Source organism: Lycorma delicatula, chromosome 2 (assembly GCF_047948215.1).
Source record: "Lycorma delicatula isolate Av1 chromosome 2, ASM4794821v1, whole genome shotgun sequence".
NCBI classification, from domain to species: domain Eukaryota; kingdom Metazoa; phylum Arthropoda; class Insecta; order Hemiptera; family Fulgoridae; genus Lycorma; species Lycorma delicatula.
The window spans coordinates 160,125,457-160,197,545 of record NC_134456.1 but is presented as its reverse complement, the minus strand read 5'-3'; the positions used below and the strand labels follow the sequence as shown (position 1 = coordinate 160,197,545).

Sequence of the window (72,089 nt, the reverse complement as noted above, 5' to 3'; positions counted from 1 at the left end):
TTATGTAAAAAAAAGCTCAAAAGTTTTATAGAATAAAGAAATTACTAGTAGAAAGGTAGAAAAAGGTTTCTAAAATTTTCAAATTTGTATAAATTTATCTTTCATCAGAGTGAGGAAAAGTAGTTAGCGGTGGAGAAAGACGATATACTCACAAAGTCTTTAGTACTAATCAATCTATTACAAATCGTCTACTACAGTACAAAACAAAAAGCTCTTCCCTCATGTTTATTGGCAACCATCCCACTCGATATCCTCAAGAAATAGAGACTTTTTACCCAGATAAGAGAATCACATCACTGACAAGAGTTTTTGATGGATTTTAATCATGTACTATGATAAATGTTGTATTCCTTCATAAATTAAAGAATTATTTGAAAACAGATCCGGAGTTCCTAAATAAAAAATTTCACTTATCCTCGAAATTGGTCGGCATCTGGAAGTAACTGACAGCATTATAAACCATTTAGATAGATTTTTCCTGGAGATATAAGTTATACGAAATTCTGTTTTTACACATTTTAATCACTACATATCTGTTTTTGAGCACTACATATTTTCCTTATATTTTTTGTCGCTTCAGTGAATTTTTCAAAATTACCATTATTTTCATTACAAATTCCTTTATGTAAACCAAATTTATAATAAGAGTATAACTATAAAAATTAAACTAGCTATAGAAGAAATATTATACAAATGCTTACATGCAATTCTTCTAATAGAATTTCTATTAACAAAATTTCTATCATAACAAAAATTATGGGATTTTTATTACGTAAAAATTAAAAATTGTAAATGTCTATTCGAATAAATGATAGTTGTGTAAACCCATCAGAAATTTTAATTAGAACTTGGCTTTTTGCTAGCGAACAAGACTTTGTTGAACTTTCAAAATACTGCAAGGCAGAATAAACGAAAAAGAGAACTGCTATAAAATTTATACTTGATTTAGTATTTTCTCGGAATGTGCCAAGTTACCTCCTCCTAGCCTTAATCACAATTGCATTTGCAGGTTTTAAGTAAATTTTTTTTATTTATACTGCAGTTTTCTTCGATTTAGAGAATCAAAAAACAGAGAGAAAAAACAGTTTTTTATACTAGGACACAACTGATAATTTACTCAACGAATAAATGTTTACTAACATAGATTATTACCGCGAAAAACGTTAGTCAACAGTGTCAAGGATTGGAAAAGAAGAAACTTTGATGGAAAAACGACGAAATAACGTCTGGACGCTATCTGATACTGTCTTAACGTTGAGAACGGAGCAACAACCGTCACTATGAACGAATGCAACTGATTTACGACTTGTACTCCTACAATTTATTATTGTCCTTTAACAAACAATGTCGACCGTACAGAGTCGTTTTTCTTTTATATTTCTTTATTACAATCCTAATACTGTTCACAAGTACCTTTATCAAGAACTACGTAATAATAGCACTTGTAAATATCTCACATTTTCATTCTTTATTCTTTTTAATTATTATTCTTAAAATGTTTTACATCATAAAAAAAAATTTCAGCTTAAAATATTTTATCTAATTACAATCAACAGTTTCAGCCTGTGCAGTGATCTAAAAATACGAAGTTTTATTTTAAAATATTACTTAACACACAATGAAATTGCGTATACGTTATAAAAAAAAAAAAAGATGTAGAAGATAATTGGCACGATTACATTGTAAACATTACATTGTACGATTGTATGCACGATTGCATTTAATAAATATTACCATTATGTTAAGCAGATTTTTTTTTACTTATGAAAAGAAAGTGAAATTATAACCTAAATATTAATTGAAGGTATTGGGTTTGATTTTCATTCAATAAAAAATAATTACCATATAAATGTTTAACCATTTCTATAATAATAAAACTAAAAAATCAGAAAACAAAAATTTTTGTTTTTTTTTTGAGCTGTTACAAAAATTTCCTGATATTTTACATTTCTGCTATTATATGCATTTAATAAAAACTTCTTAGCGAATTACTCATACGTAACCATTATTGTAATCTTTGTAATCATATTTATTGCAGAAGAATTTAATACAATAATGCATGATTTTACAAACTATTTACTTCTTTATTAATTTTTTAAAACATCACTACAGTTTTATCACTAAACTCACTCAGCATCACTAACAGGAAATATTCAATAGAAAATATGAAAGGGCTAATAAACGCATGTTTAAAAAATTGGGTATAGTATACATTTAACAAACGTAACGTTGATTTATTGGAGGTGCATTGTGACAGTTAATTTAATATTAGGTTTATACCATCTGTTGCTGCCGATGGCTTATTTTATTACATCTTTTCATCAATTTAAATTTGTATTTCACGATAAAATAAAGCCGGAAATTTGACGATTCGAGATGAACAGTGTGCATTATTGCTTCTGAAATCAAGACTTCATTCATAAGAACACATTTCCTCTCTCTTTCAACATTTTTTCCGGGGACAAAATGAACATTCCAGGAAACACCAACAACTCTCTTTTTCTCCAGTCACCGAATCAAATATCGATTATAAGAGCCCTTTCAAGTTATTTTTTTTTTCTATCTAAATATCCCCCTTATTCCAGTATTTATTTCTTTCACAATCCTTTTTCATTATTTCATTAAAACAGTTGTTCACCGTTATTTTTTCATCCTAAATTTAATGAGATGTTTTTTAAAGTATTTTTCTTTGCTCGACCAGCTTTTTCAATTTATTTTATCAGATATAATATTTATTTGAATGCAAAGAAATAATTATTTTTAATGATAAAAATTTAATCTGAAATAAATATAATTTTGGCTAAATGATACTGATGATTAAAAACTACATTGTCAATGTGTGTTTAATTAACCCATCGTTATATAAATTTTCAAATTTAAAATTCATTCTGTGTGATCACATCCCTGGAAGTGATCACATCCTCGGAAGTGATTACCCCCTCAGGCAATTTATAATCTGAATGTTATTCCATACATAAAATATTATATGAAGACCAGATACAATAATAAATTATGCTATAAATGATATATAATCTTTAATGTTTTTTAGATGCCTAATTTTCTTTTAAAAAAAATTATCAAACACAATTGTTTATTTATATTTTTTCATGACAGGAACAACTATTATCTTATAATAAAAACTTAAGTTATTTTTTTCAAAATACCAAGATATGGAAAAACTTTTTTCTTAAAAAAAATGCTAAATTTTAAAATGGATTTTATGAAAAATTCTCATATAATTCTGACAAAATTTTAATACGCTTATTGGTAAATGGAATTAATATTACTTACTTATTCATAACTTTAAAAAAACTAACTGTAGCAAAACGACCGAAAAACACATCACATTATCGGTAATCACTTCAGTTAGATAGATATTAATTAGTAAGAGAATCTTCGTACTGATGCAATATTCAAACTTTTATTATAACAATCTTTTTAAAAAATACTATTTAATATAAGTACATATATACCGCAAATATATACATCAAAAAGGTTCAAAAGAACATGAACAAGTTGGTTTTAATTTTATAAAACATTTATTGAATCTTTATCTACCAACCAAGAGGGATTTCTATCACATAAAACTATCTTTTTTTCCAATGTGTACGTTGCAATCTGTTCAACTCAACTAGTGAACAATAAGTAACCACCCTATGGCCCATTGAGATGAGGATGATATATATGACACGTAAATAAACTGTAGTTTGTACAGAATCAGGTCCACCATTACTGAGATGTGTGATTAGTACACCGGTATCCACTGTATCTAGTATTCAAATCCGTACAAAAGTAACTAAATTTTACCAGGATTTGAACCTCAGAACCTTCGATTTCAAAAATCAGCTGTTAAACCTTTTATCTGCTTAACTGTTATCTGTAAACTGTTAACAGCTGTTATCTGGACGATTAGTTAACCACTAGACTAGCCCGATTGGCTAAAACTATATTTGGAGAGGTTAACCTGTGACTTGACCTGTCAGAGCATACCATATCTTGTGTTTTGAAATTTTATAAACCGCTTTCATATTCGGAAAAAATATTAAAATGGTTATAAATCAATTAAAAGGAAGAAAGTGTTTTTTTGACTGATGAAATTACAGTAAGATTCAAAAACGTATTTAATGAGATGAATTAAATCATCTGTAAATAAAGTAATAAGACTAGTTTTTTTGGCAGCCAGAATGGCAAAACTGTAAAGTTACTGTAAACATATGGTTATATGAACAGCTGATTTAGTCCGTATTAATATTTTTAGTCTATTGTTGCCACGTGAGACGTAAACAAACTTTTCGTGAAACGAGTTTTTGTTGTGCGTTACAAAAATGAGTGATACTAATTATGAAAAACGTTATGCAATCAAATTTGTGTTAAATTCGGTGAGAATGATACTGATTTTTTTCGAAATTGAAAAGGGCGTATGGAGATGAATCTCTGTCACAAGCCCGAGGTTTTAGGTGATTTAAAGCATTTTTAGATGGCCGGGTATCAGTTGCGGACGATCCGCGCTCTGGAAGATCGTTAACGTCAAAAAGTGACGACAATGTTGAGCGAATCAGAGACTCGATTCGGTACGACCGGCGATTAACTGTCAGAATGATTGCAGAATAATTGAATTTTAACCATACCATAGTCCATCAAATTTTGACAAATGAATTGGACATGAAAAAAGTTTGTGCAAAATTGATCCCAAAAAACCTCACTGTTGACCAGAAAAACAACAGGGTGGAAGTATGCCACGATCTTCTAGAGCGAATTGAAACTGATCCTGACTTTCTAAAAAATGTTATTACTGGTGATGAATCTTGGATATTTGAGTACAACCCAGAAACAAAACACCAGAGCAAGTAGTGGCACACTTCAAACTCAACAAGTCCCAAAAAAGCAAAAATGAGCAAATAAAAAATAAAAAACATTCTAATTTGGTTTTTTCAATAGTAATGGCATTGACCATAAGGAGTTTTTCCCTACAGGATAGACTGTAAATCAACATATTTACCGAGAAATTCTTGAAAAACTGCGGAAAAGAGTTGCTCGCGTGAGACCAGCCATCAAAGACAACTGGATGCTGCATCATGACAATGGACCTTATCACACTGCACTCTCAATTAATGAGTTTTTGATAAATAAAAACATCCCTGTAGTTCCTCAACCACCTTATTCACCTGATTTGAGTCCCTGCGACTTTTTCCTGTTCTTGACTTTAAAAAACACCTCAAAGGACACCATTTTGGAACAGTAGAAAACATGAAAAATAATAAAACCAACCATCTGAATGGTTGGTTTTATTCCGGTTTCTGGGTTCCAACACCACTATGATGAGTGGGGAAACCGTTTGAAGCATTGTGTGGCTTCCCAAGAGAATTATTTTGAATGTGGTAGAGTCCATGTATAATTGGATTATAAATAGAATGTTTTTTTTCTGAACCAGTCTCATTACTTTATTTACAGACTTCGTATCTCATAAAAATTGTATAGTTTTAAATATATACAATCTGTTATTTTATAGAAACAATCCAAAATATCTCATAAATAATCAGATGGCTGTATAGTAATTTTTGTATTTTATTTTTTTATTTAATAATATTGTATGATTCAACAAGTCCTTCCCATAAACAGGATAATTTTCTAATTATCAGTCTTGTGAAGATTAAATGTCTACCTTTTCAATTCGAAAAATAATTATAATTCACTGATTATAATGACTGCGTGATTATAATTCTCATAAAAAAGTAAATACTTACCAGGTATTTTTATTTTTTCATCAGTTTTTTATTAATATATGTAATCAATTTAAATTGTTGCTTTAAATACATATAATAATTACTCATCAAATAATACATTAATGTAAAACGATTTTTTTAAACACTATTTACAAACAGATAAATAGTGAGTTCCACAGTCTCAATCAAAAGAAATAGTTGAACAATAGATATCATAAAACAGGATATTATTCCTTTCTGATGTGAAATGTTGTATTTAACACTAATGTAGTTCAACGACTAAAGAGTTGAACTAATAAAATTATCAACAAAGGATTCAGTGAACTTAAATTATGATTATCTGATGGACTAACATCAACAAATAAGTGATGAAAATTAAATAAAAAGGCAACTTATAAACTACAACATAATGGACAGTAGTGTCAGATCTTATCCATATAAGATAGATTACAAATCCTGTATTTCTCTATTAGAATAAAAAATCTGATGTGGACACCACATGACTTCTTTGTATGCCTATTAAATTACACATACACACTTTTTTAAATAAAAAGTACATAAAATCTTATTTCATTAATAACTTCTGATATTTCTTCATATTATTATTATTATTATTTTTATTCTTCTTATTGAATTATTATTTATCATAAAAAATTTTTACAATTGGAGATTAATTATTAATAAATCAATATATTTAAATTAAAAAAATAGTTTAAAAAAATGAGATGAAGTCACATTTGAACTGATGTGTTCTTGTAAGACCCAAATATTTCATTAATTAAAATTTCATTTGGCTATAACTCTGGAACCAATGAAAATAAATACTACTTCTGAGATATCATTAAAAATCTCTCAATAATATATCGTTAAAAAGCTCTTACTACAGGTAAGAAAAAGTCCAATATCCAAAAAAATTTGGATTTTGGGCTTTTTTGTACTTTTGGTTTAGGCAATTGCAATCAAAAGGGGAAATGCACAACTAGATGTTACAACAGTCCTAAATCCAAAATTCAATATCCTACGGCTAATCATTTTTGAGTTATGCAATACACATATATATTCATACATACATACATGCATATATATATATATATATATATATATATATATATATATACATAGTATAGTGTATAATTGAAGCAAGCATTTAAGTTATATAGTGTTACAAGAGAATGTTTAAAAAATTAGATGGGTAGATAAAATATAAAACGTCATCATAGGCAAATAGGGGAAAAGAGATGTTTTATATATTTACTTGTATTTTGAAAATTTTATGTTTTCTTTTGACAAGCAATCAAACAGGATTATACCTAAAGTTGTGAATATGCAAGCTATTCATTATGATGGTCAACTGCAAATTAAGTAGTAGAGTATGAGATAGCTAAGCCATACTGTAGGTAATAGGTATATGTGGAAAGACAAAAAAAAAATTGATTACTAATAGAGGGCAGCAGCCTTTTCAACAGCTGACTGATTGTTTATTCAGATTCATAGACAAATTTGAAGGTTAAATATTTTTAGTTTTTTAAAGCATTGAAACAATGGAAGATTGCTCTTGTGATTCATGGAAATATATTTTTTTATTCTTTCTCTTTATTTTTTAAATCAATGTGATGTCTACTAAAATAACACTGGTTTTTATCAATCAAGTGGAGGTCAACAGAAAATAGAAGAACCATAATATCCTTTTGAGTTTGAGGATGAAATATTAAAATTTCAAATAAAGTGGTCTTTTATCATGAACCATTTGACTGGGTTGATGCTATTCCCCACTTCTTTCTTTTCTGGTAAACCTTTTAGCCACAACATTTTTACTATATCCTAATCATTAGACGTCTACTTTGCATATTCTATTGTCTTCATCTAGAGTTATTAGAAGTTACATGACCCTCCATCTAATTAACTAAACTTGAACGCTTAATTCCAGCAACTGTATGAATAGTACCACAGTTTGGAAGAGATATTAGAGCAGTTTTTGAACTGTGAACTTTGCAAAATGATTTATAAAAGTATATTTAACTCTTATCAATAACAGGAAACCATCTCACTTTCCCAGATAATGGGAATGGATGGCTTTTATTGAGAATATAAGAGCTGGCACAGCTTTAACCTGACTGGTGACTTCGTCAGTTTACTTACTATTAGATTATGGCTTTAACATAAAGGAGACTAAATTTACATTTATGAAAATCACAAAAGCAGAATTTTGTACTGGAATAGGTGTTTCTTATCTGAGATCACCGTACCTCTGAGATATTGAGACAAAAGGGTCTGAAGTTTTTATAAGTAACAAGCTGTTAAGGATGAGATGTTCATAAATTATCATTTCTTGTTTTTATACTTAAAGATAATACATAATTTTCAATTAATACATTAATCTATAATACATTAATTTTAATTAATTATTAGTTCTTTAATTTTTTTATTTTTTTAAATTATAAATGTTATGAAATGTAAATGCTTGTAATTCAGCCTGCAGAGCTAGTCTCAATCATAGCAAAATGAAAATATGAGAGCAGAAACTTCACTTTTCCTGAAAGTCATCTGAAGCAAAAGTAAAATAATCAACTTTATCTGATTTATTAGTAGATGATTTTCCTGCTGACCGTTGTTTTCTTGTTTTTGATCATCGATGGTGAGGGGAAATTCAACACAACAGCAAGTGAGAGGATCTTGACTATTATAGGTTGTTCGTCTAGTAGTTGTTCTTCCTTTTGAACATACCTGGAAAAAATTGTTTTAACTGATAAATTGATTTGAGAATTTAAAATTTTATTTATACAGTTGATAATTTTTATTTTTAGCAATATTCATTGCAGAACTCTTGACATCCAACATCAATCTAAAGTCCCATTTTATATTTAATTTATAAAAATGAACTGGATTTAATGCAAAATTGTTTTGTTATGAATGCGGTCCTGAATCTTTGGCCCCGAACGTTTGGACACAAATTTTTTAAAAATATTTTTATTGATGTTATATTCTATTGAGTTGAATTCCTTTCTCAGAAAGTTTCTTTGTTATGTTTGTTATGTTTGTTATTTTTTATAATATTTAATAAAATATGACAAAAAATGTCTGAATTGATTAACTATATTTGATAGTAAATGCCTCAAAGCATAAATATATTACTATATAATTAGCTCCAGAACAATCTTTCCAGAGCCAATAATTACGATACTTCATTAAAAGGGGAATTATGATACTATCATTGCACCCATTATGTAGTATTATGAACTTACAGTATTATATGGAAAAAAAAGTTGATTTGTATAATACAGTATATAAAATATGTTACAAATCAAATGCAATCAAACTTCACACTTAATGGATTTGCTAACCACTTGAAAATAAATAATAACAACACCACTGGCAACTTCATTGTCAAAGGACTGTAGTTTCAAAAAAACTTCTTGTAGAAAGAACAATTGCCGTGTTATTTCAAAGTGAAACTATATACTGTAATACAGTAATTGATTTATACAATATTTCTTAATCTTCACTAGTTCACTCTTGATTACAAATTTTGTTGTCTCTTGTATTATCTGGTTATTTTTGTAGTTGAAAAATGTATTGTATAAATAAAGACATGATTTTATTGGTTTCCCTGAGGTTATTCAATTATTCTTGAAATGATATGAAAAATTCCTTTACTGTTAAGCTAATTCCTCACAAAGTATTAAACTATGTAGTAGTAACATCATTTGCTTTATTTTCCCGTAATTTCATAATCATAATCAAAGCATGAACTTTGTCGTTAATGAAATTATGTCCTTGTAAATTTATGTTCAAGTCATTTAAATGCAAAAATAAATCAGCTAAGTTAGCCAACACTAACATGTAGGGTCTATGCATCATTCTGTAAAAACATTTAGAATCACGTTTTTGTTTATTCACATATTACTGTTAGATTATGGCCTTAACATAAAGGAGATTAAATTTACATTTATGAAAATCACAAAACAGAATTTTGTACTAGAATAGTTGTTTCTTATCTGAGATCACCATACCTCTGAAATCCACTTAGCTGCTAGTTTATTTACATCATTTTTTGGGGTTGGGGTGCGATTTTTCAAATATTTTTTAATTGCTAACAAATGCGCCTAAGAAAATAAGACATTAAATTAGGTGAAATCTCGAGATACTGAGGGTGACTGTGCTGTATAGCCTTACTGCCTTGACCATAAGTTGAAAATTTAATGGCATCAATGCCCCAATAAATATAAGTAATCTGACCAAGTTTAGTCAAAATCGGTCCAGAAGTTCTGGAGATAAGAAGTGAAAGACCCAACACATGTACAATAATTTCCAGCTGTTTTTTTTGGTTCCTTAGGGGGTCAAAATGTCAAGATCCAATGAAAACCATATATGCCCAATTGGACAGATTACAATACTTTCCCTTCTAAAGCTATATCACTAGATGGTAAAAATTAAAATTAAATATTACAACACTCATTTTTTTTTTAAATCATTTTTTAAAATACCGCTCTTTCAATTAGCAATAATCTAAATATAGTAATATTTAATTTATTCTTTGTCAATTAGTTTTTTCTTCAAAACAAAAATTGAAATAATTTTACAAGAGGTTCATGCCCTTTGTCTCCAAAAACATCTATCCCGTTTAATTAAACAGAATATCAACAGTGTACTTTCTGTGTATTCTTTATTAAAGCCAGTAAAACTATTTCATGAGTTAGGTCTATAGCCTGCCCAGGAATCCTAAGACCCTTAGATTCATCGCTAAGAGAAAATAAAAATTTTATGATATTTAAAGGTCATTTTCTACCTGGATACAATTTTTTAGACAAAAACCTAAATGATGTCAGAGAGGTTGGGATTATTTGTCACCTAGGCCTTTAACGTAAAATTAGTATTTGATAAAATAAATAATTACTGAAAGGTATACATATACAATTAATAAAACACATGTGTAATAATTCTTCAAGACTTTTCATGAAGACATGAAAAGATCATCAGATTGTTATTGGTCATCAGATAACAGTTTCATGGAAAATTAAAATTCCTTCTTTAAATAATTAATGTTTATGATGTTCATTCCTCATCAAGAAATTTTCAAGTGATTGTTCCTGTGCAAAATAAAAACTTGTAAAAATGATATTTTATTAAAAAAGTTTTAGTGGAAATAGTATTTATTAATCACTACCACTTAGTATTCATTCTGTTATTACTTACAATTTTAACCTCAAGATTAATTCAGTAATAAACCTTACACAGTAATGATACAGCTGTTAATATTATTCGCACAAAAGTGCCTCTAATAATTGCAAAGTCTTGTGTTTCATTAAGTTCAAAAGCCTCAACTAGTTTTTTAAGAAAAAAGAAAAATAATCATTTTTTTGCATTTATGATAAATTTCAGAGTTTAGTCTGTTATATGATTCACACACATACGCATGCGCACACACACCTTTTATTGTTTGTAACAGTATACCAGTAGATTCTCTAAGCAAGTAATTAGGATTATGAATTTTACTGTTAATAGTTTCATGGATTCAAGAGCGATATGTGTCACTAGGTTTGGGTGATGAAGCATGAAGCAGTATGTGTAAACTTCAGCAGTACGAGAATGAATAATTTAATAATAGTACAATATGCATGTGTTTTCAGCTGTGTTCCACATCGGCTGTTTTCTTCGATATGGGATAAGGCATAAACCGTTAATATGGATATGTGAATGGTAAAAGATGGGTGTTATTAACTTTAAACACCCATATGTATTTGTGTTTCTTTACTAGTCCAACTTCAGCAGTTCATCAGCAACAGTAATGCTCCTACTTAAACAGACACCTGAGAAAAATTAGTTTTTATTATTTCAAAATAACTTTTCTTTAAATTTGATTTATTTCCTGATTTTAATCCTAGAACTATTGAAAAATATAACATAAGATGAATTTCTCCCATCTTCAATGCTAGAGTCATAATTCACTAGTGATTAACAACTGTTCTTTTATCAATATATCATGCAAATATTAAAGCTCTAGTTAACTGTACCAATACCAAACATTAGAATAGATTTTGATCTAAATGTTGATATGAGATTTACATTAATTTCATCAAATACACTTATCAGTTTTCAGTGTAACATAACCACTATATAAACTCTGCAGAAGCTTCTTTGTTATACGTTGTTTACATTTTTTAGTCTTTAAATTTTAATAATGTCTAATTTAAGTTTTTATAATGGAAGAATGTACAGTTCGACTGAACTCATGAAATTTTACAATAAATATTAATGATGAAGATTAAGAAATTAAGATTAAGATTCACCTCAGGTTGGGGTGAAAGGGAACATGGAATTTGTTACTGAAAGTGATATTTCAGTCATTGATTTTTCCGATGACATTTTATTACATGAAATTTCAGTATAAAATGTTAGCGATTTTAAAAGTGATAATTCAAATATAGAAAATAATCCACCTTCCAACCTCAGTGGATTCCCATGTATCCACCAGAGCCAACTCTTGAAATATCTCAAGAATTTACTGTGTGGAACCCAGGGATACAGAATTGTCCACCCAGAAACAGTCAGTCAATTACTTTTATTTACCTTTTACTAATGTAGAATTTATTGGTAAAAGAAACTAATTTTTATGCCCACAAAATATTTGAAAATAAAATTTTTTTTTTTTTTTTTTGTCTTCAGTCATTTGACTGGTTTGATGCAGCTCTCCAAGATTCCCTATCTAGTGCTAGTCGTTTCATTTCAGTATACCCTCTACATCCTACATCCCTAACAATTTGTTTTACATATTCAAAACGTGGCCTGCCTACACAATTTTTTCCTTCTACCTGTCCTTCCAATATTAAAGCGACTATTCCAGGATGCCTTAGTATGTGGCCTATAAGTCTGTCTCTTCTTTTAACTATATTTTTCCAAATGCTTCTTTCTTCATCTATTTGCCGCAATACCTCTTCATTTGTCACTTTATCCAACCATCTGATTTTTAACATTCTCCTATAGCACCACATTTCAAAAGCTTCTAATCTTTTCTTCTCAGGTACTCCGATTGTCCAAGTTTCACTTCCATATAAAGCGACACTCCAAACATATACTTTCAAAAATCTTTTCCTGACATTTAAATTAATTTTTGATGTAAACAAATTATATTTCTTACTGAAGGCTTGTTTCGCTTGTGCTATTCGGCATTTTATATCACTCCTGCTTCGTCCATCTTTAGTAATTCTACTTCCCAAATAACAAAATTCTTCTACCTCCATAATCTTTTCTCCTCCTATTTTCACATTCAGTGGTCCATCTTTGTTATTTCTTCTACATTTCATTACTTTTGTTTTGTTCTTGTTTATTTTCATGCGATAGTTCTTGCGTAGGACTTCATCTATGCCGTTCATTGTTTCTTCAAAATCCTTTTTACTCTCGGCTAGAATTACTATCATCAGCAAATCGTAGCATCTTTATCTTTTCACCTTGTACTGTTACTCCGAATCTAAATTATTCTTTAAAATCATTAACTGCTAGTTCCATGTAAAGATTAAAAAGTAACGGAGATAGGGAACATCCTTGTCAGACTTCCTTTCTTATTACGTCTTCTTTCTTATGTTCTTCAATTATTACTGTTGCTGTTTGGTTCCTGTACATGTTAGCAATTGTTCTTCTATCTCTGTATTTGATCCCTAATTTTTTTTTAAATGCTGAACATTTTATTCCAGTCTATGTTATCGAATGCCTTTTCTAGGTCTATAAACGCCAAGTATGCTGGTTTGTTTTTCTTTAATCTTCCTTCTACTATTAATCTGAGGCCTAATATTGCTTCCCTTGTCCCTATACTTTTCCTGAAACCAAATTTGTCTTCTCCTAACACTTCTTCCACTCTCCTCTCAATTCTTCTGTTTAGAATTCTAGTTAAGATTTTTGATGTATGTATTCATCACATTTATCTGCCTCTGCTTTCTTTGGTATCATGACTATAACACTTTTTTTGAAGTCTAACGGAAATTCCCCTGTTTCATAAATATTATACACCAGGTTGTATAATCTATCAATCGCTTCCTCACACTGCACTGCGCAGTAATTCTACAGGTATTTCATCTATTCCAGGAGCCTTTCTGCCAATTAAATCTTTTAATGCTCTCTTAAATTCAGATCACAGTATTGTTTCTCCCATTTCATCCTCCTCAACTTGCTCTTCTTCTTCTATAACACCATTTTCTAATTCATTTCCTCCGTATAACTCTTCAATATATTCCACCCATCTATCAACTTTACCTTTCGTATTATATATTGGTGTACCATCTTTGTTTAACACATTATTAGATTTTAATTTATGTAACTTTCCTGTATGCTCCGTCTATTTTACCAATGTTCATTTCTCTTTCCACTTCTAAACACTTTTCTTTAATCCACTCTTTTTCGCCAGTTTGCACTTCCTGTTTATAGCATTTCTTAATTACCGATAATTCCTTTTACTTTCTTCATCACTAGCATTCTTATATTTTCTACGTTCATCTATCAGCTGCAATATATCGCCTGAAACCCAAGGTTTTCTACCAGTTCTCTTTATTCCGCCTAAGTTTGCTTCTGCTGATTTAAGAATTTCCTGAAAATAAAATCGTGTCTGATAAATTGAAAAAAATTACCATTGCCAGAATTGGATTTACTTCTGTCCAAGAAATGAAAAAAATTATATCTTTGGCTATAAATATGAGCCTAAAAAGGAAAAAATGTTTCAGATATAAAAACTTTCAAATCATGGCAAATTCAGGAAAACTTCCAAGTCACTGTGTGACAGTAAAATCTTAGTGATCTTTTAGGTTTGTTTTTGTGATAAATCTGGGCTTAAACAATTTGTGGTGGCCCTCTGCCTTTCATCAATTACAGAAGCGTGGTTGCATACAAGATGAGATTATTCAAGTTATTTTGGTGTTTCTTAGAAATTTAATACCGATTGATATTTTTTATTATGAAAAATCGATGAATACACAATTATGGAGAAAATAGTGTTCATGTTATTTAGGCATGCTCTATGAATTAAGGAAATGGATAAAAAAGTTTATCCAAAAATTTTAAGGAAACCTTAGTTTCATATCAAATTTCTTTCTATTATCAGTTCAAACAATCAATTTGAAAAGAAATCTTACCAGGCTCATTAAAATATATTTAGAAGAATCCCTAATTCTCATTTAACTATATTGATGATTCTCCTGTAGACATTGATTCTGGTATTGTGAATGGTATTAAACTGCTTGCATTATATCATTTGTATTGTCTGATTTCTGGCAGAACTATAGTAATGATGAATATTATAGTGCTTACACTGAGAAATTTAACGAGAATTACAAGATGGATATAAAAACATTTGAGATTATGTTCTCTAGGCTACTGAAAAATATTTGACACTTATCAAACTTCAGAAAATGTATTGTTCCTGCAAAAACGTTTCACTGTTGTTTTGAGATGGCCTGAAGACAACTGTATAATTACAAAGTTCAGAAAGTTTGTTATTTTTTGTTTTTCAAGAAAGTAAAGGTAATATGATTTTAACTGTAAAGCTCACTGTAAAGTGGAGATGAAAAATTTTAATCTAACAAAGTTCAGCAATCTCATGCAGTGAACCACGGTTTTTCATTTTTATAGGGATTAACAAATAAACTTTGCACATGTGTTGAATAATAATTGATTTTATAATATAGAGCCCAAGTCAGGAATGAAACCCAATAGCAGTTTGGTTGCTTTAAAAATTGAAATTTTCAATTTTAGATTATTTGTTTTACTTCTGCTATTTTTATCAGTTTCAGAATTGTTGTGTGGGGGCAATTTTAGGGTAAATAATTAATCAAATTAATTCATTGATTTGGTAATCATATCCAGTAGTTATCAATGTAAAGTTATCATGCTTACCTCCAAGTAAAAGAATTGTGATGTATGAAGACAAAACTGAGTTATGTTAAAATTCATAATATAGTCCCTTAGATATTTTTCAATCTGATGTGTAAACACTTAAAGATTGACAGTAAGACTTAAAGAACACCCATTTTTGTTTTGCCTCAAACGAGTGTGTGCATCTACTTACATTTTTTGAATGCAACAATAACAATTTATTATTCCATTTTAACTTTGGAAGTATAGAAATATCTTACCTGAATTATTTTTATGATTATTAATTCAAAATCTTGTAACTACCTGGAGATGATGAAATAGATTTATAGCAAGTACTTCAAACTTATTCATAACAAGTAAAAACGGCTCGATATAGCAAAATGATCAATAGCAGAAGCACCCTGCTGACCAATAAAGGTAAATTTACCATTATTTTTTTATTTTTCTTAATATTATTTTTCATTACAATTTACCATTACTATTGTTATTATCATTACTTTTTTAAACTATTATAAACTAAACTATTATGACCATTCAGTAAAATAACTTTTATGTCTAGAAAAAAAATCAATTATTCCATTGTGATTAACTTCCAAATTCCTTTTATTCTGACATTCTTTAATTTTTGATTAAGTTTCTTAGAATTCCTCTTGAGTTTGTAGGAAAATAAACATTTTTTATTGATTATATTGGAAAACCTTATCCCAACCAGCCAACCCAATTGTATTATCAATTAGCATTAAAATTTTTCAGCACACTTATTAATAAAATTATTAAATGTATTAAATTCTTTATTTCAACCAAAAATTAAAATCTGATAACTGAAAAAAAAAATCCTTCAAGAGTGCATTCTAGATTAGTGTGTTTTACAAAAGGTGTAGACAACAAATTTCAATCTTTAAACTTATCTGTGTCAAACTTATAAACTAGAAAGGTTTCGGATAAAAAAATATTTCAAATTGTAGAATTTGAATTTTATTACATTAATAAAATCAAGATTACAGATTTTAGACTTACAGACACAAACATATTTACAGAATTTTAATTACCATTCAAATTCAAATTGTGCTTAGAGCCGGGTTGATTTAATGGAGGAATGGTGATCGCTTATTACTGTCTTTTCCTTATCATTTATTTACCCAGCACCTCTTTTCCTTTTCTTACTATTTTCCTATCTGGTTCAATAACTTCAGCTTCCGGACACCTTTTAATCAGTTCTTCACGTGGACTGAAATTATTATCAATCAATAACCCAAGAATATCTCTCAAGTTATTATGCCCAACTGTATTAATTAAGTCTTTATTTTAATTAATTCTTTATGCTTAACTTGGATTTTAAGATCACGATCCAGAGCTACTTAAACACCATTCCTTTTTATCTTAATTTTATATTTAACCATCCCAAACTTTTACATTTTCACTCAAATGACACTAGTACTAGACTTCATAGAATATATAATGAACCCGATCTTCATGTAAAATTCAAATTAGGTTCTGCTATTACTTTATTACTGTAATCTAATATTTTATTCCTTAATCATTGAAAAGCACGTCCACCTTTTCCTTCAACCCACAGTCCCATAGAAAATCAGATCATTCTCTCTTTATCTATTGCCTAAAAGTTTTCTTAAATCTGCTAAACTATTCCCCAGTTCATGATTTTCAGTTCCTAAATAGCTAATTTCTTTTCATTCTGTCCTTAAATTAAAGAAAAAAATATTAAATAGCTTAATTTATTTTTAAAAACGGTGTTCAAGCTCTCTTTTAAGATAATTTTTATCTGTTCCAGTAAAGGTTGAGCTGTGAGGTTGTCATTTTTTATTTTCTTTCCACTTCTTTTTAATTAAAATATTAATGGATATTAATGAAAACAGATGACATCAGAAAAGTAAATATCGTAAATGGAATCTCAAAAAGCCAATATAAGGAACAGAAAATACTGCAAATAATATATTAATGAAATATAATTATTAATATATTTTTTTATTATATATTAATGAATTATCTCGTTAAGTGTGTGTAATAAATTTAATAACACTTTTGTACAAAATACTGTGTAAGCATTATTTTGGAAAAAGATTTTAAAAACCTTTTTTGACGTTCATTGATAGATTATTTTGTGGATTTTTATCTTACTAATGAATACCACTTTCTTACTATATTTTTTTTGTTTGTAAAGATATGCTTACTTTGGATTCTTGTTCATAAATTTTTATATTAGTTCTCTGAAATTTCAATTTGTATACCTTTACAAAATTAAGCGATTTTTAAAGGCGAGGTATCTGTTATTATCTTTTTAAAACATCTTACCTTGTTAAAAATTGTTGTATAACTTATGTTTAGTGACTGCTTCTGGCAACAATTATAATTAATTATTCGAAAGTATTTGTAAAAATAACAAATTTACTTGCACACATTAAAATATTTTGTTCCATGTCAGTTTAACTACATGAATTCCAGATGCTCCTCATTTATGACTTACTAAAATTTAAAACACATATCCATAAAAATTAAAGGTAGTTATTGTGTTTTTACATTAAAAGAAAATCTGTGTTTTTTTTCTTTTCAGGTTCATAATTCAGAAGAAATTATTCACCCTCAAGAAGGTGGTTTTTATTTTGAATATAAACTTTGTTACCAATTTTAAAGTTTTTATTAAACTTTAGTAATTTTTTTTAAATATCTTTTGTTACCTTAGTATAATATTTAACCTCTCATTATAATTATTTCTGTTACATTTCGTTACAACTTTTTTTTACTCTAATTTATTTTCACATTAATATATCTGCCAGAAATTAATTCATATCATTTATTATTTTTAACTCATCCTTTTTTTGAGCCAAAATAACAATTTCATTAATGCATTTAATTTATTCCTACTCTAATCTGTTCCCTAACTTTTCTACTCAACTTTACATTTTTTTCTTTTAGTTTCTGCATTATTTCTTTTATATATGTACTAAAAATCAAAGAAGAAAGGTAGTAATATTCTCTTTCAGCTTTGTAATTTAGCTTCCTTCGCCTCATTTTCTACACTTGTTATAGATAGATATTCCTGGTTTTCGTACAAATTATTGAAATTAAAAAAAAAAATTCTCATATTTCAGACAAATGTTTCTAACCTTTAAATCAAAAATAGAATAAACAATAAAACACAAAAGTTTAAAGATAATTTTTAAATTATCAAATGATACTTCATGAATTATCACTGCCATGTAGGTAGATTTATTTTTTTCATATTATTTTAACTATTTATTTTAGTTTTATTATTATTAAAGAGCGGACATCAACAGCTATGGTCACTAGCTCGGTGGATATTGGTGGCGTATGAAAAGATGCCACTCCTGACTGAGTTTTGGACCCGGAACCTCCGCCCGAAATGCCGAGATGGCGATATTCAGCCACACGGTTTGGTATTTTAATTTTTAATTATAGTGGGTATCCTTCAATTATTAAAGTGTGTGTCTGTGTGTGTGTGGGGGGGGTGCGTGTGCGTGCCTGTGTGTGTGTTATTATTATTACTTTCATTACTTTTAATTTATCTTAGACTTTTAATGTATTATATTAATTTTATGGCATTTCTTAGGAAACTTAAAAGTACAAATATCCAAAGTTAGAATTTATACAGAGTTACAGTGAACTTAATTAATTTCACCAAACAAACTTTATATAGTATAACCAAAGTAAAAGCTGGTATTTTCTATCTACTTCAATTGCAGTGGCTGATACACGCTTTCAAAAATCAATAAATTTACATTAATAATTCATTGTTTTTTAATATACTTTTGATATAATTACTTGTCTTGTTATGGGTTTAAAATAATCAATCGTAAAAGACTCTTAACATTTTTCATTGCATAATATATTTATATTTAATTCCGTAATAAAACATGTACTGTACGTAAAAGTGGAAATTTTGGGAAAAAAGCAAGGAATTGTGAATACTTCTTTTTTAGAAGTTAAATTTTAAATGTAATTTAAATGAACATTTGTTCATTTAATGAACAAATGTTCATTTTAATGAACATTTAAAGAACAATTAAATTATATTTAAATGTTCCTTATATTTCTTATAAAAGCAAAGTTTAATTAATGTATGGTAATAAGTAAAAGTGCAACCAACATTAAGGTAAAGGAAAATATTATGATTAGATTATTAATTATAAACCAAGTTGCAAATAAGCAAAAAAATTCTGCACTTGCGAGCATAGTTCTATATATTACGAGGATTATTACGTTTATTTTAATTAAAAGGGCAGTAAAATCGTGTTTCGTAAAAATTTCATTGAAATAAATTTTTAACACCCACAATCCACGGCCATAGTTAGCATAGTTTAGAGTTAACTTTTCTTTAACAGTAAGACAGAACATTCATCGGGTAAGCCAAAAAACTGTGTTTTTTAGGTACTGGGAATAGTTATTTTTTAGTTCCATTAAAAATTCACTTGTGGTTTGTAATAAAAATTATAGAAAAGAAAGTTCAAATTTATCAGTTTTTTTTGTTCCATGTAAATTGACAATACCGTCACGTCTTCAAAAAAGAAAAACAATCTTGTTTTATATTTTCATATTTAGAAATGAAGAACAGTGATGAGGTCAAGAGGACTGAGGAAAATTGCTTTGTTTCCCAATATTTTTTTCGTTTTGTGGTTTTTTTTTTAAGTCAATTGTCTTTCTCTTTGTCCTTTTTCCTTATCACTGATCACTTCTTCCCTGATCTGGATTCTATAGAATTAGGAGTAGTTTATTTTTTTTAACGAATTCCCTAAATACACTGTGGCAGTAATAATTATATCATCTGAAAATAAAAGTTTCTGCATCATTATATGCTTGGTGATTGCATTTAACATTTTTAGAATTTTCTTTTTAAAAAAAAGAACTTGGTACCGCAATATTCTAACTTCTGTTCACTGGAGAAACTAGAGTTAAGTGGAAGCAAAAATGGCTAAAAATGGCTTAATTTTTCCATTAAGAAAAATCAAGCTTAATTTTTTAAGCTTAACATTTTTATTTAAATAGATTTTGTACTTATATAATTTGGTGTAATGTGATTTACACATATAAAAACGAATGAAAAAGAAGAAGTTTCATTATACAGTCTTGCAAGGAAATCTTTTCATCTGTTAAATTTTACATACACAACAAAAGATAGATTTATAGAACTGTTTAAACATAAACTCAAATTTAGTCTAAGTTGCACATCATGTAAATAGCTTTGTTGATTTTGTTGTCATGTAATAAACGATTAATTTATTATAATGAAATTTGAGTTGAATCAGAAACTTAGTCTTTTATTCTATAATCATTACTACATATTATTAATTTTATTTTTGTTAATATATTAAAAAAAAAAGCTATGAGTACGATTTACTAAAAGTGACATATTTTATATAAATAATATTTTAACTACTTTTTAAAGTGTTCTTCTAATATTTAAAAACAATAATAGTTAGAATAACATTTAAAAAATGCGGTTAGAGTAGGAAAAATTTATAAATTCTCACATAGATTTACCTTACCTTCACCTTGACAAAGAAAATAAAAAAATGATAAGCCAAGTGCTACGTTAAATATACGTAAATACTGACAACAAAAATATTAAATCATTTAACACGAAATAACGTAAATTAAAGATTAATAACACATCTTTCTACGAGGGCAAGTCAATTATTATCTGCAATTTAGTTATATATTTTTTTTTATGTTGGTAGTACTGTCGTGTTGCGTAGATGACGCATGCGTGGTTTAATTGTTGTAATCTCTGTGCAGGTTTGATGCTGCTAGGTTAGTTCCATTATCGCTGCCCTGCCGTTAACCATGGATGCTCCGCTGTCTGTTTGCACCAAAGAAGATCAACGTTCAGCGATCCGTTTTTTGTGGTCGGAAGGTGTATGAGGGATCGAAATTCATCGAAGACTTTCGCTGCAGTACAAGAACAGTGTGTTTCCGCAACGGAGTGTCTACGAATGGATTGAAAAATTCAAAAATGGTCGCACAAGTTTTACGCAAGACGAAGAAGCCGGACAACCGTTTACCGCCACAAATGGGGGAAACATTGAGCGTGCACGTGACATGGTATTCTTAGACAGACGAGTAACTATCGATGAAGTGGCACATCGTCTGCAAATTAGTCACGGTTCTGCTTACGAAATCATCCTCAACAGACTTGGGTTTCATAAAGTCTGTGCAAGATGGGTCCCAGAACAACTCACACAGTTGCATAAACAAACGCGCTTAGACATCTGCTCAAAAACATTTGGATCGCTATGGTAACGAACGGGACATCTTCTTAGATAGAATCATCAGTGATGACGAAACATGGATCCATCATTACGAGCCGGAGAGTAAACTGCTGAGTGTGGAATGGAAACATCCAAATTCGCCCAACAAAAAAAAACCCAACCATCCGCAGGAAAACTGATGCTTACGGTTTTTTGGGACTCACAAGGCCCGGTACTGGAAAATTATGAGGAAAGGGGCACGACAATAAACAGTGCGCGTTACAGTGAGATGTTTATTGCCGAGCTGAAGCCTGCAATTCGAAGCAAACACCGAGGACTGCTGTCGAAAGGTGTTGTGTTGTTGCGCAACAATGCCCGTCCACATACTGTTGCCCACACTGCTGAAACGCTCCAGTAACTCAACTTTACGTATAGTAAACAAACTAAACTAACTCAACCTCCGTATAGTCCTGATTTTCTGACTACCACTTGTTTGGTCTACTCAAAGAGGCATTAAAGGGCCGTCGATTTACCTCGGACGAAACAGTGAAAGAAGCGGTGCATTCCTGGCTCGCAGCTCAACTGAAAACCTTCTTTTATGAGAGCATCAGAAAGCCTGTGCAACGATGGACCAAGTGCGTTGAAATGCAAGGGGACTAGTTGAAAAATGATGTACATGTAAGTTTCCTATTTGTACTGCAATCAAATTTATAACTACTTTGCGGATAATAATTGACTTACCCTCGTACTTTATTATATTACTAAATATTTCTACTTAAAGTATAAGTATTAATTATGCAAATAATGTTACATTAACAATTCTTTTTCATTATTAAACATTTGAATCTTAATCATTTTAAATAATTAAGAGCAATAGATGAGATTAATTTCTAAATAAACCAAGATTATCTCATTTTCTCTTAACCTAGGCAATCTCATTCATTTCTGAAATTTTTTTACAAAAATCTCCCATTAAATAAACGCATGATATCTGTATACATTTACTATTTTGATGTTTATTTCTAGCCCTTTCGTTGTTTTGGACTGCTTTCTTTCATATTTTTCAAATTTCGAACTATTTCAATTCCGCTGTGATTTAAGAGGTAGTAAATTTTTGGCAGGTATTTGTATAATTATTCCACTAGATAAATTTGAAATATCTGTTTGATGATGTGGAATGGAATTTCTACATCAAATGCAATATATAATGCCTGAACGGAATTTAAAAAGGGATCTCCAATTAAAATTCTGAGACTCAACCATTCCGCTCGAAGATCAACAATCACGTTTGAATTGAAGCAGAATTTGAAAATAAAATGTAAATAAATGGAAAAGAACAACTTTTTAAGTTTACGAAATCAGTTTCTATAATCTTACGACTTTTCTTTTTAGTCCGTTTTATTTTTCTTTTACATTAATTAATGCAAAATATTTTGAGTTTTATTCTCACTCTTTTGTTAAAAAGAATTATTAAAGAAAGAAAATAAATAAAATGAATATATTTGAAAACGAAAATGAATTCAAGTGTTTTGTACTTGTCTCTGGGTGTGTTTGTGATAAGATAATTTTACATCAGTATGAAATAAGAGATAGTAGCTCTACTTCTGTACACTTAGCATTACGTAACATACTACAATAAATTAAATGCAGATTAATAAATGTTATGAAATAAATAAATAAATAATGTTATAATAAATAAAATATATTTTTTATTAGGTAGCCCAGTAATATCCTTCTATCACTTTTTTGCAGTACACCTAATTCTCTATCCTTTAACCACTTCAGGTGGAACGAATATTTACTGATTTTGTATGAACACACAATCAATATTTTTCAAAATTTCAGGTTGTAAATAACCTATCTATTTAAATAATGATCAGAGGAAATTGTGTTGATTATATTTTTGCAGTAATATATTTTTAAACATTTGGTTTAAAGTTTGATGTCGCCTTTCCATTCCTTTTTATTTGTTAATTATATGGTCTTCCAGCCCTGCCTTTATTTTACAAGGTCTGTAGCAAACCTTGTACTGCTGAAATTTATTTTAAAACCACATCATTTCATTCTTAATCACCGCCCACAATTTTCAAGATTTTTCTTCTAAACCACATTTTTCAAAGCCTTAATTTTAGTTTATCAAGGTGTCTTAATGTATGCGCTTCACCGCTGTATAATGCTATTTCTCATACAAAATCTTTCAAAGATTTATATTTAATTTTTATCATATTATGTTACATCTTTACACAATATCAGTACAACATATTAAGGATGAACTAAATTAGCCCTTTTCTTAAATTTCTACACAGTTTAGTCAAGATCAGCTGAACCAGTTAAAACATTACATTATTTTGATTATGATTTAAACCTTTAATCATAATCTTGCCTAGGGTTTAGTCTATTACTCCAAAATAATGACTTACAAATGACATAGTAAAACCATATATGAAAAATGTACTTATATTATAATTACATTATTGTTCACATTACTATTTTAAACTGACATTTAAAAGACTGACAATTAAGCTTAGTTTGTGGGGATAAAGGTTCAGTTTTTTAGTTTTAATGATAAAGGACATGTTCAAAACACAGCAATGAAATAAAACAGAAAAAGAAATAAAGCAGGTGCATACAGTAAACAAAATTGTGATGCTTCCAAAAATAAACAACTTTTCTCAAGTGAAATTTACAAAAATGCAAAAAATCTCACTCTTCAATACAAAGTAGAGAATAAAACAAGAAATTTTATGTATAAAAGTTGGCAATTTCAAGAATATTTCAGCAAAAATATGTAGCAATAAGTATTATATGTTAATTATTAATAAAAAATAAAAAATATATTCTTATTTTTGAAAATTAAAGAAAAATTGTGTTGGATTTTTTGTAAAATACTAATTTATAACTCGGTTACAAAATAAATTTGTTTCCTTGTTAAGAAAAACATGGCAAAAACCCAGAGGAAAGCTTCAGTTTCTCAGTTAAAGGAAAAGAGCAATATCATTCCTCAAGAAATATTACAAAATTCAGGTATCTTTGCAAATAAAAATACATCACATACATAATAAAATTATTACCAAAATGTAATAAATTATCATATTTAATTTAGTTACAGCAATTAGTAATTTTTGTCATTAATTAATATTCTTTTCTTTAAATAAAAGTTGTTTAATTTTACAATATCTCAACTATAAATATTTCTCTACTTTTATTTTCAAAAAATATTAAGATCTTACCTTTGTGAATCATGTGGTAATATTAATAAATCTTTAGATTTCAATTTGATACATGTCTAAGAAGAAGACTTCAATATTGTATTTAAATGGTTGATTTACTTTCCTTTTAAATTATATAATTTTTGTAGTAAAATGTCTACCTATACCAAATGAGATGGTTGATTTAAATTGAGACGCATCTGTATCTCAAAAACTACACATATTAGGAAAAAACGTTTCCTATTAATGTTTTCCAATTTCAAGGAGTAAATACGTTCACAACTATGTTGTCCCTGATAAGGTCAAATAATGGTAATTTCAAGGTCAACTTACTTATTAAATTAAGCTGACCTTGAAATAACCATTTAGGTATAAGTACTTCTAGGTAAACCCTTTCTTTAAGGTAACCCCATAAAAAATAGTCTTACTGGTGTAATGTTGGGGGAACGAGCAGGCCAATGAACTGGACCAGTTCGACCAATCCAACGATCATTGTATTCGCGGTCCAAGATTACTCTGGTGATAACTGAATAATGTGCAGGGCAGCCATCATGATGAAACCACATCGTTCTTTTCTTCTTCAAGGGTAATTCATCAAGCGGTAAAGGAACTGAATTTTTAGAAAATTTGCGTATGTTTTCTCCGTTCAAATTTCCATAGAAAAAATGCGATCCGATTAATGTACAGCTTATGATTCCATACCAAACACTGACAGTATTTGATCAGTTAATTGATCAATTAACCACAGATGTGGAAATCAAAATTCCCAGAAACTGCCATTAATGATGTTCCATGCAATAATCCAGAGAAATTTTGTCATTAAAAACATTATTGCAAGTATCTGAGTAATCAAGCATCTTAGCTATCCTTTCTACCTTGACACTGCAAGGCTTGCTGTTAACCAAGACAGCAAGCCTGTCTTGAAGCCTCGCAGGAGCTGCAAATGGCATTAGACCTTGTCTGCGCATGGCAGAAAAAATGGAGGATTAAAGTTAATCAGAATTAATCAAAGCATGTTACATTCACCATGCAAAAGGATGACTGTCCCAGTGTGTACTTGGATGGTGTTTTTATCCCACAAACAAAGTGTGCAGTGCCCAGTCGCAAAGTATGGGAACTGCATTGGCTGATACGGAGAAATTCATGCCTCATGTTGTCCAATAAAATACTGGTTTATAAGGTTATCCTATGACCAATCTGGACTTATGGTGTGGATCTTTAAGAAACCATAAAAAGAGAATCCCCCAATGGTAAATGAAGCTACCCCTAACTTCAAATATCACTAATATTTTAATTGTGGGGAAAAGCAAGTAATTGTAACATAGATATCATACAACTCTTCCAAATTAATTAACAAGAGCAACTGCACATGCACCATGGTTCACACGGACTGATTAAATTCACAAATACCTAGAGCTTCTGACGGTTCGTGAGGTTGTCAAACAGTGCAGTGTTAAGTACCAGCAATGATTTGAAAAACACATCAACCACTTAGCAATCTATCTGCTTGATAACAGCAGGGACGTCTGAAAGTTGAAACATCTCCATGTGCTTGACTTAGGGGCTACTGCATGACAGTCTTATCTTCATTTTTATTTTTCATTTATTAATGTTTTCTTTTTGGAGACTATGAAGTGTTGGCAGAAATTTTTTTTCTAATGGACTTAAGATTATTGGTAGTTACCAATAATCTTAAGTCCATTATATTGATTTGCTTATTATGGAAGTTCCTTAAGAAGCCCTTATCATGTGCTGCTTGTCAAGCGACTTACTACTGGACAAATTGGACTTAATATTCTGATTGTTGTACAAAAAAAAAAATATATTTGTTCCCAAAAGTAAAATAGATTATTAAAATGAACAGTTAACATATATAATTTTTAATTTTTTATTTGAAACGGTTCATATGGATGCAGTTTCATGGTGAATATGATAGTACTCTAAACATTTTAATTACAATTTGTTTAATAGCCAGAAATATCGAACAATCTTTTGAAATAGAACGGCGTCGATATAGTAATATTTCAGTTTTTGTTAATCGAAGAAGTCACAGTGCAAAGGGAAGCGAATGAAACTTCAGCAACTTTAATAACATACAGTTTTTATTTCCCCAATAAGAAAGAACACAGTTTGAAAATACAGCTTTTTCCCTACGTTAATCAAGGATGATTCAAAAGCTTTAAGAGAGCCCTCCAACAAATTTAGAGATTTCTCGCCTTCTTGATCACGGACATTCAAATCAGGTAGTTTGATGAACCAAGGATAAAGACTTTTCTTGGAATGATGTTTACTAATTTCACATATATTAATTTATCAAGCAACATTGATGGATAAGTGGCATAAAATAGAGTTTGATTTGTGGGAAGGGAACACCACGAAAATTTATTTTAGAAAAAGTATTTTGATGATTAATTTACTCTTACAGGGAAAAGTAAGTGTTGGAAATATGAATTTTATTTTAATTTAATTACATTGTCTCTATTTTATAATATTCAAAATGGGATTGAATGAGACTTCCTCGTTAGGCTAAAATATTTGTAAAAAAAAAATTATATTCTTGGAGATTCTTATTCAATAATTTCTAAAATTTATATATAACTATATCGCCCATCAACGTTTATGTAAGTAGTTCTCTATTTGCGGAATGTTTTGAAATGTAATTTACTTAAGTAAATGTGAACAAAGGAAAGTTTTCATTACACAGATTTAAAAAAAAATCATGCTACATGTTTAATTATTTAAATAATATAGATAAAGAACAGATTTTTAGAAGTGCTTTACTTTTTATACATTCCATGAATTAAAGAGTAGAACGTTTAGTTCAAGTAGTACAATACACACACACACACACACACACACACGCACACACATAACTTCTTAGTTGATTTACTCTTATTATGAAATTGAAGAACATTTTACAGCGAAATCTGAATTTAATCACAAAACCGCTAATTCTATTTTATCAGTAACATTACATATGGTTAAATCTATTTTTTTTAAATTTATACAAATAAAAACGATATGATTACGATTTACTAGAAACGAAATTTATTTTATTTTTCATCGAGTAACGTCATATATTTTCAGTATTATGTAAAGTTTTCTGTTAATTCTTAAAACAGTTGTGGTTAAATAACTTCCAAAAAAAGGCTATTAAGTGTGTAAAATATAATAGATTCTAATACAATTGAACATTACTTTCAAGTAGGAGAATAATAAGAAAAAGCGTTTTTATATATAAATACTGACGAGAAAAATATTAAATCACTTAACCCATAGTAACATAAAGATAACAACGTATCTTACTGCTTCATTACATTACTGAATTTTTGAATTAAAACTGTAAGTATTAATCAAATAATTAATGATTTACTAATCGTCCTTTTTCTTTGCTGATAACTTAAAACTTACTATTACTAAAGAATCAGTGAGTAATCTTATTTTGGTTCAAAATCGCTTTTCTATTCCCCTGCATAATTTCATTTATTCCCGAAATTTTTCTTAAAAATACTGAAAGGAAGTAGAGAAATTTTCGGTTATTAATTAATTTTTTAACCAAGCCGAATTTATTTCCATGTTTAATTCACAAAAAAATAAATGCTCTAATTACTAGCTGATGACTAATCATTTTTCCTAAAAATTGCCTAGTTGAACTTTATTTAGAAACACTGGTTTTCAGTTTACCGATTATTTTTCCAGTACTAAATATGAATTTGGTTTAGACAAAAATTGTTTTGTTTTTTTTTTGTTTATCTTTTTATACCCCCTCCACTGAGCCGGACCAACAGTTAAGTATAACGCAGTCCAAGAAAGTGTCCTTTAAGTGGCCTTCCCGCTCACCACCTGAACATCCAGCAAGGCAGGTCGGCCCGCCGGTTGGATCTTTTACTTTACGCCTGCTTCTAACCCCCAGCGTAGAGACCTCAGATCCACCAATGCCGTAACCTTCATCCCACCCCAGAGGCCGGATCTCGGTTTTTTGAGTGCCTTATACCTCAAATGGGGAGTCCCCAAGGGGATCCCCCACCGGGACTATGGTCTTCTCCCCCCTAAAAGACGTCAGGTCGAGATGATTGTCGTCACAGCAGAAAGATTATATTGGTTTAGTCAAAATTCTTTTTAATTTGGTTTTTTGTATGTTTCATGTAATGTTTTGTTCGTTTTTTTTTATGCTACTGAGAAAATGCACGCAGAAAACTAAAATAGAATTAGTTACGATGGGAATGGTATTTAAAAGAATAAGTTTTAAAGATAAACTTCTAAATAAAATGTGCCAAATGGAAAAGATAATTTAGAATTAATTTATTTACCACTAAATTATTTATAATTGGTATTATAGACCATTGTGGAGAAGATAAGGGGACGATGGATACTTTTTCATGCTAAATTCGTTCGCATTCAGCCGAAATATTTAACCACGGTCTATTTTCTAATATATTTTTATTTTTTTAGATTTTTTTAATCAATAAGGTATCTTTTTCATTTAAATAATATGAATTGATTATTTTTTTTTTTTAGAATAAATAAAATTTTATTAATTTGCCCCAGTAAACATTCTAAGAAAATTGCATAAGGGTACTTCTTATGATGAGATACTTATTATTATGATCTGTACTTATACGTAGTACTTATGGATCTTTTTTTGTATTTATCTCCAAAGTTTAATTGAAGAATACATAAATTCACTATTCATACGTCGCAATAAACGCTTAAAAAATTATTTCAATATTCTAAAAAAATTAAATTGCATTTTATGAAATTTACGCCCATGTGTTCTGTTGTTTTATTACAATAAAATAGATAAATTTAGAGAAAGATGCTCGCTTTCACAGATACAGCATATTTCATGTAGAATCCAAAACTAAAGTATAATTATATATTAATATTGGTTTACTGGTTGTTTGTAAGCAACTTAATATTAGTATACTTTTGAAATTAACCTTAATTTATTAATTATAATTTATAATTAACCTTATGAAATGAATTTATTTCCTAAGATTTAGTTAAAATAACAGTAGATTAATTTATTTATGGTACTGTATTTAAAGAATTTATTTTACTGTATGTAAAATTATTTTAGATTTACTCCTTCAAACCAGCTGATTTGGTAGTCGAGAGTTCCAGCGTTCAAGTTCTAGTAAAGGCAAGTTCCTTTATTAGGACTTGAATACGGATACTTTTATACGGATTTGAATACTAGATCGTGAATACCGGTGTTCTTTGATGGTTGGGTTTCAATCAACCACACATCTTACGAACGTTCGAACTTAGACTCTATAAGACTACACTCATATATTTTATCTTCTGAAGTAATACCTGAACGGTAATTCCCGAAAGCTAAGCAGGAGAAAGTAAGGTTTATTCCTTATCCTTGTGATATGACATGAAAATAAATAATTTAGGGAGAAATGATAAAAATATTTAACAGGTAGTAGAAGGTTTTAGAGGTGAATTTATGTTTTAACTAGTTTCAAAATACGAGAGCTCAGTTCGTCAATCATTTTTTTTATGAAGACTTTACCTTTACTATTCTAAAACAATCCGATTTCAATTATTTTTCCTATGTTCCAATTATGATCTATCTCTAGGTAGACTGAATAAAAAACTTTTTAAATAAAAAATTATATTGACTATAAAGACGTATTGAAAAAGATATTCTTTTTCATCTCATCATTTTGTTTAAAGAGGAGTGTTATAATATAATGATATCATTCTGTTATTCAGAGTATTTTTTCATAGAAATTAATAAATTAGTTGAAAACTTAGGAATAAAATACATACTTCTCCAATCCATACCACGTAAGCTCACTTCAACAGTAATCGTTCCACGTAGTTTCTTTGCACTTTTTTCTTAATTTTATGAACACTAACATTTCATTCCTATGTTTTCTTGAAAACGGTTGTTTTCATACGTGAAGGACTTTTTGGTAGAAGTAATAAATTTCAAGTGAAATTAAATAAAAATCGTTTAATAAACAAATTTTAAACTATAATGAAATTGATTTACAAAGAACCCGTGTTTAAATTTTCTAGTTTAGTGACCCGATGAAGAAGCAAGATGTGTATATAATCATAATAGATCAAATTAAACATAATTTTATAGTTTTACTTCAAACTATCAAATAAATTTATACTCAGCACATGAACAGAGCTAACGGTTTACTATAAAACAAAAAAACAAAAAATTGTAGAATGACCTAATTTTACAAAATAATCTAATTTTAAGCTTTTAAAATTTTATATAAAATTGTTACAATATATTGAAGTAATTTTAAGAGATTCCGTGCGGATACTTAATTAGGGCGTATACTAAATACGGCGTTGCCGGAGCCGTCTATGCCTTAGGAGGATAATCTAATTGGTTTTCATTTTCTGGAATGCGGTTCTTTATTGTTGGAAATGAATATATTCCGTTTTCGGGAATGATGACGAATGATTCACATCAGATCACCTCAACTGTAATGGTAAATAAAAAACAAAATAGACGGTTTACTTTTAATTACCGATTGGGTGGAGCCTGTTATTTCTCACGATAAAAAATGACAAACTGTTTAAGAAGTATACAGAGAATTTTTTATAGAATTATTTCTGACAAATTATAGGACTTATATTTCAAAATATACTTAATTATACTTTCTTTTAAGCAATAAAAAGCTATGTAGGAAGCTTTTCCTCTGTCGATCTTCTTCATGGCGATAAACTACGTTCAGTTTGATAATGAAAATTTATAATTGTAATTTACTAGGCCAATAATTTATTTTTTATGAAATGAGCCATAAAAGCGTACTAAAAAAATAAAAAAACCCGTTATAGAATAACTACTTCAAAATTGCTAAATTCAGCTTTAATATTAAAACTTTACTGCTATTCAATATCTTCTAATTACTTCTGCCCTTTCATGTGTAAAACATGCAATAACGCTTAACAGAACAAACAGTGCTTTAAAATTTGTTGAAATTATTATTTTTTTTAAATTGCAATATTTTTCAACGCTTGAACAAAAAGAAATGATTACTACTTATTAATTCTATTCATTGAAATTAAGAGAGGATTCTAATGAATAAACAGATGAATAAATTCGATTATTTATTTACCTAAGAAACTACTTATATATTATCCCAACTAGAGCCGCTATTAATGATGAGAAATTGATTAACTATATATATGTAACACCATGCGATACTTATTTCTTTATGATATCTGGAATAAAATAACTTTATTTTTGTAGTTATTTTCCTTCTAGATAATTAACTACACATTGATGTGTGTAGTTAATTAATTGATGTGTGTAGAAAATGATTAAACTTATAAAAAAAATAAACGTAATTTAAATGTAAGTGCGAATACAATATTATTACCTCTATTTTTTCTTGTTTTTATAAAGCTGCCAAATATGTATTGCTTAGACAAAAAAAATATTGCAAAATACATTACAATAGAACTGTTATCAGCAGATATCAGATATACGAGTATTGAGTTATTTTTCACATTTTCTGTACAGACAAGTTCTACGCCGCTTCTAGAAATAACTACTGGACTGATAAATTGCTCTTTCCTAAAATTTCTATTTTAGTCAAGCTTCTAAAGCTTAATTAATTTCTTATGTATAACGTATTTTATTAACGTTTTCATATATCCTAATCATTTTCATTATTATTTTTATTCCGAATGTCTTAATACAAAATGTTCAACCTAATTCTACTTTTAACAAAAACTTGTGAAAAACTCAATCTTCTCTAGTTGGCTATAAAATCATCATTCTGTGCTCTATCAACCCAGCTAATTTTCAGCTTTCTCCTACAAAATTTGCGCTTCAATAAGAGAAATCATACAAACAAATATTCTGATGAACTAAATCTGATGCATACTAAATCTATGTTTGGTAACAGAGAAGACACTTGTGTCAGTCTGTTGCTATACAAGTTATTACCAGTTATATCAGTCTGTTACACCAGTTATTATACAGAACTATGTTTATTTAAGCCATCCAACTTTCCCAAAAAAAATAAATCAATTTATCACTTTCTATCGCATTTCATTTGCTATCGTTTTATTCTAGTACAAAGTAAAATTGAATTTTTCACCTCTCACCTTAATGACTTACTTACATTTAATGAATGTATAATAACGATTTTATACAATAATGTATAGCACCACACTTATATCCGTAATTTACTTGTTTCAGATATGAGAAAAATGGCTAGAGATATACCGACCTGGTTGACTAAAGATTTCATCAAAACTGCTTTACAACATGACAAAGATTTAAAAGATATCTTATCAATTGAAAGGATGGAAATAGATACGCCAGTTCCAGAGGGTAACAACGCCAGCTGCGTGATATTCAGAGTGCAAGCAATATATAAAGTCAAAAATGATCAAAATCTACATACAATATCTTTAATTATTAAAGCACCGACAAAAAGTGAAATACATGAGTTTATATCAGAGAAAGGAGTATACAAAAAAGAGAGCAGTATTTACAATGAATTAATACCGAAATATAAATCGGTGCTGGGTGATAAATGGCCGGATATAATGGCTAAATCATTTTTTTCCACTGAGGAAGGTGTCATGATTTTAGAAGATTTAAAAGTAAAAGGTTACGTGATGGCAGATAGAGTTAAACAACTGAATTTTGAGGAATGTGCAACAGCTTTATCAAGCTTAGCAATATTTCATGCTGCTTCAGTAAAATTATACGAAACTGAACCTGAATTAATAAAAAAGGTCGGTAAAGAACCATTTTTCTGTTCCGAATTGAAAGATTCTCTAAACGGTTTCGTTAAAGGTATTATTGGTAAAATAGCAAATGAATGTGAAAATAGACTTGAATTGAAGAAATACGCACCATCAGTACGAATAATCGGAGAATGTTCGTTCGATTTTGTACAAGAACTGTGTAAACCTAAAGAAGGTGAATTCAACGTATTAAATCACGGTGATTTTTGGACAACTAATATGATGTTTAAATATCTTAATAATAAACCGGTTCATGTTATACCTATCGATTTTCAGATATGTCGATACGCAACACCTGCAATTGATATCGTATATTTTATGAATGGAAGCGCAAAAGAAGAAGTGAAAGTCGAAAAATATGACGATCTGTTAAACATATATTTAGATAAATTAAATACACATCTTCAGATATTTGGTAGCAAGGAAAGGCTTAAAAAATCCGAGTTAACAAAAGCTATCGACAACTGTGGAATATTCGCTGTCTTTAGTACAGTTTTTACATTGCCTTTGATAATAATAGATCAAAAACTTATGGAAATAAAAGACATGACCTTAGAAGAATTAAAAACTATACATGATAATAGTAGTGAAGATGTTTACCTAAAAAATGAGAAATATTTAAAAATTCTTATCAAACGTTTCGAAGAATTTGAAAAGAAAGGATGGTTTCTAAAAAAACAGTAAACTGTTTCATGTAATTTATTACATGAAACAGTTTCATTTTTTAGTTTACTGTTTGTTTCTTATATTTTACTTAAATAAAATATTTAAGTAAAAATGATATTTTATAATAAAAGTTTTAGTGGAAATAGTATTTATTAATCACTACCACTTAGTATTCATTCTGTTATTACTTACAATTTTAACCTCAAGATTAATTCAGTAATAAACCTTACACAGTAATGATACAGCTGTTAATATTATTCGCAAAAAAGTGCTTCTAATAATTGCAAAGTCTTGTGTTTCATTAAGTTCAAAAGCCTCAACTAGTTTTTTAAGAAAAAAGAAAAATAATCATTTTTTTGCATTTATGATAAATTTCAGAGTTTAGTCTGTTATATGATTCACACACATACGCATGCGCACACACACTTTTTATTGTTTGTAACAGTATACCAGTAGATTCTCTAAGCAAGTAATTAGGATTATGAATTTTACTGTTAATAGTTTCATGGATTCAAGAGCGATATGTGTTACTAGGTTTGGGTGATGAAGCATGAAGCAGTATGTGTAAACTTCAGCAGTACGAGAATGAATAATTTAATAATAGTACAATATGCATGTGTTTTCAGCTGTGTTCCACATCGGCTGTTTTCTTCGATATGGGATAAGGCATAAACCGTTAATATGGATATGTGAATGGTAAAAGATGGGTGTTATTAACTTTAAACACCCATATGTATTTGTGTTTCTTTACTAGTCCAACATCAGCAGTTCATCAGCAACAGTAGTGCTCCTACTTAAACAGACACCTGAGAAAAATTAGTTTTTATTATTTCAAAATAACTTTTCTTTAAATTTGATTTATTTCCTGATTTTAATCCTAGAACTATTGAAAGTCATAACATAAGATGAATTTCTCCCATCTTCAATGCTAGAGTCATAATTCACTAGTGATTAACAACTGTTCTTTTATCAATATATCATGCAAATATTAAAGCTCTAGTTAACTGTACCAATACCAAACATTAGAATAGATTTTGATCTAAATGTTGATATGAGATTTACATTAATTTCATCAAATACACTTATCAGTTTTCAGTGTAACATAACCACTATATAAACTCTGTAGAAGCTTCTTTGTTATACGTTGTTTACATTTTTTAGTCTTTAAATTTTAATAATGTCTAATTTAAGTTTTTATAATGGAAGAATGTACAGTTCGACTGAACTCATGAAATTTTACAATAAATATTGATGATGAAGATTAAGAAATTAAGATTAAGATTCACCTCAGGTTGGGGTAAAAGGGAACATGAAATTTGTTACTGAAACTGATATTTCAGTCATTAATTTTTCCGATGACATTTTATTACATGAAATTTCAGTATAAAATGTTAGCGATTTTGAAAGTGATAATTCAAATATAGAAAATAATCCACCTTCCAACCTCAATGGATTCCCATGTATCCACCAGAGCCAACTCTTGAAATATCTCAAGAATTTACTGTGAGGAACCCAGGGATACAGAATTGTCCACCCAGAAACACTCAGTCAATTACTTTTATTTACCTTTTACTAATGTAGAATTTATTGGTAAAAGAAATTAATTTTTATGACCACAAAATATTTGAAAATAAAATTTTTTTTTTTTTTTTTTTTTTGTCCAGTCATTTGACTGGTTTGATGCAGCTCTCCAAGATTCCCTATCTAGTGCTAGTCGTTTCATTTCAGTATACCCTCTACATCCTACATCCCTAACAATTTGTTTTACATATTCCAAACGTGGCCTGCCTACACAATTTTTTCCTTCTACCTGTCCTTCCAATACTTAAGCGACTATTCCAGGATGCCTTAGTATGTGGCCTATAAGTCTGTCTCTTCTTTTAACTATATTTTTCCAAATGCTTCTTTCTTCATCTATTTGCCGCAATACCTCTTCATTTGTCACTTTATCCACCCATCTGATTTTTAACATTCTCCTATAGCACCACATTTCAAAAGCTTCTAATCTTTTCTTCTCAGATACTCCGATTGTCCAAGTTTCACTTCCATATAAAGCGACACTCCAAACATATACTTTCAAAAATCTTTTCCTGACATTTAAATTAATTTTTGATGTAAACAAATTATATTTCTTACTGAAGGCTCGTTTCGCTTGTGCTATTAGGAATTTTATATCACTCCTGCTTCGTCCATCTTTAGTAATTCTACTTCCCAAATAACAAAATTCTTCTACCTCCATAATCTTTTCTCCTCCTATTTTCACATTCAGTGGTCCATCTTTGTTATTTCTTCTACATTTCATTACTTTTGTTTTGTTCTTGTTTATTTTCATGCGATAGTTCTTGCGTAGGACTTCATCTATGCCGTTCATTGTTTCTTCTAAATCCTTTTTACTCTCGGCTAGAATTACTATATCATCAGCAAATCGTAGCATCTTTATCTTTTCACCTTGTACTGTTACTCCGAATCTAAATTATTCTTTAACATCATTAACTGCTAGTTCCATGTAAAGATTAAAAAGTAACGGAGATAGGGAACATCCTTGTCAGACTCCCTTTCTTATTACGGCTTCTTTCTTATGTTCTTCAATTATTACTGTTGCTGTTTGGTTCCTGTACATGTTAGCAATTGTTCTTCTATCTCTGTATTTGAACCCTAATTTTTTTTTAAATGCTGAACATTTTATTCCAGTGTATGTTATCGAATGCCTTTTCTAGGTCTATAAACGCCAAGTATGCTGGTCTGTTTTTCTTTAATCTTCCTTCTACTATTAATCTGAGGCCTAAAATTGCTTCCCTTGTCACTATACTTTTCCTGAAACCAAATTGGTCTTCTCCTAACACTTCTTCCACTCTCCTCTCAATTCTTCTGTATAGAATTCTAGTTAAGATTTTTGATGCATGACTAGTTAAACTAATTGTTCTGTATTCTTCACATTTATTTGCCCCTGCTTTCTTTGGTATCATGACTATAACACTTTTTTTGAAGTCTGACGGAAATTCCCCTGTTTCATAAATATTATACACCAGTTTGTATAATCTATCAATTGCTTCCTCACACTGCACTGTGCAGTAATTCTACAGGTATTCCATCTATTCCAGGTGCCTTTCTGCCATTTAAATCTTTTAATGCTCTCTTAAATTCAGATCACAGTATTGTTTCTCCCATTTCATCCTCCTCAACTTGCTCTTCTTCTTCTATAACACCATTTTCTAATTCATTTCCTCCGTATAACTCTTCAATATATTCCACCCATCTATCGACTTTACCTTTCGTATTATATATTGGTGTACCATCTTTGTTTAACACATTATTAGATTTTAATTTATGTAACTTTCCTGTATGCTCCGTCTATTTTACCAATGTTCATTTCTCTTTCCACTTCTGAACACTTTTCTTTATTCCACTCTTCTTTCGCCAGTTTGCACTTCCTGTTTATAGCATTTCTTAATTGCCGATAGTTCCTTTTACTTTCTTCATCACTGGCATTCTTATATTTTCTACCTTCATCTATCAGCTGCAATATATCGTCTGAACCCCACAGTTTTCTACCAGTTCTCTTTATTCCGCCTAAGTTTGCTTCTGCTGATTTAAGAATTTCCTGAAAATAAAATAGTGTCTGATAAATTGAAAAAAATTACCATTGCCAGAATTGGATTGACTTCTGTCCAAGAAATGAAAAAAATTATATCTTATATAAATTTTAGAAACCTTTTTCTACTTTTGTAATTTCTTTATTCTATAAAACTTTTGAGCTTTTTTTTACAAAAAAAAGCTTTGAATTACATTCAGTTTCATATAATTTAAAAATTAATTTAATGAACATTCATTTATCTTGGTAACACATTTTTTGAGTTAGAAAACATTCGGCTCTTGTTAGGAAGATACTAAATTGAATCTTTCGAATTATCTCTTTAATTTATGCTTTAAATTTCTCGATATGGGCGATTAGGTATCACTGATTTTCTCTTTTCTCTTAAGTACAATATTTTTTAATATTTTTTAAATATTTAGTAGAACTTGCAGTTGGTACAGTCTATTTGTGTGGAACATACAGAGTCCTCGAGATACATACTCCTCGTAAATTATACAAATATGAAGAGAAATAAATATAAATTTTATTCTAGAGCAAAAGGATTTGACTTTTATCAAATGAGATAAACGAATGGAAATACGAACAATACATTCAAATAATAGATTGGAAAGGAAAAAGATTAACTAATGAATTATTCCTGAGTCAGGAAACAGCTATGAAAACTGGACATGCAGAAAAAAGTTATTTGACCTAAGAAGAGAAAATACTGCAAATAATATATTAATGAAATATAATTATTAATATATTTTTTTTAATAATATATTAATGAATTATCTCGTTAACTGTGTGTAATAAATTTAATAACACTTTTGTACAAAATACTGTGTAAGCTTTAATTTGGGAAAAAGATTTTAAAACCCTTTTTTGACGTTCATTGATAGATTATTTTGTGGATTTTTATCTTACTAATGAATACCACTTTCTTAATATATTTTTTTTTGTTTGTAAAGATATGCTTACTTTGGATTCTTGTTCATAAATTTTTATATTACTTCTCTGAAATTTCAATTTGTATACCTTCTTTACAAAATTAAGCGATTTTGAAAGGCGAGCATATCTGTTATTATCTTTTTAAAACATCTTACCTTGTTAAAAATTGTTGTATAACTTATGTTTAGTGACTGCTTCTGGCAACAATTATAATTAATTATTCGAAAGCATTTGTAAAAATAACAAATTTACTTGCACACATTAAAATATTTTGTTCCATGTCAGTTTAACTACATAACATCTTATTGTGTAACTGAATTCCAGATGCTCCACATTTATGCATTTAGTATTACATACATTTATTATTAAGTTTGCTTCTGCTGATTTAAGAATTTCCTGAAAATAAAATAGTGTCTGATAAATTGAAAAAAATTACCATTGCCAGAATTGGATTGACTTCTGACCAAGACATGAAAAAAATTATATCTTTGGCTATAAATATGAGCCTAAAAAGAAAAAAATGTTTCAGATATAAAAACTTTCAAATCATGGCAAATTCTGGGAAACTTCCAAGTCACTGTGTGACAGTAAAATCTTAGTGATCTTTTAGGTTTGTTTTTGTGATACATCTGGGCTTAAACAATTTGTGGTGGCCCTCTGCCTTTCATCAATTACAGAAGCGTGGTTGCATACAAGATGAGATTATTCAAGTTATTTTGGTGTTTCTTAGAAATTTAATACTGATTGATATTTTTTATTATGAAAAATCGATGAATACACAATTATGGAGAAAATAGTGTTCATGTTATTTAGGCATGCTCTATGAATTAAGGAAATGGATAAAAAAGTTTATCCAAAAAGTTTAAGGAAACCTTAGTTTCATATCTAATTTCTTTCTATTATCAGTTCAAACAATCAATTTGAAAAGAAATCTTACCAGGCTCATTAAAATATATTTAGAAGAATCCCTAATTCTCATTTAACTATATTGATGATTCTCCTGTAGACATTGTTTCTGGTATTGTGAATGGTATTAAACTGCTTGCATTATATCATTTGTATCTTCCAGATCAAAATGTTGTGAAATAAGGTTATGCACTTGATTCTTTCAGCCTTCAAGTTCAGTTTCAATAGATTTATTAAAAAATTTATAGTTTTAGGCCATCTCAATACAATTGTGAAACTTTTCTGCAGGAACAATACATTTTCTGAAGTTAGATAATTGTCAAATATTTTTCAGTCGCCTAGAGAATAGGCAATTGTTCCATTTCTGTCAGACCATCAGACTGCCAGTAGAACTATATCTGTGCTAATCTGGTAAGTTCGTTACAATGGAACTGCATCCTCAGGCATCATAAGTGTGAAAGTTTTTCACAAACTTGAAAATTACTTAACCTTTGATCACTGAAGTGGGAATAAATTCATTTAAAAACTAATTTTTGTATATTTATCATAACAAAATAAACAACTTTATGAGTTCTGATTTGTGTTTCATGTTACTAACACAAATAGATATTTTTTTAATAAAATTGTACTGATATATACTAATATAATTACCAGCACAATACTCGTTCTTAGAGCAGTACAATTTTACTTATTACCAGTATAATTTGTGAGGTGGAATATAACCTTGGAACAGACCAGACAAGATCAGCATCCTGTTGCATTAAATTCATATTATTTTAATTCATTTAATTTTGGATCCAATGGACATTGGAAGAAATAGTTTCTTCCAATGAATGGGATAACTTTCTTATGAAAAGAATTAATAATAACCTCAAAAGAAAACTATGATTTTGGGTTCCTGATTTCTGGCAGAACTATAGTAATGATGAATATTATAGTGCTTACACTGAGAACTTTAAAGAGAATTACAAGATGGATATAAAAATATTTGAGATTATGTTCTCTAGGCTACTGAAAAATATTTGACACTTATCAAACTTCAGAAAATGTATTGTTCCTGCAAAAAAGTTTCACTGTTGTTTTGAGATGGCCTGAAGACAACTGTATAATTACAAAGTTCAGAAAGTTTGTTATTTTTTGTTTTTCAAGAAAGTAAAGGTAATATGATTTTAACTGTAAAGCTCACTGTAAAGTGGAGATGAAAAATTTTAATCTAACAAAGTTCAGCAATCTCATGCAGTGAACCACGGTTTTTCATTTTTATAGGGATTAACAAATAAACTTTGCACATGTGTTGAATAATAATTGATTTTATAATATAGAGCCCAAGTCAGGAATGAAACCCAATAGCAGTTTGGTTGCTTTAAAAATTGAAATTTTCAATTTTAGATTATTTGTTTTACTTCTGCTATTTTTATCAGTTTCAGAATTGTTGTGTGGGGGCAATTTTAGGGTAAATAATTAATCAAATTAATTCATTGATTTGGTAATCATATCCAGTAGTTATCAATGTAAAGTTATCATGCTTACCTCCAAGTAAAAGAATTGTGATGTATGAAGGCAAAACTGAGTTATTTTGAAATTCATAATATAGTCCCTTAGATATTTTTCAATCTGATGTGTAAACACTTAAAGATTGACAGTAAGACTTAAAGAACACCCATTTTTGTTTTGCCTCAAACGGGTGTCTGCATCTACTTACATCTTTTGAATGCAACAAACAATAACAATTTATTATTCCATTTTAACTTTGGAAGTATAGAAATATCTTACCTGAATTATTTTCATGATTATTAATTCAAAATCTTGTAACTACCTGGAGATGATGAAATAGATTTATAGCAAGTACTTCAAACTTATTCATAACAAGTAAAAACGGCTCGACATAGTAAAATGATCAATAGCAGAAGAACCCTGCTGACCAATAAAGGTAAATTTACCATTATTTTTTTCTTTTTCTTAATATTATTTTTCATTACAATTTACCATTACTATTGTTATTATCATTACTTTTTTAAACTATTATAAACTAAACTATTATGACCATTCAGTAAAATAACTTTTATGTCTAAAAAAAAAATTAATTATTCCATTGTGATTAACTTCCAAATTCCTTTTATTCTGACATTCTTTAATTTCTGATTAAGTTTCTTAGAATTCCTCTTGAGTTTGTAGGAAAATAAACATTTTTTATTGATTATATTGGAAAACCTTATCCCAACCAGCCAACCCAATTGTATAGGCATTAAAATTTTTCAGTCCACTTATTAATAAAATTATTAAATGTATTAAATTCTTTATTTCAACCAAAAATTAAAATCTGATAACTGAAAAAAAAATCCTTCAAGAGTGCATCCTAGATTAGTGTGTTTTACAAAAGGTGTAGACAACAAATTTCAATCTTTAAACTTATCTGTGTCAAACTTATAAACTAGAAAGGTTTCCGATAAAAAAATATTTCAAATTGTAGAATTTGAATTTTATTACATTAATAAAATCAAGATTACAGATTTTAGACTTACAGACACAAACATATTTACAGAATTTTAATTACCATTCAAATTCAAATTGTGCTTAGAGCCGGGTTGATTTAATGGAGGAATGGTGATCGCTTATTACTGTCTTTTCCTTAACATTTATTTACACAGCACCTCTTTTCCTTTTCTTACTATTTTCCTATCTGGTTCAATAACTTCAGCTTCCGGACACCTTCAAATCAGTTCTTCACGTGGACTGAAATTATTATCAATCAATAAGCCAAGAATATCTCTCAAGTTATTATGCCCAACTGTATTAATTGAGTCTTTATTTTAATTAATTCTTTATGTTTAACTTGGATTTTAAGATCACGATCCAGAGCTTCTTAAACACCATTCCTTTTTACCTTAATTTTATATTTAACCATCCCAAACTTTTACATTTTCACTCAAATGACACTAGTACTAGACTTCATAGAATATATAATGAACCCGATCTTCATGTAAAATTCAAATTAGGTTCTGCTATTACTTTATTACTGTAATCTAATATTTTATTCCTTAATCATTGAAAAGCACGTCCACCTTTTCCTTCAACCCACAGTCCCATAGAAAATCAGATCATTCTCTCTTTATCTATTGCCTAAAAGTTTTCTTAAATCTGCTAAACTATTCCCCAGTTCATGATTTTCAGTTCCTAAGTAGCTAATTTCTTTTCATTCTGTCCTTAAATTAAAGAAAAAAATATTAAATAGCTTAATTTATTTTTAAAAACCTTGTTCAAGCTCTCTATTAAGATAATGTATATTTGTTCCAGTAATGGTTGAGCTGTGAGGTTGTCATTTTTTATTTTCTTTCTACTTCTTTTTAATTAAAATATAATGGATATTAATGTACTAAAATATTATATATAATGAAAACAGATGACATCAGAAAAGTAAATATCGTAAATGGAATCTCAAAAAGCCAATATAAGGAATAGAAAATACTGCAAATAATATATTAGTGAAATATAATTATTAATAAATTTTTTTTATAATATATTAATGAATTATCTCGTTGACTGTATGTAATAAATTTAATAACACTTTTGTACAAAATACTGTGTAAGCTTTAATTTGGGAAAAAGATTTTAAAAACCTTTTTTGACGTTCATTGATAGATTATTTTGTGGATTTTTATCTTACTAATGAATACCACTTTCTTACTATATTTTTTTTGTTTGTAAAGATATGCTTACTTTGGATTCATGTTCATAAATTTTTATATTAGTTCTCTGAAATTTCAATTTGTATACCTTCTTTACAAAATTAAGCGATTTTTAAAGGCGAGCATATTTGTTATTATCTTTTTAAAACATCTTACCTTGTTAATAATTGTTGTATGACTTATGTTTAGTGACTGCTTCTGGCAACAACTATAATTAATTATTCGAAAGTATTTGTAAAAATAACAAATTTACTTGCACACATTAAAATATTTTGTTCCATGTCAGTTTAACTACATGAATTCCAGATGCTCCTCATTTATGACTTACTAAAATTTACAACACATATCCATAAAAATTAAAGGTAGTTATTGTGTTTTTACATTAAAAGAAAATCTGTGTTTTTTTTCTTTTCAGGTTCATAATTCAGAAGAAATTATTCACCCTCAAGAAGGTGGTTTTTATTTTGAATATAAACTTTGTTACCAATTTTAAAGTTTTTATTAAACTTTAGTAATTTTTTTTAAATATCTTTTGTTACCTTAGTATAATATTTAACCTCTCATTATAATTATTTCTGTTACATTTCGTTACAACTTTTTTTTACTCTAATTTATTTTCACATTAATATATCTGCCAGAAATTAATTCATATCATTTATTATTTTTAACTCATCCTTTTTTTGAGCCAAAATAACAATTTCATTAATGCATTTAATTTATTCCTACTCTAATCTGTTCCCTAACTTTTCTACTCAAATTTACATTTTTTTTCTTTTAGTTTCTGCATTATTTCTTTTATATATGTACTAAAAATCAAAGAAGAAAGGTAGTAATATTGTCTTTCAGCTTTGTAATTCAGCTTCCTTCACCTCATTTTCTACACTTGTTATAGATATTCCTGGTTTTCGTACAAATTATTGAAATTAAAAAAAAAATTCCCATATTTCAGAAACATTTTTTTAACCTTTAAATCAAAAATAGTATAAACAATAAAACACAAAAGTTTAAAGATAATTTTTATATTATCAAATGCTACTTCATGAATTATCACTGCCATGTAGGTAGATTTCTTTTTTCAGATTATTTTAACTATTTATTTTAGTTTTATTATTATTAAAGAGCGGACATCAACAGCTATGGTCACTAGCTCGGTGGAAATTGGTGGCTTTATCAATTATTATGCGTGTATCAATTATACACGCACTTTAATCAATTATTAAAGTGTGTGTGTACGTGTGTGCGTGCGTGTGTGTGTGCGTGTTTGTATGTGTGTGTGTGTGTGTGTGTGTGTGTGCGTGTGTGTGTGTGTGTGTGTGTGTGTGTGTGTGTGTGTTATTATTATTACTTTCATTACTTTTAATTTATCTTAGACTTTTAATGTATTATATTAATTTTATGGCATTTCTTAGGAAACTTAAAAGTACAAATATCCAAAGTTAGAATTTATACAGAGTTACAGTGAACTTAATTAATTTCACCAAACAAACTTTATATAGTATAACCAAAGTAAAAGCTGGTATTTTCTATCTACTTCAATTGCAGTGGCTGATACACGCTTTCAAAAATCAATAAATTTACATTAATAATTCATTGTTTTTTAATATACTTTTGATATAATTACTTGTCTTGTTATGGGTTTAAAATAATCAATCGTAAAAGACTCTTAACATTTTTCATTGCATAATATATTTATATTTAATTCCATAATAAAACATGTACTGTACGTAAAAGTGGAAATTTTGGGGAAAAATCAAGAAATTGTGAATACTTCTTTTTTAGAAGTTAAATTTTAAATGTAATTTAAATGTCTCATATTTCTTATAAAAGCAAAGTTTAATTAATGTATGGTAATAAGTAAAAGTGCAACCAACATTAAGGTAAAGGAAAATATTATGATTAGATTATTAATTGTAAACCAAGTTGCGAATAAGCAAAAAAATTCTGCACTTGTGGGCATAGTTCTATATATAACGAGGATTATTACGTTTATTTTAATTAAAAGGGCAGTAAAATCGTGTTTCGTAAAAATTTCATTGAAATAAATTTTTAACACCCACAATCCACGGCCATAGTTACCATAGTTTAGGGTTAAATTTCCTTTAACAGTACGACAGAACATTCATCGGGTAAGCCAAAAAACTCACCGGGTTTACTGAAATACACTTTCCGGAAGTTTTTATAAATAATCTTTTGAAATTAGATTTTTAGAACTTTTTTTGCGCTATTATCCTTATTTTTGGGAGTGTTTTTTAGGTACTGGGAATAGTTATTTTTTATAGTTCCATTAAAAATTCACTTGTGGTTTGTAATAAAAATTATCTAAGAGAAAGTTCAAATTTATCAGTTTTTATTGTTCCATGTAAATTGACAATACCGTCACGTCTTCAAAAAAGAAAAACAATCTTGTTTTATATTTTCATATTTAGAAATGAAGAACAGTGATGAGGTCAAGAGGACTGAGGAAAATTGCTTTGTTTCCCAATATTTTTTTCGTTTTGTGGTTTTTTTTTTAAGTCAATTGTCTTTCTCTTTGTCCTTTTTCCTTATCACTGATGACTTCTTCCCTGATCTGGATTCTATAGAATTAGGAGTAGTTTTTTTTTTTAACGAATTCCCTAAATACACTGTGGCAGTAATAATTATATCATCTGAAAATAAAAGTTTCTGCATCATTATAGGAATGGTGATTGCATTTAACATGTTTAGAATTTTCTTTTTAAAAGAACGATCTTGGTACCGCAATATTCTAACTTCTGTTCACTGGAGAAACTAGAGTTAAGTGGAAGCAAAAATGGCTAAACAATTTCGATATAATTTTGTTTAATTTATCCATTAAGAAAAATCAAGCTTAATTTTTTAAGCTTAACATTTTTATTTAAATAGATTTTGTACTTATATAATTTGGTGTAATGTGATTTACACATATAAAAACGAATGAAAAAGAAGAAGTTTCATTATACAGTCTTGCAAGGAAATCTTTTCATCTGTTAAATTTTACATACACAACAAAAGATAGATTTATAGAACTGTTTAAACATAAACTCAAATTTAGTCTAAGTTGCACATCATGTAAATAGCTTTGTTGATTTTGTTGTCATGTAATAAACGATTAATTTATTATAATGAAATTTGAGTTGAATCAGAAACTTAGTATTTTATTCTATAATCATTACTACATATTATTAATTTTATTTTTGTTAATATATTAAAAAAAAAAGCTATGAGTATAATTTACTAAAAGTGACACATTTTATATAAATAATATTTTAACTGCTTTTTAAAGTGTTCTTTTAATATTTAAAAACAATAATAGTTAGAATAATATTTAAAAAATGCGGTTAGAGTAGGAAAAATTTATAAATTCTCACATAGATTTACGTTACCTTCACCTTGACAAAGAAAATAAAAAAATGACAAGCCAAGTGCTACGTTAAATATACGTAAATACTGACAAAAAATATTAATTCATTTAACACGAAATAACGTAAATTAAAGATTAATAACACATCTTTCTACGAGGGCAAGTCAATTATTATCTGCAATTTTGTTATATATTTTTTTTTATGTTGGTAGTACTGTCGTGTTGCGTAGATGACGCATGCGTGGTTTAATTGTTGTAATGTCTGTGCAGGTTTGATGCTTCTAGGTTAGTTCCATTATCGCTGCCCTGCCGTTAACCATGGATGCTGCGCTGTCTGCTTGCACCAAAGAAGAGCAAAGTTCAGCGATCCGTTTTTTGTGGTCGGAAGGTGTATGAGGGGTCGAAATTCATCGAAGACTTTCGCTGCAGTACAAGAACAGTGTGTTTCCGCAACGGAGTGTCTACGAATGGATTGAAAAATTCAAAAATGGTCGCACAAGTTTTACGCAAGACGAAGAAGCCGGACAACCGTTTACTGCCACAAATGGGGGAAACATTGAGCGTGCACGTGACATGGTTTTCTTAGACAGACGAGTAACTATCGATGAAGTGGCACATCGTCTGCAAGTTAGTCACGGTTCTGCTTACGAAATCATCCTCAACAGACTTGGGTTTCATAAAGTCTGTGCAAGATGGGTCCCAGAACAACTCACACAGTTGCATAAACAAACGCGCTTAGACATCTGCTCAAAAACATTTGGATCGCTATGGTAACGAACGGGACATCTTCTTAGATAGAATCATCAGTGATGACGAAACATGGATCCATCATTACGAGCCGGAGAGTAAACTGCTGAGTGTGGAATGGAAACATCCAAATTCGCCCAACAAAAAAAAACCCAACCATCCGCAGGAAAACTGATGCTTACGGTTTTTTGGGACTCACAAGGCCCGGTACTGGAAAATTATGAGGAAAGGGGCACGACAATAAACAGTGCGCGTTACAGTGAGATGTTTATTGCCGAGCTGAAGCCTGCAATTCGAAGCAAACACCGAGGACTGCTGTCGAAAGGTGTTGTGTTGTTGCGCAACAATGCCCGTCCACATACTGTTGCCCACACTGCTGAAACACTCCAGTAACTCAACTTTACGTATAGTAAACAAACTAAACTAACTCAACCTCCGTATAGTCCTGATTTTCTGACTACCACTTGTTTGGTCTACTCAAAGAGGCATTAAAGGGCCGTCGATTTACCTCGGACGAAACAGTGAAAGAAGCGGTGCATTCCTGGCTCGCAGCTCAACTGAAAACCTTCTTTTATGAGGGCATCAGAAAGCCTGTGCAACGATGGACCAAGTGCGTTGAAATGGAAGGGGACTAGTTGAAAAATGATGTACATGTAAGTTTCCTATTTGTACTGCAATCAAATTTATAACTACTTTGCGGATAATAATTGACCCTCGTACTTTATTATATTACTAAATATTTCTACTTAAAGTGTAAGTATTAATTATGCAAATAATGTTACATTAACAATTCTTTTTCATTATTAAAAATTTGAATCTTAATTACTTTAAATAATTAAGAGCAATAGATGAGATTTATTTCTAAATACACCAAGATTATCTCATTTTCTATTAACCTAGGCAATCTCATTCATTTCTGAAATTTTTTTACAAAATTCTCCCATTAAATAAACGCATGATATCTGTATACATTTGCAACTTTGATGTTTATTTCTAGCCCTTTCGTTGTTTTGGACTGCTTTCTTTCATATTTTTCAAATTTCGAACTATTTCAATTCCGCTGTGATTTAAGAGGTAGTAAATTTTTGGCAGGTATTTGTATAATTATTCCACTAGATAAATTTGAAATATCTGTTTGATGATGTGGAATGGAATTTCTACATTAAATGCAATATATAATGCCTGAACGGAATTTAAAATGAGATCTCCAATTAAAATTCTGAGACTCAACCATTCCGCTCGAAGATCAACAATCACGTTTAAATTGAAGCAGAATTTGAAAATAAAATGTAAATAAATGGAAAAGAACAACTCTTTACGTTTATGAAATCAGTTTCTATAATTTTACGACTTTTCTTTTTAGTCTGTTTTATTTTTCTTTTACATTAATTAATGCAAAATATTTTGAGAAGAATTATTAAAGAAAGAAAATAAATAAAATGAAGATATTTGAAAACGAAAATGAATTTAAATGTTTTGTACTTGCGTGTGCGCGTCTCTCTCTCTCTCTCTCTCTCTGGGTGTGTTTGTGATAAGATAATTTTACATCAGTATGAAATAAGAGATAGTAGCTCTACTTTTGTACACTTAGCATTAAATAACATACTACAATAAATTAAATGCAGGTTAATAAATGTTATAAACAACATTAGTTAATATACTCGTATTATTAATAAATGTTATGAAATAAATAAATAAATAATGTTATAATAAATAAAATATATTTTTTATTAGGTAGCCCAGTAATATCCTTCTATCACTTTTTTGCAGTACACCTAATTCTCTATCCTTTAACCACTTCAGGTAGAACGAATATTTACTGATTTTGTATGATCACACAATCAATATTTTTCAAAATTTCAGGTTGTAAATAACCTATCTATTTAAATAATGATCAGAGGAAATTGTGATGATTATATTTTTGCAGTTTTATATTTTTCAACATTTGGTTTAATAGTTTGATTTCGCCTTTCCATTCCTTTGTATTTGTTAAAATTTTAATCTTAAAATCCTATTCTTCATTTGTCTGTTCCATATGTTCTACATCAGGACATCCTTTCCTGTTTTCATCGTTTACATTTCGCTTTAGAATTGAATCATACATTAAATATGGTTGCCTTAATATATGGTCTCCCAGCCCTGCCTTTATTTTACAAGGTCTGTAGCAAACCTTGTACTGCTGAAATTTATTTTAAAACCACATAATTTCATTCTTAATCACCGCCCACAATTTTCAAGATTTTTCTTCTAAACCACATTTTTCAAAGCCTTAATTTTAGTTTATCAAGGTGTCTTAATGTATGCGCTTCACCGCTGTATAATGCTATTTATCATACAAAATCTTTCAAAGATTTATATTTAATTTTTATCATATTATGTTACATCTTTACACGATATCAGCACAACATATTAAGGGAGAACTAAATTAGCCCTTTTCTTAAATTTCTACACAGTTTAGTCAAGATCAGCTGAACCAGTTAAAACATTACAATATTTTGAATATGATTTAAACCTTTAATCATAATCTTGCCTAGGGTTTAGTCTATTACTCCAAAATAATGACTTACAAATGACATAGTAAAACCATATATGAAAAATGTACTTATATTATAATTACATTATTGTTCACATTACATTATTTTAAACTGACATTTAAAATACTGACAATTAAGCTTACTTTGTGGGGATAAAGGTTCAGTTTTTTAGTTTTATTGATAAAGGACATATTCAAAACACAGCAATGAAATAAAACACAAAAAGAAATAAAGCTGGTGCATACAGTAAACAAAATTGTGATGCTTCCAAAAATAAACAACTTTTCTCAAGTGAAATTTACAAAAATGCAAAAATCTCACTCTTGAATACAAAGTAGAGAATAAAACAAGAAATTTTATGTACAAAAGTTGGCAATTTCAAAAATATTTCAGCAAAAATATGTAGCAATAAGTATTATATGTTAATTATTAATAAAAAATAAAAAATATATTCTTATTTTTGAAAATTAAAGAAAAATTGTGTTTGATTTTTTGTAAAATACTAATTTATAACTCGGTTACAAAATAAATTTGTTTCCTTGTTAAGAAAAACATGGCAAAAACCCAGAGGAAAGCTTCAGTAATTCAGTTTCTCAGTTAAAGGAAAAGAGCAATATTATTCCTCAAGAAATATTACAAAATTCAGGTATCTTTGCAAATAAAAATACATCACATACATAATAAAATTATTACCAAAATGTAATAAATTATCTTATTTAATTTAGTTACTGCAATTAGTAATTTTTGTCATTAATTAATATTCTTTTCTTTAAATAGAAGTTGTTTAAGTTTACAATATCTCAACTATAAATATTTCTCTACTTTTATTTTCAAAAAAATATTAAGATCTTACCTTTGTGAATCATGTGGTAATATTAATAAATCATTAGATTTCAATTTGAACATGTCTAAGAACAAGACTTCAATATTGTATTTAAATGGTTGATTTACTTTCCTTTTAAATTATATAATTTTTGTAGTAAAATGTCTACCTATACCAAATGAGATGGTTGATTTAAATTGAGACGCATCTGTATCTCAAAAACTACACATATTAGGAAAAAACGTTTCCTATTAATGTTTTCCAATTTCAAGGAGTAAATACGTTCACAACTATGTTGTCCCTGATAAGGTCAAATAATGGTAATTTCAAGGTCAACTTACTTATTAAATTAAGCTGACCTTGAAATAACCATTTAGGTATAAGTACTTCTAGGTAAACCCTTTCTTTAAGGTAACCCCATAAAAAATAGTCTTACTGGTGTAATGTTGGGGGAACGAGCAGGCCAATGAACTGGACCAGTTCGACCAATCCAACGATCATTGTATTCGCGGTCCAAGATTACTCTGGTGATAACTGAATAATGTGCAGGGCAGCCATCGTGATGAAACCACATCGTTCTTTTCTTCTTCAAGGGTAATTCATCAAGCGGTAAAGGAACTGAATTTTTAGAAAATTTGCGTATGTTTTCTCCGTTCAAATTTCCATAGAAAAAATGCGATCCGATTAATGTACAGCTTATGATTCCATACCAAACACTGACAGTATTTGATCAGTTAATTGATCAATTAACCACAGATGTGGAAATCAAAATTCCCAGAAACTGCCATTAATGATGTTCCATGCAATAATCCAGAGAAATTTTGTCATTAAAAACATTATTGCAAGTATCTGAGTAATCAAGCATCTTAGCTATCCTTTCTACCTTGACACTGCAAGGCTTGCTGTTAACCAAGACAGCAAGCCTGTCTTGAAGCCTCGCAGGAGCTGCAAATGGCATTAGACCTTGTCTGCGCATGGCAGAAAAAATGGAGGATTAAAGTTAATCAGAATTAATCAAAGCATGTTACATTCACCATGCAAAAGGATGACTGTCCCAGTGTGTACTTGGATGGTGTTTTTATCCCACAAACAAAGTGTGCAGTGCCTAGGATTTAACCTAGATCGGTGGTTGACCTGGAAGTGATGTCATGTGAGGATGAAAAGAAAACAAGTAATCGCAAAGTATGGGAACTGCATTGGCTGATACGGAGAAATTCATGTCTCATGTTGTCCAATAAAATACTGGTTTATAAGGTTATCCTATGACCAATCTGGACTTATGGTGTGGATCTTTAAGAAAACCATAAAAAGAGAAGCCCCCAACGGTAAATGAAGCTACCCCTAACTTCAAATATCACTATTTTTTTTAATTGTGGGGAAAAGCAAGTAATTGTAACATAGATATCATACAACTCTTCCAAAACAAATTAACAAGAGCAACTGCACATGCACCATGGTTCACACGGACTGATTAAATTCACGAATACCTAGAGCTTCTGACGGTTCGTGAGGTTGTCAAACAGTGCAGTGTTAAGTACCAGCAATGATTTGAAAAACACATCAACCACTTAGCAATCTATCTGCTTGATAACAGCAGGGACGTCTGAAAGTTGAAACATCTCCATGTGCTTGACTTAGGGGCTACTGCATGACAGTCTTATCTTCATTTTTATTTTTCATTTATTAATGTTTTGTTTTTGTAGACTATTAAGTGTTGGCAGAAATATTTTGTCTAATGGACTTAAGATTATTGGTAGTTACCAATAATCTTAAGTCCATTATATTGATTTGCTTATTATGGGAGTTCCTTAAGAAGCCCTTATCATGTGCTGCTTGTCAAGCGACTTTCTACTGGACAAATTGGACTTAATATTCTGATTGTTGCACAAAAAAAAATATATATTTGTTCCCAAAAGTAAAATAGATTATTAAAATGAACAGTTAACATATATAATTTTTAATTTTTTAATTGAAACGGTTTATATGGATGCAGTTTCATGGTGAATATGATAGTACTCTAAACATTTTAATTACAATTTGTTTAATAGCCAGAAATATCGAACAATCTTTTGAAATAGAACGGCGTCGATATAGTAATATTTCAGTTTTTGTTAATCGAAGAAGTCACAGTGCAAAGGGAAGCGAGTGAAACTTCAGCAACTTCAATAACATACAGTTTTTATTTCCCCAATAAGAAAGAACACAGTTTGAAAATACAGCTTTTTCCCTACGTTAATCAAGGAAGATTCAAAAGCTTTAAGAGAGCCCTCCAACAAATTTAGAGATTTCTCGCCTTCTTGATCACGGACATTCAAATCAGGTAGTTTGATGAACCAAGGATAAAGACTTTTCTTGGAATGATGTTTACTAATTTCACATATATTAATTTATCAAGCAATATTGATGGATAAGTGGCATAAAATAGAGTTTGATTTGTGGGAAGGGAACACCACGAAAATTTATTTTAAATAAGTGTTTTGATCATTAATTTACTCTTTCAGGGAAAAGTAAGTGTTGGTAATATGAATTTTATTTTAATTTAATTACATTGTCTCTATTTTATAATATTCAAAATGGGATTGAATGAGACTTCCTCGTTAGCGTAAAGTATTTGTAAAAAAAAAAGATTATTCTTGGAGATTCATATTCAATAATTTCTAAAATTTATATATAACTATATCGGCCATCAACATTTATGTAAGTAGTTCTCTATTTACGGAATGTTTTGAAATGTAATTTACTTAAGTAAATGTGAACAAAGGAAAGTTTTCATTACACAGATTTAAAAAAAAAAAATCATGCTACATGTTTAATTATTTAAATAATATAGATAAAGAACAGATTTTTAGAAGTGCTTTACTTTTTATACATTCCATGAATTAAAGAGTAGAACGTTTGGTTCAAGTAGTACAATACACACACACGCACACACATATCTTCTTAGTTGATTTACTCTTATTACTCTTATTTATGATTTACTCTTATGAAGAACATTTTACAGAGAAATTTCAATTTAATCATAAAACCGCTAATTCTATTTTATCAGTAATATTAAATATGGTTAAATTTATTTTTTTTAAATTTATACAAATAAAAACGATATGATTACGATTTACTAGAAACGAAATTTATTTTATTTTTCATCGAGTAACGTCATATATTTTACGTATTATGTAAAGTTTTCTGTTAATTCTTAGAACAGTCGTGGTTAAATAACTTCCAAAAAAAGGCGATTAAGTGTGTAAAATATAATAGATTCTAATACAATTGAACATTACTTTCAAGTAGGAGAATAATAAGAAAAGGCGTTTTTATATATAAATACTGACGAGAAAAATATTAAATCACTTAACCCATAGTAACATAAAGATAACAACGTATCTTACTGCTTCATTACATTACTGAATTTTTGAATTAAAACTGTAAGTATTAATCAAATAATTAATGATTTACTAATCGTCCTTTTTCTTTGCTGATAACTTAAAACTTACTATTACTAAAGAATCAGTGAGTAATCTTATTTTGGTTCAAAATCGCTTTTCTATTCCCCTGCATAATTTCATTTATTCCCGAAATTTTTCTTAAAAATACTGAAAGGGAAGTAGAGAAATTTTCGGTTATTAATTAATTTTTTAACCAAGCCGAATTTATTTCCATGTTAAATTCACAAAAAAATAAATGCTCTAATTACTAGCTGATGACTAATCATTTTTCCTAAAAATTGCCTAGTTGAACTTTATTTAGAAACACTGGTTTCAGTTTACCGACTATTTTTCCAATACTGACTATTTTTTTGGTTTACACAAAAATTGTTTTTTTATTCTTTTTTTTTTATCTTTTTATACCGCCTCCACTGAGCCGGACCCACAGTTAAGTATAACGCAGTCCAAGAAAGTGTCCTTTAATTCTAACGGCCTTCCCGCTCACCACCTGAACATCCAGCAAGGCAGGTCGGCCCGCCGGTTGGATCTTTTACTTTACGCCTGCCTCTAACCCCCAGCGTAGTGACTCCAGATCCACCAATGCCGTAACCTTCATCCCACCCCAGAGGGCGGGTCTCGGTCTTTTGCGTGCCTTATACCTCAAATGGGGAGTCCCCAAGGGGATCCCACACCGGGACTGAAGTCTTCTCCCCCCTAAAAGACGTCAGGTCGAGATGATTGTCGTCACAACAGAAAGATTTTATTGGTTTAGTCAAAATTCTTTTTAATTTGGTTTTTTGTATTGTTCATGTAATGTTTTGTTCGTTTTTTTTTATGCTACTGAGAAAATGCACGCAGAAAACTAAAATAGAATTAGTTACGATGGGAATGGTATTTAAAAGAATAAGTTTTAAAGATAAACTTCTAAATAAAATGTGCCAAATGGAAAAGATAATTTAGAATTAATTTATTTACCACTAAATTATTTATAATTGGTATTATAGACCATTGTGGAGAAGATAAGGGGACGATGGATACTTTTTCATGCTAAATTCGTTCGCATTCAGCCGAAATATTTAACCACGGTCTATTTTCTAATATATTTTTATTTTTTTAGATTTTTTTAATCAATAAGGTATCTTTTTCATTTAAATAATATGAATTGATTATTTTTTTTTTTTAGAATAAATAAAATTTTATTAATTTGCCCCAGTAAACATTCTAAGAAAATTGCATAAGGGTACTTCTTATGATGAGATACTTATTATTATGATCTGTACTTATACGTAGTACTTATGGATCTTTTTTTGTATTTATCTCCAAAGTTTAATTGAAGAATACATAAATTCACTATTCATACGTCGCAATAAACGCTTAAAAAATTATTTCAATATTCTAAAAAAATTAAATTGCATTTTATGAAATTTACGCCCATGTGTTCTGTTGTTTTATTACAATAAAATAGATAAATTTAGAGAAAGATGCTCGCTTTCACAGATACAGCATATTTCATGTAGAATCCAAAACTAAAGTATAATTATATATTAATATTGGTTTACTGGTTGTTTGTAAGCAACTTAATATTAGTATACTTTTGAAATTAACCTTAATTTATTAATTATAATTTATAATTAACCTTATGAAATGAATTTATTTCCTAAGATTTAGTTAAAATAACAGTAGATTAATTTATTTATGGTACTGTATTTAAAGAATTTATTTTACTGTATGTAAAATTATTTTAGATTTACTCCTTCAAACCAGCTGATTTGGTAGTCGAGAGTTCCAGCGTTCAAGTTCTAGTAAAGGCAAGTTCCTTTATTAGGACTTGAATACGGATACTTTTATACGGATTTGAATACTAGATCGTGAATACCGGTGTTCTTTGATGGTTGGGTTTCAATCAACCACACATCTTACGAACGTTCGAACTTAGACTCTATAAGACTACACTCATATATTTTATCTTCTGAAGTAATACCTGAACGGTAATTCCCGAAAGCTAAGCAGGAGAAAGTAAGGTTTATTCCTTATCCTTGTGATATGACATGAAAATAAATAATTTAGGGAGAAATGATAAAAATATTTAACAGGTAGTAGAAGGTTTTAGAGGTGAATTTATGTTTTAACTAGTTTCAAAATACGAGAGCTCAGTTCGTCAATCATTTTTTTTATGAAGACTTTACCTTTACTATTCTAAAACAATCCGATTTCAATTATTTTTCCTATGTTCCAATTATGATCTATCTCTAGGTAGACTGAATAAAAAACTTTTTAAATAAAAAATTATATTGACTATAAAGACGTATTGAAAAAGATATTCTTTTTCATCTCATCATTTTGTTTAAAGAGGAGTGTTATAATATAATGATATCATTCTGTTATTCAGAGTATTTTTTCATAGAAATTAATAAATTAGTTGAAAACTTAGGAATAAAATACATACTTCTCCAATCCATACCACGTAAGCTCACTTCAACAGTAATCGTTCCACGTAGTTTCTTTGCACTTTTTTCTTAATTTTATGAACACTAACATTTCATTCCTATGTTTTCTTGAAAACGGTTGTTTTCATACGTGAAGGACTTTTTGGTAGAAGTAATAAATTTCAAGTGAAATTAAATAAAAATCGTTTAATAAACAAATTTTAAACTATAATGAAATTGATTTACAAAGAACCCGTGTTTAAATTTTCTAGTTTAGTGACCCGATGAAGAAGCAAGATGTGTATATAATCATAATAGATCAAATTAAACATAATTTTATAGTTTTACTTCAAACTATCAAATAAATTTATACTCAGCACATGAACAGAGCTAACGGTTTACTATAAAACAAAAAAACAAAAAATTGTAGAATGACCTAATTTTACAAAATAATCTAATTTTAAGCTTTTAAAATTTTATATAAAATTGTTACAATATATTGAAGTAATTTTAAGAGATTCCGTGCGGATACTTAATTAGGGCGTATACTAAATACGGCGTTGCCGGAGCCGTCTATGCCTTAGGAGGATAATCTAATTGGTTTTCATTTTCTGGAATGCGGTTCTTTATTGTTGGAAATGAATATATTCCGTTTTCGGGAATGATGACGAATGATTCACATCAGATCACCTCAACTGTAATGGTAAATAAAAAACAAAATAGACGGTTTACTTTTAATTACCGATTGGGTGGAGCCTGTTATTTCTCACGATAAAAAATGACAAACTGTTTAAGAAGTATACAGAGAATTTTTTATAGAATTATTTCTGACAAATTATAGGACTTATATTTCAAAATATACTTAATTATACTTTCTTTTAAGCAATAAAAAGCTATGTAGGAAGCTTTTCCTCTGTCGATCTTCTTCATGGCGATAAACTACGTTCAGTTTGATAATGAAAATTTATAATTGTAATTTACTAGGCCAATAATTTATTTTTTATGAAATGAGCCATAAAAGCGTACTAAAAAAATAAAAAAACCCGTTATAGAATAACTACTTCAAAATTGCTAAATTCAGCTTTAATATTAAAACTTTACTGCTATTCAATATCTTCTAATTACTTCTGCCCTTTCATGTGTAAAACATGCAATAACGCTTAACAGAACAAACAGTGCTTTAAAATTTGTTGAAATTATTATTTTTTTTAAATTGCAATATTTTTCAACGCTTGAACAAAAAGAAATGATTACTACTTATTAATTCTATTCATTGAAATTAAGAGAGGATTCTAATGAATAAACAGATGAATAAATTCGATTATTTATTTACCTAAGAAACTACTTATATATTATCCCAACTAGAGCCGCTATTAATGATGAGAAATTGATTAACTATATATATGTAACACCATGCGATACTTATTTCTTTATGATATCTGGAATAAAATAACTTTATTTTTGTAGTTATTTTCCTTCTAGATAATTAACTACACATTGATGTGTGTAGTTAATTAATTGATGTGTGTAGAAAATGATTAAACTTATAAAAAAAATAAACGTAATTTAAATGTAAGTGCGAATACAATATTATTACCTCTATTTTTTCTTGTTTTTATAAAGCTGCCAAATATGTATTGCTTAGACAAAAAAAATATTGCAAAATACATTACAATAGAACTGTTATCAGCAGATATCAGATATACGAGTATTGAGTTATTTTTCACATTTTCTGTACAGACAAGTTCTACGCCGCTTCTAGAAATAACTACTGGACTGATAAATTGCTCTTTCCTAAAATTTCTATTTTAGTCAAGCTTCTAAAGCTTAATTAATTTCTTATGTATAACGTATTTTATTAACGTTTTCATATATCCTAATCATTTTCATTATTATTTTTATTCCGAATGTCTTAATACAAAATGTTCAACCTAATTCTACTTTTAACAAAAACTTGTGAAAAACTCAATCTTCTCTAGTTGGCTATAAAATCATCATTCTGTGCTCTATCAACCCAGCTAATTTTCAGCTTTCTCCTACAAAATTTGCGCTTCAATAAGAGAAATCATACAAACAAATATTCTGATGAACTAAATCTGATGCATACTAAATCTATGTTTGGTAACAGAGAAGACACTTGTGTCAGTCTGTTGCTATACAAGTTATTACCAGTTATATCAGTCTGTTACACCAGTTATTATACAGAACTATGTTTATTTAAGCCATCCAACTTTCCCAAAAAAAATAAATCAATTTATCACTTTCTATCGCATTTCATTTGCTATCGTTTTATTCTAGTACAAAGTAAAATTGAATTTTTCACCTCTCACCTTAATGACTTACTTACATTTAATGAATGTATAATAACGATTTTATACAATAATGTATAGCACCACACTTATATCCGTAATTTACTTGTTTCAGATATGAGAAAAATGGCTAGAGATATACCGACCTGGTTGACTAAAGATTTCATCAAAACTGCTTTACAACATGACAAAGATTTAAAAGATATCTTATCAATTGAAAGGATGGAAATAGATACGCCAGTTCCAGAGGGTAACAACGCCAGCTGCGTGATATTCAGAGTGCAAGCAATATATAAAGTCAAAAATGATCAAAATCTACATACAATATCTTTAATTATTAAAGCACCGACAAAAAGTGAAATACATGAGTTTATATCAGAGAAAGGAGTATACAAAAAAGAGAGCAGTATTTACAATGAATTAATACCGAAATATAAATCGGTGCTGGGTGATAAATGGCCGGATATAATGGCTAAATCATTTTTTTCCACTGAGGAAGGTGTCATGATTTTAGAAGATTTAAAAGTAAAAGGTTACGTGATGGCAGATAGAGTTAAACAACTGAATTTTGAGGAATGTGCAACAGCTTTATCAAGCTTAGCAATATTTCATGCTGCTTCAGTAAAATTATACGAAACTGAACCTGAATTAATAAAAAAGGTCGGTAAAGAACCATTTTTCTGTTCCGAATTGAAAGATTCTCTAAACGGTTTCGTTAAAGGTATTATTGGTAAAATAGCAAATGAATGTGAAAATAGACTTGAATTGAAGAAATACGCACCATCAGTACGAATAATCGGAGAATGTTCGTTCGATTTTGTACAAGAACTGTGTAAACCTAAAGAAGGTGAATTCAACGTATTAAATCACGGTGATTTTTGGACAACTAATATGATGTTTAAATATCTTAATAATAAACCGGTTCATGTTATACCTATCGATTTTCAGATATGTCGATACGCAACACCTGCAATTGATATCGTATATTTTATGAATGGAAGCGCAAAAGAAGAAGTGAAAGTCGAAAAATATGACGATCTGTTAAACATATATTTAGATAAATTAAATACACATCTTCAGATATTTGGTAGCAAGGAAAGGCTTAAAAAATCCGAGTTAACAAAAGCTATCGACAACTGTGGAATATTCGCTGTCTTTAGTACAGTTTTTACATTGCCTTTGATAATAATAGATCAAAAACTTATGGAAATAAAAGACATGACCTTAGAAGAATTAAAAACTATACATGATAATAGTAGTGAAGATGTTTACCTAAAAAATGAGAAATATTTAAAAATTCTTATCAAACGTTTCGAAGAATTTGAAAAGAAAGGATGGTTTCTAAAAAAACAGTAAACTGTTTCATGTAATTTATTACATGAAACAGTTTCATTTTTTAGTTTACTGTTTGTTTCTTATATTTTACTTAAATAAAATATTTAAGTAAAAATGATATTTTATAATAAAAGTTTTAGTGGAAATAGTATTTATTAATCACTACCACTTAGTATTCATTCTGTTATTACTTACAATTTTAACCTCAAGATTAATTCAGTAATAAACCTTACACAGTAATGATACAGCTGTTAATATTATTCGCAAAAAAGTGCTTCTAATAATTGCAAAGTCTTGTGTTTCATTAAGTTCAAAAGCCTCAACTAGTTTTTTAAGAAAAAAGAAAAATAATCATTTTTTTGCATTTATGATAAATTTCAGAGTTTAGTCTGTTATATGATTCACACACATACGCATGCGCACACACACTTTTTATTGTTTGTAACAGTATACCAGTAGATTCTCTAAGCAAGTAATTAGGATTATGAATTTTACTGTTAATAGTTTCATGGATTCAAGAGCGATATGTGTTACTAGGTTTGGGTGATGAAGCATGAAGCAGTATGTGTAAACTTCAGCAGTACGAGAATGAATAATTTAATAATAGTACAATATGCATGTGTTTTCAGCTGTGTTCCACATCGGCTGTTTTCTTCGATATGGGATAAGGCATAAACCGTTAATATGGATATGTGAATGGTAAAAGATGGGTGTTATTAACTTTAAACACCCATATGTATTTGTGTTTCTTTACTAGTCCAACATCAGCAGTTCATCAGCAACAGTAGTGCTCCTACTTAAACAGACACCTGAGAAAAATTAGTTTTTATTATTTCAAAATAACTTTTCTTTAAATTTGATTTATTTCCTGATTTTAATCCTAGAACTATTGAAAGTCATAACATAAGATGAATTTCTCCCATCTTCAATGCTAGAGTCATAATTCACTAGTGATTAACAACTGTTCTTTTATCAATATATCATGCAAATATTAAAGCTCTAGTTAACTGTACCAATACCAAACATTAGAATAGATTTTGATCTAAATGTTGATATGAGATTTACATTAATTTCATCAAATACACTTATCAGTTTTCAGTGTAACATAACCACTATATAAACTCTGTAGAAGCTTCTTTGTTATACGTTGTTTACATTTTTTAGTCTTTAAATTTTAATAATGTCTAATTTAAGTTTTTATAATGGAAGAATGTACAGTTCGACTGAACTCATGAAATTTTACAATAAATATTGATGATGAAGATTAAGAAATTAAGATTAAGATTCACCTCAGGTTGGGGTAAAAGGGAACATGAAATTTGTTACTGAAACTGATATTTCAGTCATTAATTTTTCCGATGACATTTTATTACATGAAATTTCAGTATAAAATGTTAGCGATTTTGAAAGTGATAATTCAAATATAGAAAATAATCCACCTTCCAACCTCAATGGATTCCCATGTATCCACCAGAGCCAACTCTTGAAATATCTCAAGAATTTACTGTGAGGAACCCAGGGATACAGAATTGTCCACCCAGAAACACTCAGTCAATTACTTTTATTTACCTTTTACTAATGTAGAATTTATTGGTAAAAGAAATTAATTTTTATGACCACAAAATATTTGAAAATAAAATTTTTTTTTTTTTTTTTTTTTTGTCCAGTCATTTGACTGGTTTGATGCAGCTCTCCAAGATTCCCTATCTAGTGCTAGTCGTTTCATTTCAGTATACCCTCTACATCCTACATCCCTAACAATTTGTTTTACATATTCCAAACGTGGCCTGCCTACACAATTTTTTCCTTCTACCTGTCCTTCCAATACTTAAGCGACTATTCCAGGATGCCTTAGTATGTGGCCTATAAGTCTGTCTCTTCTTTTAACTATATTTTTCCAAATGCTTCTTTCTTCATCTATTTGCCGCAATACCTCTTCATTTGTCACTTTATCCACCCATCTGATTTTTAACATTCTCCTATAGCACCACATTTCAAAAGCTTCTAATCTTTTCTTCTCAGATACTCCGATTGTCCAAGTTTCACTTCCATATAAAGCGACACTCCAAACATATACTTTCAAAAATCTTTTCCTGACATTTAAATTAATTTTTGATGTAAACAAATTATATTTCTTACTGAAGGCTCGTTTCGCTTGTGCTATTAGGAATTTTATATCACTCCTGCTTCGTCCATCTTTAGTAATTCTACTTCCCAAATAACAAAATTCTTCTACCTCCATAATCTTTTCTCCTCCTATTTTCACATTCAGTGGTCCATCTTTGTTATTTCTTCTACATTTCATTACTTTTGTTTTGTTCTTGTTTATTTTCATGCGATAGTTCTTGCGTAGGACTTCATCTATGCCGTTCATTGTTTCTTCTAAATCCTTTTTACTCTCGGCTAGAATTACTATATCATCAGCAAATCGTAGCATCTTTATCTTTTCACCTTGTACTGTTACTCCGAATCTAAATTATTCTTTAACATCATTAACTGCTAGTTCCATGTAAAGATTAAAAAGTAACGGAGATAGGGAACATCCTTGTCAGACTCCCTTTCTTATTACGGCTTCTTTCTTATGTTCTTCAATTATTACTGTTGCTGTTTGGTTCCTGTACATGTTAGCAATTGTTCTTCTATCTCTGTATTTGAACCCTAATTTTTTTTTAAATGCTGAACATTTTATTCCAGTGTATGTTATCGAATGCCTTTTCTAGGTCTATAAACGCCAAGTATGCTGGTCTGTTTTTCTTTAATCTTCCTTCTACTATTAATCTGAGGCCTAAAATTGCTTCCCTTGTCACTATACTTTTCCTGAAACCAAATTGGTCTTCTCCTAACACTTCTTCCACTCTCCTCTCAATTCTTCTGTATAGAATTCTAGTTAAGATTTTTGATGCATGACTAGTTAAACTAATTGTTCTGTATTCTTCACATTTATTTGCCCCTGCTTTCTTTGGTATCATGACTATAACACTTTTTTTGAAGTCTGACGGAAATTCCCCTGTTTCATAAATATTATACACCAGTTTGTATAATCTATCAATTGCTTCCTCACACTGCACTGTGCAGTAATTCTACAGGTATTCCATCTATTCCAGGTGCCTTTCTGCCATTTAAATCTTTTAATGCTCTCTTAAATTCAGATCACAGTATTGTTTCTCCCATTTCATCCTCCTCAACTTGCTCTTCTTCTTCTATAACACCATTTTCTAATTCATTTCCTCCGTATAACTCTTCAATATATTCCACCCATCTATCGACTTTACCTTTCGTATTATATATTGGTGTACCATCTTTGTTTAACACATTATTAGATTTTAATTTATGTAACTTTCCTGTATGCTCCGTCTATTTTACCAATGTTCATTTCTCTTTCCACTTCTGAACACTTTTCTTTATTCCACTCTTCTTTCGCCAGTTTGCACTTCCTGTTTATAGCATTTCTTAATTGCCGATAGTTCCTTTTACTTTCTTCATCACTGGCATTCTTATATTTTCTACCTTCATCTATCAGCTGCAATATATCGTCTGAACCCCACAGTTTTCTACCAGTTCTCTTTATTCCGCCTAAGTTTGCTTCTGCTGATTTAAGAATTTCCTGAAAATAAAATAGTGTCTGATAAATTGAAAAAAATTACCATTGCCAGAATTGGATTGACTTCTGTCCAAGAAATGAAAAAAATTATATCTTATATAAATTTTAGAAACCTTTTTCTACTTTTGTAATTTCTTTATTCTATAAAACTTTTGAGCTTTTTTTTACAAAAAAAAGCTTTGAATTACATTCAGTTTCATATAATTTAAAAATTAATTTAATGAACATTCATTTATCTTGGTAACACATTTTTTGAGTTAGAAAACATTCGGCTCTTGTTAGGAAGATACTAAATTGAATCTTTCGAATTATCTCTTTAATTTATGCTTTAAATTTCTCGATATGGGCGATTAGGTATCACTGATTTTCTCTTTTCTCTTAAGTACAATATTTTTTAATATTTTTTAAATATTTAGTAGAACTTGCAGTTGGTACAGTCTATTTGTGTGGAACATACAGAGTCCTCGAGATACATACTCCTCGTAAATTATACAAATATGAAGAGAAATAAATATAAATTTTATTCTAGAGCAAAAGGATTTGACTTTTATCAAATGAGATAAACGAATGGAAATACGAACAATACATTCAAATAATAGATTGGAAAGGAAAAAGATTAACTAATGAATTATTCCTGAGTCAGGAAACAGCTATGAAAACTGGACATGCAGAAAAAAGTTATTTGACCTAAGAAGAGAAAATACTGCAAATAATATATTAATGAAATATAATTATTAATATATTTTTTTTAATAATATATTAATGAATTATCTCGTTAACTGTGTGTAATAAATTTAATAACACTTTTGTACAAAATACTGTGTAAGCTTTAATTTGGGAAAAAGATTTTAAAACCCTTTTTTGACGTTCATTGATAGATTATTTTGTGGATTTTTATCTTACTAATGAATACCACTTTCTTAATATATTTTTTTTTGTTTGTAAAGATATGCTTACTTTGGATTCTTGTTCATAAATTTTTATATTACTTCTCTGAAATTTCAATTTGTATACCTTCTTTACAAAATTAAGCGATTTTGAAAGGCGAGCATATCTGTTATTATCTTTTTAAAACATCTTACCTTGTTAAAAATTGTTGTATAACTTATGTTTAGTGACTGCTTCTGGCAACAATTATAATTAATTATTCGAAAGCATTTGTAAAAATAACAAATTTACTTGCACACATTAAAATATTTTGTTCCATGTCAGTTTAACTACATAACATCTTATTGTGTAACTGAATTCCAGATGCTCCACATTTATGCATTTAGTATTACATACATTTATTATTAAGTTTGCTTCTGCTGATTTAAGAATTTCCTGAAAATAAAATAGTGTCTGATAAATTGAAAAAAATTACCATTGCCAGAATTGGATTGACTTCTGACCAAGACATGAAAAAAATTATATCTTTGGCTATAAATATGAGCCTAAAAAGAAAAAAATGTTTCAGATATAAAAACTTTCAAATCATGGCAAATTCTGGGAAACTTCCAAGTCACTGTGTGACAGTAAAATCTTAGTGATCTTTTAGGTTTGTTTTTGTGATACATCTGGGCTTAAACAATTTGTGGTGGCCCTCTGCCTTTCATCAATTACAGAAGCGTGGTTGCATACAAGATGAGATTATTCAAGTTATTTTGGTGTTTCTTAGAAATTTAATACTGATTGATATTTTTTATTATGAAAAATCGATGAATACACAATTATGGAGAAAATAGTGTTCATGTTATTTAGGCATGCTCTATGAATTAAGGAAATGGATAAAAAAGTTTATCCAAAAAGTTTAAGGAAACCTTAGTTTCATATCTAATTTCTTTCTATTATCAGTTCAAACAATCAATTTGAAAAGAAATCTTACCAGGCTCATTAAAATATATTTAGAAGAATCCCTAATTCTCATTTAACTATATTGATGATTCTCCTGTAGACATTGTTTCTGGTATTGTGAATGGTATTAAACTGCTTGCATTATATCATTTGTATCTTCCAGATCAAAATGTTGTGAAATAAGGTTATGCACTTGATTCTTTCAGCCTTCAAGTTCAGTTTCAATAGATTTATTAAAAAATTTATAGTTTTAGGCCATCTCAATACAATTGTGAAACTTTTCTGCAGGAACAATACATTTTCTGAAGTTAGATAATTGTCAAATATTTTTCAGTCGCCTAGAGAATAGGCAATTGTTCCATTTCTGTCAGACCATCAGACTGCCAGTAGAACTATATCTGTGCTAATCTGGTAAGTTCGTTACAATGGAACTGCATCCTCAGGCATCATAAGTGTGAAAGTTTTTCACAAACTTGAAAATTACTTAACCTTTGATCACTGAAGTGGGAATAAATTCATTTAAAAACTAATTTTTGTATATTTATCATAACAAAATAAACAACTTTATGAGTTCTGATTTGTGTTTCATGTTACTAACACAAATAGATATTTTTTTAATAAAATTGTACTGATATATACTAATATAATTACCAGCACAATACTCGTTCTTAGAGCAGTACAATTTTACTTATTACCAGTATAATTTGTGAGGTGGAATATAACCTTGGAACAGACCAGACAAGATCAGCATCCTGTTGCATTAAATTCATATTATTTTAATTCATTTAATTTTGGATCCAATGGACATTGGAAGAAATAGTTTCTTCCAATGAATGGGATAACTTTCTTATGAAAAGAATTAATAATAACCTCAAAAGAAAACTATGATTTTGGGTTCCTGATTTCTGGCAGAACTATAGTAATGATGAATATTATAGTGCTTACACTGAGAACTTTAAAGAGAATTACAAGATGGATATAAAAATATTTGAGATTATGTTCTCTAGGCTACTGAAAAATATTTGACACTTATCAAACTTCAGAAAATGTATTGTTCCTGCAAAAAAGTTTCACTGTTGTTTTGAGATGGCCTGAAGACAACTGTATAATTACAAAGTTCAGAAAGTTTGTTATTTTTTGTTTTTCAAGAAAGTAAAGGTAATATGATTTTAACTGTAAAGCTCACTGTAAAGTGGAGATGAAAAATTTTAATCTAACAAAGTTCAGCAATCTCATGCAGTGAACCACGGTTTTTCATTTTTATAGGGATTAACAAATAAACTTTGCACATGTGTTGAATAATAATTGATTTTATAATATAGAGCCCAAGTCAGGAATGAAACCCAATAGCAGTTTGGTTGCTTTAAAAATTGAAATTTTCAATTTTAGATTATTTGTTTTACTTCTGCTATTTTTATCAGTTTCAGAATTGTTGTGTGGGGGCAATTTTAGGGTAAATAATTAATCAAATTAATTCATTGATTTGGTAATCATATCCAGTAGTTATCAATGTAAAGTTATCATGCTTACCTCCAAGTAAAAGAATTGTGATGTATGAAGGCAAAACTGAGTTATTTTGAAATTCATAATATAGTCCCTTAGATATTTTTCAATCTGATGTGTAAACACTTAAAGATTGACAGTAAGACTTAAAGAACACCCATTTTTGTTTTGCCTCAAACGGGTGTCTGCATCTACTTACATCTTTTGAATGCAACAAACAATAACAATTTATTATTCCATTTTAACTTTGGAAGTATAGAAATATCTTACCTGAATTATTTTCATGATTATTAATTCAAAATCTTGTAACTACCTGGAGATGATGAAATAGATTTATAGCAAGTACTTCAAACTTATTCATAACAAGTAAAAACGGCTCGACATAGTAAAATGATCAATAGCAGAAGAACCCTGCTGACCAATAAAGGTAAATTTACCATTATTTTTTTCTTTTTCTTAATATTATTTTTCATTACAATTTACCATTACTATTGTTATTATCATTACTTTTTTAAACTATTATAAACTAAACTATTATGACCATTCAGTAAAATAACTTTTATGTCTAAAAAAAAAATTAATTATTCCATTGTGATTAACTTCCAAATTCCTTTTATTCTGACATTCTTTAATTTCTGATTAAGTTTCTTAGAATTCCTCTTGAGTTTGTAGGAAAATAAACATTTTTTATTGATTATATTGGAAAACCTTATCCCAACCAGCCAACCCAATTGTATAGGCATTAAAATTTTTCAGTCCACTTATTAATAAAATTATTAAATGTATTAAATTCTTTATTTCAACCAAAAATTAAAATCTGATAACTGAAAAAAAAATCCTTCAAGAGTGCATCCTAGATTAGTGTGTTTTACAAAAGGTGTAGACAACAAATTTCAATCTTTAAACTTATCTGTGTCAAACTTATAAACTAGAAAGGTTTCCGATAAAAAAATATTTCAAATTGTAGAATTTGAATTTTATTACATTAATAAAATCAAGATTACAGATTTTAGACTTACAGACACAAACATATTTACAGAATTTTAATTACCATTCAAATTCAAATTGTGCTTAGAGCCGGGTTGATTTAATGGAGGAATGGTGATCGCTTATTACTGTCTTTTCCTTAACATTTATTTACACAGCACCTCTTTTCCTTTTCTTACTATTTTCCTATCTGGTTCAATAACTTCAGCTTCCGGACACCTTCAAATCAGTTCTTCACGTGGACTGAAATTATTATCAATCAATAAGCCAAGAATATCTCTCAAGTTATTATGCCCAACTGTATTAATTGAGTCTTTATTTTAATTAATTCTTTATGTTTAACTTGGATTTTAAGATCACGATCCAGAGCTTCTTAAACACCATTCCTTTTTACCTTAATTTTATATTTAACCATCCCAAACTTTTACATTTTCACTCAAATGACACTAGTACTAGACTTCATAGAATATATAATGAACCCGATCTTCATGTAAAATTCAAATTAGGTTCTGCTATTACTTTATTACTGTAATCTAATATTTTATTCCTTAATCATTGAAAAGCACGTCCACCTTTTCCTTCAACCCACAGTCCCATAGAAAATCAGATCATTCTCTCTTTATCTATTGCCTAAAAGTTTTCTTAAATCTGCTAAACTATTCCCCAGTTCATGATTTTCAGTTCCTAAGTAGCTAATTTCTTTTCATTCTGTCCTTAAATTAAAGAAAAAAATATTAAATAGCTTAATTTATTTTTAAAAACCTTGTTCAAGCTCTCTATTAAGATAATGTATATTTGTTCCAGTAATGGTTGAGCTGTGAGGTTGTCATTTTTTATTTTCTTTCTACTTCTTTTTAATTAAAATATAATGGATATTAATGTACTAAAATATTATATATAATGAAAACAGATGACATCAGAAAAGTAAATATCGTAAATGGAATCTCAAAAAGCCAATATAAGGAATAGAAAATACTGCAAATAATATATTAGTGAAATATAATTATTAATAAATTTTTTTTATAATATATTAATGAATTATCTCGTTGACTGTATGTAATAAATTTAATAACACTTTTGTACAAAATACTGTGTAAGCTTTAATTTGGGAAAAAGATTTTAAAAACCTTTTTTGACGTTCATTGATAGATTATTTTGTGGATTTTTATCTTACTAATGAATACCACTTTCTTACTATATTTTTTTTGTTTGTAAAGATATGCTTACTTTGGATTCATGTTCATAAATTTTTATATTAGTTCTCTGAAATTTCAATTTGTATACCTTCTTTACAAAATTAAGCGATTTTTAAAGGCGAGCATATTTGTTATTATCTTTTTAAAACATCTTACCTTGTTAATAATTGTTGTATGACTTATGTTTAGTGACTGCTTCTGGCAACAACTATAATTAATTATTCGAAAGTATTTGTAAAAATAACAAATTTACTTGCACACATTAAAATATTTTGTTCCATGTCAGTTTAACTACATGAATTCCAGATGCTCCTCATTTATGACTTACTAAAATTTACAACACATATCCATAAAAATTAAAGGTAGTTATTGTGTTTTTACATTAAAAGAAAATCTGTGTTTTTTTTCTTTTCAGGTTCATAATTCAGAAGAAATTATTCACCCTCAAGAAGGTGGTTTTTATTTTGAATATAAACTTTGTTACCAATTTTAAAGTTTTTATTAAACTTTAGTAATTTTTTTTAAATATCTTTTGTTACCTTAGTATAATATTTAACCTCTCATTATAATTATTTCTGTTACATTTCGTTACAACTTTTTTTTACTCTAATTTATTTTCACATTAATATATCTGCCAGAAATTAATTCATATCATTTATTATTTTTAACTCATCCTTTTTTTGAGCCAAAATAACAATTTCATTAATGCATTTAATTTATTCCTACTCTAATCTGTTCCCTAACTTTTCTACTCAAATTTACATTTTTTTTCTTTTAGTTTCTGCATTATTTCTTTTATATATGTACTAAAAATCAAAGAAGAAAGGTAGTAATATTGTCTTTCAGCTTTGTAATTCAGCTTCCTTCACCTCATTTTCTACACTTGTTATAGATATTCCTGGTTTTCGTACAAATTATTGAAATTAAAAAAAAAATTCCCATATTTCAGAAACATTTTTTTAACCTTTAAATCAAAAATAGTATAAACAATAAAACACAAAAGTTTAAAGATAATTTTATCAAATGCTACTTCATGAATTATCACTGCCATGTAGGTAGATTTCTTTTTTCAGATTATTTTAACTATTTATTTTAGTTTTATTATTATTAAAGAGCGGACATCAACAGCTATGGTCACTAGCTCGGTGGAAATTGGTGGCTTTATCAATTATTATGCGTGTATCAATTATACACGCACTTTAATCAATTATTAAAGTGTGTGTGTACGTGTGTGCGTGCGTGTGTGTGTGCGTGTTTGTATGTGTGTGTGTGTGTGTGTGTGTGTGTGCGTGTGTGTGTGTGTGTGTGTGTGTGTGTGTGTGTGTGTTATTATTATTACTTTCATTACTTTTAATTTATCTTAGACTTTTAATGTATTATATTAATTTTATGGCATTTCTTAGGAAACTTAAAAGTACAAATATCCAAAGTTAGAATTTATACAGAGTTACAGTGAACTTAATTAATTTCACCAAACAAACTTTATATAGTATAACCAAAGTAAAAGCTGGTATTTTCTATCTACTTCAATTGCAGTGGCTGATACACGCTTTCAAAAATCAATAAATTTACATTAATAATTCATTGTTTTTTAATATACTTTTGATATAATTACTTGTCTTGTTATGGGTTTAAAATAATCAATCGTAAAAGACTCTTAACATTTTTCATTGCATAATATATTTATATTTAATTCCATAATAAAACATGTACTGTACGTAAAAGTGGAAATTTTGGGGAAAAATCAAGAAATTGTGAATACTTCTTTTTTAGAAGTTAAATTTTAAATGTAATTTAAATGTCTCATATTTCTTATAAAAGCAAAGTTTAATTAATGTATGGTAATAAGTAAAAGTGCAACCAACATTAAGGTAAAGGAAAATATTATGATTAGATTATTAATTGTAAACCAAGTTGCGAATAAGCAAAAAAATTCTGCACTTGTGGGCATAGTTCTATATATAACGAGGATTATTACGTTTATTTTAATTAAAAGGGCAGTAAAATCGTGTTTCGTAAAAATTTCATTGAAATAAATTTTTAACACCCACAATCCACGGCCATAGTTACCATAGTTTAGGGTTAAATTTCCTTTAACAGTACGACAGAACATTCATCGGGTAAGCCAAAAAACTCACCGGGTTTACTGAAATACACTTTCCGGAAGTTTTTATAAATAATCTTTTGAAATTAGATTTTTAGAACTTTTTTTGCGCTATTATCCTTATTTTTGGGAGTGTTTTTTAGGTACTGGGAATAGTTATTTTTTATAGTTCCATTAAAAATTCACTTGTGGTTTGTAATAAAAATTATCTAAGAGAAAGTTCAAATTTATCAGTTTTTATTGTTCCATGTAAATTGACAATACCGTCACGTCTTCAAAAAAGAAAAACAATCTTGTTTTATATTTTCATATTTAGAAATGAAGAACAGTGATGAGGTCAAGAGGACTGAGGAAAATTGCTTTGTTTCCCAATAT

At 28.9% G+C, this 72,089-nt stretch overlaps 2 protein-coding genes across 2 annotated transcripts; both read left to right on the top strand.

The window, feature by feature from the left end:
• Positions 1-28,067: 28,067 nt before the first annotated feature.
• LOC142319374 (uncharacterized) lies at positions 28,068-34,458 on the top strand. Its single transcript, XM_075356588.1, has 2 exons — positions 28,068-28,350; positions 33,194-34,458. Exon 2 carries the CDS (start codon positions 33,196-33,198, stop codon positions 34,432-34,434), a length of 1,239 nt encoding a protein of 412 aa, XP_075212703.1. The 5' UTR covers positions 28,068-28,350; positions 33,194-33,195; the 3' UTR covers positions 34,435-34,458.
• Positions 34,459-54,204: 19,746 nt separating this feature from the next.
• Positions 54,205-60,535, top strand: LOC142319372 (uncharacterized). The gene is made up of 2 exons (XM_075356585.1): positions 54,205-54,420; positions 59,271-60,535. Exon 2 carries the CDS (start codon positions 59,273-59,275, stop codon positions 60,509-60,511), a length of 1,239 nt encoding a protein of 412 aa, XP_075212700.1. The 5' UTR covers positions 54,205-54,420; positions 59,271-59,272; the 3' UTR covers positions 60,512-60,535.
• Positions 60,536-72,089: the final 11,554 nt, after the last annotated feature.

Bases quoted from the DNA above. Each gene is read 5' to 3' on its own strand.
- LOC142319374 (XM_075356588.1), top strand. From the start codon at position 33,196: ATGAGAAAAATGGCTAGAGATATACCGACCTGGTTGACTAAAGATTTC.
- LOC142319372 (XM_075356585.1), top strand. From the start codon at position 59,273: ATGAGAAAAATGGCTAGAGATATACCGACCTGGTTGACTAAAGATTTC.